Source organism: Mya arenaria, chromosome 3, assembly GCF_026914265.1.
Source record: "Mya arenaria isolate MELC-2E11 chromosome 3, ASM2691426v1".
NCBI lineage: Eukaryota > Metazoa > Mollusca > Bivalvia > Myida > Myidae > Mya > Mya arenaria.
In genome coordinates, this window is record NC_069124.1 from 72628096 (window position 1) to 72700184 (window position 72089).

The 72089-nt window shown below is 35.4% G+C and overlaps 2 protein-coding genes across 5 annotated transcripts; both read left to right on the forward strand.

Moving 5' to 3' along the window:
- The first annotated feature begins 579 nt into the window (after positions 1 to 579).
- On the forward strand, positions 580 to 53763 carry LOC128228154 (ras GTPase-activating-like protein IQGAP1). Of its 2 annotated transcripts, XM_052939307.1 has the most exons (40): positions 580 to 740; positions 3756 to 4116; positions 4474 to 4609; positions 16673 to 16829; positions 21406 to 21483; positions 23406 to 23482; positions 23696 to 23763; positions 26058 to 26350; positions 26969 to 27065; positions 27556 to 27716; positions 28117 to 28210; positions 28460 to 28660; positions 29991 to 30154; positions 30361 to 30442; positions 31647 to 31810; positions 32097 to 32187; positions 32646 to 32794; positions 33292 to 33453; positions 33763 to 33933; positions 34237 to 34320; positions 34424 to 34495; positions 34733 to 34802; positions 35280 to 35366; positions 37402 to 37523; positions 39820 to 40139; positions 42255 to 42329; positions 42626 to 42775; positions 43082 to 43222; positions 43546 to 43630; positions 44155 to 44319; positions 44473 to 44540; positions 44855 to 44987; positions 45360 to 45462; positions 45914 to 46052; positions 46612 to 46699; positions 47499 to 47720; positions 48235 to 48401; positions 49669 to 49788; positions 50035 to 50143; positions 50649 to 53763. In XM_052939307.1, exons 2-40 carry the CDS (start codon positions 3840 to 3842, stop codon positions 50766 to 50768), a joined length of 5262 nt encoding a protein of 1753 aa, XP_052795267.1. In that variant the 5' UTR covers positions 580 to 740; positions 3756 to 3839; the 3' UTR covers positions 50769 to 53763. The 2 variants fall into 2 exon arrangements, with proteins under 2 accessions (XP_052795267.1, XP_052795268.1); XM_052939308.1 differs by lacking the exon at positions 580 to 740 and having other exon boundaries at positions 3742 to 4116.
- Positions 53764 to 61715: 7952 nt separating this feature from the next.
- On the forward strand, positions 61716 to 68117 carry LOC128228155 (ras GTPase-activating-like protein IQGAP2). Of its 3 annotated transcripts, none has more exons than XM_052939309.1 (4): positions 61716 to 61825; positions 63894 to 64013; positions 64262 to 64370; positions 64916 to 68117. In XM_052939309.1, the coding sequence occupies exons 1-4, from the start codon at positions 61815 to 61817 to the stop codon at positions 65030 to 65032; spliced, it is 357 nt and encodes a 118-aa protein (XP_052795269.1). In that variant the 5' UTR covers positions 61716 to 61814; the 3' UTR covers positions 65033 to 68117. The 3 variants fall into 3 exon arrangements, 2 of the variants coding, with proteins under 2 accessions (XP_052795269.1, XP_052795270.1); XR_008259893.1 differs by having other exon boundaries at positions 61730 to 61821; positions 63894 to 64023; XM_052939310.1 differs by having other exon boundaries at positions 61736 to 61821.
- Positions 68118 to 72089: the final 3972 nt, after the last annotated feature.

Genomic DNA, 72089 nt, shown 5'->3' on the forward strand with positions numbered 1-72089 from the left:
GTAACCGATGTACCGTCAAGGACGAATATCCATGTTTCGAACAACACTTGCTTTTCATCCTCTAAGAATTTCTTCACCATAATAAAGTCAAAATGTTTGCGTTTTATTAAAACCATCTCATTTATTCTGTAAGATTACTTTCAATAATTCATGTTTTTAACTTCTTTACCTTTTTTCTTATATATGATATGCGCCAATTATTTATCAATGACTCGACATTGATAAATAATTGGCGCATATCATATATAAGAAAAAAGGTAAAGAACAATTGAAATTGGCTAATTGGGAAAATGATACAAATCATGTACAGAATTGTGTATAATCAATTTGCTTTGTATACTTTATATTATTGTGGTATAAATTGAAACTGATAAAAAAGAAAGGGAATAAATCATGTTTAAACCAAATTAAATAAAATGGCCAATGAAGCAAAATGCAAATAGGAAAAAGCATGCCGTTTAGACTCAGCAAAACAACGCTGCTGATAGTAAAAAGCTAAAATAGTTGTCTGTAGCCATAAGTGCAGCGACGAATCGAACTCGCCGCTTATATTTCATTGGATAGTCGTGAGTCTTCAAAACCAATCATCTAACCGGATGACCCGCGCAGTACAAAGTTGTGTTAGAAAGTGGATTTCCGTGTTACTTAATATTCGCGGCAGTTACTGAATGCGTTTTTCAAATTACTTACTGTGTGGATATTTATAAACCAAGACACTCATCTTATTGATCGTCATTCAGGTAATCAGCTGTCATAGCTTCAATTTGAATATAAACAACGATTTAAATAATTTAACGGTGCTCAAGTAAATTTAACCCACATAAAGTGACCCTAACCCAAAGTGATTTGGCTACGATTGTAATTATTAGACTCGAAAGTATTCAATAGTGAAAGTATGTATGTTATATGCGTTTATTTTAAAGTATGGTACACATATCCAAAATGTGTTGTTTTTACCTGTTAACAGACTGGGTCAAATTTGGATATATTATTACAGCTAATATCGTCCTAGTCCCTAAAATCGCGACCAACCTTGATTCTCGGCCATCTTTGTTTTTACCTGGTTATCAGATGAAATGCACGTATCTGCAAAGCTATGACGTCATTTTTACTACAAACTATTTACAAGAGTAGATGCTTTCAAACTCGCGAAAAAATGTCTTTAAAACAGATAAATTCACTTAAAACAATGGTTAACACTGTAAACAACGTAGTTTTACTAATCCCAAATTAATTGCCATAGAAACCAACCATATTTGCCACATAACATCCATAAAAATTCGCTGGTTATTTCGTCTGCTTTGTATACATTTTATCAATGACGGTCACGCATACATGTGATAATTTCTTGGGTCGATTCCGGGACACTCGTCGTAATGTCAACGCACACTAGGGGGGTTCGGGGGCATGCCCCCCCGGAATTTTTTTTAAATGGGGAACGTCTGTGGTGCATTCCATAGCATATCTGGGGCTATTTTAGTCGTTTTTAACGTCGGGAAAATGTACCTATTTTGACTGTCAAGACGTATTTTTTACCTGACATGGTTGTTTTTTTTTCTGCATTTTCTTGAAAAAATAAAACCACCAGATATTTTCCCAGGCTTTAAATGAAGTGCTAACCAGGAGGATATGCAGTCTACTTTCGGTTTCATCAAAACAGGAAATAAACAACTATACGGGCACCTGTTTTCCCGCGCTTTTGAGAACATGCGTTACGAAATATTTATTTTTTCATCACATTTAAAACGTTTGCAATTAATGACACACAATATTTTCCAGACGATAAAGAAGATTTTTCAGTCGATGAGCTTTTTTCCGTTTGGAGATGCATATAATTTTGATAGAGACGTGTCAACAATCAGCTGTATAAAGCGATCACGTGACTTACCATGGTCACGTGATTAAAGCACTCTATATAACCATCTGTAAACCCCATATCGTCAGTTTTATTTCGGCGTAAAAATACACACGATAGTTCGGAAACGGTCAAAACACTAAAATCCTTGTTTTCCGTGTTTTAATTTTGTTTATTTTAATTCATTTTGTCACTTTCTTTGAACTTACCTTCATGCTCGTTTGTTGGTAAAATGTGTGAAAAATATCAATTCATCAATTAAAAGCTATCATTCATAAGACCAAACAAATCCATATGAAAACAATGAATTAGTATACAAGAACCCTCCCCCACTCGTTAAGCACAACAATAGGCCGATAGATCAATTATCGGGTGATTGACGATGACCTCGACGACACACGTACCAATTAACGGATTAGTGTCAACATGTCCTGTGTTTTACGACCAGTGTCCCGGACAGGCAAAATAGCTGACTTACAATGGTAAAATTAAGATAATCGATTCCGATTCCGAGATTTTTTTTTTCGTTTTTTTTTTTATGACTTTCCGGGACAAACATGCACCCTCCGTGACTCCGTGACAGAGATACGATTTCCGGGACAATCCCGGACGTCCGGGACGTTATCACATGTATGCGGTCACGTGACCTAAATTATTGTAGGAAGGCAAAACAAAATTATATTTTGTGTTTTCATGACCCATGGTCTTAGTGTCAAAATAAAGAAATTAGTGAGTGTTAATTTCTGTTTTAGGTGCATCCCTAAGCAGTGATAAAGCAGTACATGATTTATTTCCAACTGCCCTTAAACATGCTTATGTACAAAATGATCAGAGAGGAAGGCACTTATGTCCTAAAGTCATCTAGAATGTTCAGTGTCCCTGAAAATACACTTAAAGAGACAGTTTTGTCTTTGGGGTAAATTATACTATCCCCCACTATGAGTAATTTGACATGATTTAATGTTTATGTTTACAAAATACTGTAAATCTTTTATTACAAATTAAAATTTTGAAATTAACATTTTTAAAGATATGTTAGACTGTTTTTCTCAAAAAAACAATTGATTAAAATTGTGTTGGCCTAATTAAAACGTGCTGACCTAGATTACGTCAGAGCTCGCGAATCAAGGTACTATAATCAAGATGGCGGCCTAGTTTCAGTGTCTGTACTCTGTTGACATTATTTACGTGAACTTTTGACCGTTTGTTCTTAAATACTTGTGGAAATATGGATAAATAAATGGCATGTCTGACAAAAGTAATTAAATTATTTCATTGTTTTGCTCAACTTTATTATTTTTTATTTATTCCTTACATCCGCGAATCATGGTTAGTCGAGGATACTGTAATATTAATAAGTATAAAATTTTGTTACCAGAAAAACCACAGTGCATGCTTAGGGACCCTGCTTGCATTGACAACAACACTGTGTTACCTGGGTTAAATTGTCTCCTGAATACAAAAACATGTTCACATATCTTTTTATATAAACAACGTGAATATTGTTTATTTGTGTGCATTGCTTTATTGGACAACCTTAAGTAACTTGCTAGAACCGCTTTTTTATATTCATTGTTCAACCTTGCACATTAACTAACAATCAACCTTAACATCAATTAAATAAAAGTCTATTTATGTGTCACAGTGTGTTGTAAAAAGCTATGTTGAAGACGCAAACATTATCAATGAAATTATTGTATGTTCTCTGTGGCAAATAACTTTAAATATAATACAAATAAAACAGGGCCTTTGTATATTGTACAATGTATATTATTATTTTTTGGTCAGTGATTGTAACCGAAAAAACAGTCTGTTTAATTAAAAGTTTTGTAGTTTAATACTGATTTTTTTTTATTCCTTTTATAGTGATAGACTAAGTATTTATTAAATCAAATTACAGTTTCCGGATAGTGAAAAGAAAGAAAATGGATTAATGTGCGAAGGAGATATCATTTTGCAACAAGTATAGAAACAAGAAGGCAATATGTCAGAAGAAGTGTTTACAGAGGTGAATGGGCACACACAGGATGCTGTGCAAGGAGCAGGTGACTCTGAATTATCACAGACTCCAATTGGCACAGAAGATAAGCCATCAGAGACAGGAGATGCGTCTGTTCCACCTTCTTCAGATAAGCCATCAGAGGCTGAAGATGGCCCTGTGTCACCATCCTCAAAGGAGGACCCTGATGTCCTCCGCAGGTTGTCCAGCACATCGGGCGGCTCTCCACCAATGGTTGCACCGAAACCTAAAAGACCTACCTGTAAGTTTTATTATGTTCTCTGACTTGATTTGAATAGTCTTTATGCATTGCTAGGTCATGCTACATTTTCTCTTTAAGGATGAAAGTTTAAAAATTATTGTACCCAGTAGCTTTGAGAAGTATTGTTTTGAAACAGAACTGAACACCACTGTATAATACAACCAATTCTATTTGACAGGTAAAACTGTTCTACTAGGATCATAAATATACATTTTCTATGTAAAACCAGTGAAATTTTATATATGAATGAAATCAGTAACAAGCCTCTGGCATTTATTTGTAACTTGAATTGCATATCTGCATTAAATGTTAAAAAATAAAAAATGTTACACAAATGTTATATGTTTTCTGTAACAGCTACAGTGAACGATGCCGCTCCAGTTTACCAGCCCACCCAGTCCCACGGCGGACACATGAGTGCAGAGGAGATGGATCAACAACGGAAACAAAACATCGCATACGAGTACCTCTGCCACTTGGAGGAAAGCAAAGTGTGGGTACTTCTGTTTGTGTAGTAACCTTTTTATTCTCAGACAATTTATATATATGTGCGATTAATTGTTACATTTGTGGATGCTCCTTAACTGGAATCTAAACCTACAAGTTTTCCTGAGGAAGAATTTTACGGGGACCGGTTTTTATAACTTAAGACCATAAACATGCTGTAGATTGTATTGGTGATATTGACCAGTCTGTCAGGCTTCATTTATATATCATTTACTTGGGGTTTTACACAGGACAGGCAGGGTTCTCAATAATAAAGTACAAGCTGCTGCCAAAATCCAACAGTTCAAATTACTGAAAGGTTGGTTCAAATTTGTCAAAAGTACCTTTTCAAAAAAGGTACAATGTGGCTCTTTCTCCCATAGGCACCCTGACCCTTGTGCTGCAGACAAGGGTCAGGGTGCCTATGGAAGAGAGGCACATTGTATCGGTCTGTGAAAAACTTGCATTACAAAGTTTACTGAAAATGTTAGGAATTGTGTTCAGTTTGTGTAAAGTAATATTTGGTTTAAATTGCAAAATATGTTAAGTTTGGATGTGTTATAAAAGAAAAAGAAGATATATTTGACAGTCTTGAGCATTTTATTTTGTGAAGTCAAAAGGGAGTACATGCTGGTCATTATGAGAGCAGAATGGTGCTACCAAAGGGACAGGGTGTAGCAACCTTCCAATAACTCTTAAGCTAAATTTCCCATTATACTGTAGAAGCAAGTGATAATGTATTCAGCTCTGTTGTTTTCATCTGATACACAAATATTGTTATTACTATTTGCCTTATGGCTGGAGCTTTCTCATCAGATAAAAGTGTTTGTTCAGAAAGAAAGTAGAAGTAGAGTTACTTTTAGCGTTGACTGCCGTTTGATCCATAAATCTAGATAAATTAACCTATAATACCATATGATGTAAATGAAGCCCAAGGTCTTTATATTATTTAATATTTCACTGCTTTTTTAGTTTCAATGAAAACTAGTTAACATTAAAGATATACTCTTACCTCGGAACAAGATTTTCCACAATTAATACAATTGTTATTATATACCAAAAGAGATAAATAAATGTCAAAAACAATGGTTCCTATTAAGGATACCAAGACTAATTTAAAAGAAAGGTGCAGAAAACATGGTATTTCTACCTTATGAGACTATAGTAGATCACATTAAATCTTTTAGCACTCACCAACCATTTAATATTTGCTTATTCAGCTATTAAATACATGGTTACAATCTTGTTATCAGAATTACTACTTTCCTTAAATGTATTATTTAGTAAGTAGTTAAAGGTGTATCACTCAAAGTGTATGTTTACTATACATGTGTATGTATTGCTTTTGAATAGGAGTGCCACTTTAAGGCAATTCACAAAGTTGATATAGCTAAATAACAATTTATAAAAGTAATTGAAGCATGGAAATTAAAATGGTGTTTATACAGTTACGTGATTTTTTACTGTTTTTGTGACTCATACATAAAAAGTTAACCAAGTGAAACCTTGATGAAACTTCATTTCTGTATGATAAACAAGAAATCTGCTGTCTAATGCATGAAGTAATGAATTCATCATAACATATTAATAAACCTCTGGTTGTTTACTGTGAGCTACATGTTAATGCACTGAAGTTGCCTGCTATATATGGGCATATGTCTTTTAAACGTAACAATCCTGAGAGAAAAAAAATAACGAAACTAAGGATTCATTTAAATGAGAAATGTTTGAATTTTTGCTTCACCATGATGATGTGAACTGAATTCGCTACCGATGAACAATAGACTGTAAGGTTACAGTTGATATAAGCTGATAGAGATATGACTAATTAAGGTGTTGGTGAGTATTGAGAGTTAAGTTGGCCAATAACTTCCACCTACTGTCATTTACACTAGCTGTCTAGGAAGTTATTGTGGGACGATCGATATGTAGTACACAATATATATATATATTACTTAGGTGTTAATATACATGCACAGTTTTGTATGCATTTTAAAAGTAGGTGTTGATAATGACAACTAAGAATCCACATTGTACATTTACATGTTTTTGATTGATGTATGGGAGTGGGTGCATATAATATGTATACAAATACTTTTAGGCTATACACATTGTTGCATTCATTTTGGTCTGATTGCAATACTGTCATACATCTGTCTCCACCAGTCCTTTAGAAGTAAACACTCATTTGGCAAACAGCTACTAGTCTGCACACTTGCAAATTGAATTCTTAAAAAAATGACAGCTGATGTTTCTCGAAATTCATTCCTCTTTATAGTTAAATTTTGTTCTTTTCTCTCACAAGTTTTTTAGTCTGCTCAAATATGTTTTGGTACTAGCCATTCATATTAAGAAATATCAAATTCAAGCCCCCCCCCCCCAAAAAAAAAATCTTAAGGGCCTGGAAAAGACATTACCAGCCTGGGTTTGTGGTATTTTGTGCACATTGGTTTCTAAGAAGGCTATATGCTACTTAAGTTCAAAGTAATGTCAAGATATGACATAATACAGGATATTAATAGTCTTTTTTTATTTCTGTAAGTGTTTTATAGGCCTTACAATTTTACAAGAACTGCTATTATGTATTCATGAGATCAGTCCGCCCTAAGTGGCCTTCAGGAAATCGCTCTTTAATATGGTTAAATACATCCTGATAGAGAAGTTTGAAATACTCAGATAAGAACATCTGTATATAAATCATCTTGAATTGGTCTGTTTATGCATGTTTAAGAGTGTGTCATGTAACAATATTGAATTATAAACTGAACATCATGCTGTCCTGAATTAAGTATTGTAAGTAAGTATTAAGTATTATGAAAGTGAAATGATACAATGAAAGTATATCATTTGCTCTGGGGGAAAAAGGAAGATTTTGGTTGAGCAACATATTGTTTCTTCTAATTAGCGTATGAAAATCTTTGTTACAAGTACTGTTCTTAATGGTATGACCTCTTCCTTGTTAGCAGAAGTGTTGAAAAAAATATCAAAGGACTGTTATTCCATGGACCTGCTTCATCTCATATATAAGGAAGGCACATGAGTAATTGCTTTTGTCCTGATTACTTGCCTCTTAAACATCAAAGTTCTGATTATAGTTATTACACATTATCTTGGCACAATTTATTATTTCTATCAGTAATGCAAAATTAACAATATATGTATATTTGGGAGTGTTGTAGGATATTGGCACCAGAAAGATAGCTGACTTTTGGAAACAGCCTCTGTATGACACGTACTTGGCACTGTTACATTAAGACTGCTGATGGACAGAAGTCAGTGTTGTAGAACTCTAGAAGTATAATAAAAACCTTTATTTGAATTTTTAAAACACTGTTCCAATTGCTGGCCAAAATATTTGAATACTTTGTGTTTATAATACCCCCAGAACAAGATGTTTGCGGGCATATATAAAAGTGAGCTTGTCGGTCAGTCCGTTGGTTTTGTCTGAACTGTAACTCGTGAAAGGGTCGTCAAATTTAATAAGTTTTGGCACTCATGTCTGACACCATAAAAACAGGTCACTTATTTTTTTACAGAGTTATTTGCCCCTTTTTTTCACTTGAAGTATGCTTAAGATATGGTGTCTTACCAATTATTTATAAAAGGATCTGAAGTAAATGTATACATTTAACACCATAAAATACAGCTTTGGTTTCAAACAACTTTTTCTTTACAGAGTTATTTCCCCTTTTCAACTTAAAAGTTGCCTAAAATACAGTGTCTTTAGAATAACTCATAAAAGTTGTTGACAGATTCAAATGAATTTTGGTAAACATGTTTAGCTGTACGAAATACAGATCAAATTCAACTCTGGGTACAAATCTTTAATTTTTGACGTAGTCGACTAAGAATTTGCCAAAAATACGGTCTGGCTAACACTCATGAAAGGCTTGACAGATTTAAATTAAAAATACATGTCAAGTTTGATTGTGTTTACAATCCAGCTATGTTTGATGGAGTATTATCCCATTTCAAATTAGATTTTGTAAAATGAATGGTGTCTGGACAATGACTTATGACAGGGTAGAATGACTTAAATAATTTCTAAAATCATGCTCAACACCATGAAATGCACTTGTCCATTTTGACTTTGTTTAAAAATTACCAATTTTGAGGAAGAAATGGCCCCCTTTTCAACTTTGATTTTGTTGAAATTTGGTGTCTGACAGGTACAATGATTTTAATATGTTTTGGTACACATGTTTAAAGGGACAGTATTTTATGGTTAGAGAAATGCACTTTTTACAAGAAAATAAGATACTACGATAGAAAGTGTTGCAAATCATTAAGAGTGTTTATCATTAAAACATACAGGTTAAGCTCAGCATTTTCAAATAAGGCTGCATTAGCCAAGAGTGTAGATAATTGTTATTTTTATAAACAAAGTCAACTTTGTCAAGTTTTGTTAACAATTTCCTCTTTAATCTTCACAAACACTTAATTTTTTTCAATCGTATCTTATTGATTGCCTTTCATTATAAAAAAAACTATAAAGGTAATGTGAGAATGGTATATATATTTATATATTTGTTGTTAAGCATGTATCAGTTTCAAAATCAGTGATTAAATGGATTACCTTGAAGGTGGTTATTAATGGACCAGGTTAGGTAAATATCATTATTGATGATCAAAGATCAGATTTGGAGGTATGTAAGTTATTCATACTATTAAGGTATGTTCATCAATAGTTGCAAATTATACCATGATATATATTCTGTGCACATCTACAGCAGTGCTCCAGCTATGCCTAAATAGCAGAGCGGGGCACAAACTGCCCTTCTTCATCACCCTGCTGCCTTTTTGCTACACCCTGTTATGCCCTTATGTTTGACAGTCAATTTTAAGAAATGAGTATAAAATTTATAAATATATAATTATGACAATAAAGACAGTAAAGTAAAGATAACAGCTAAGGTATTTGTAACAAACATTAAGTATTAAAAGTAGTTACAACACATACTCAAAAAGAATTGAACATTGGCCCTTGCAAGTGCCCCATTAATGCTCATTCAAGCACATCAAAGTGCCCTTTTTGACCTAGCACCCCGCCCTTTTCAAATCATGCCTGGAGCACTGTATGGACTATTTACCGTACTCATTTTAATCTTCAACAAGTTGGGAGCATCAATCTGTTTTTCAGCTTTTCTTTTTGAAATGCAAGTGAACTCTAGAGGCAATGTCAATGACCTCGCAGATCAATATAACACTATTGTAACTTGTGCAAAAAAACTATGTTGTAATCAGCCATGTTCATCAATCATTCACTCATCAAGGTGTAAATCAAGGATTTCTACTGAAATTGTGCCAAATATGGAACCACTACACCATCAGAGGAATAATACAGTCTCAATAGCAGGAGTGGTTGGCTTAATTGTGTTCAGTGAACATTGTTTTTATTGGACAGCAGGGACAGCTATGTCTCCATATATATTTTTTTGGTATTGTTGATTCCATTGGGAAATAGTTTCTCTGTCCCTTGATGTTTTTATCTTTAGGCCGGAGAACTGATGCATAAGCGAATTCGGAAATACAACAGTATTTCTGAAAATCTGATATTGAACACTTGACAAATTCTATGACAGTTTGATCAATATGAAAGTTTCTGCAGAAAACTGTTTAATTACAAATCGCTAAGCTTGGCTGCACTGTTTCATTTATCAAGTGCATGTGGTAACAGTATATGGTGTTTATGTCTGCGTTTATCGCTAATTTCCTGTCTGGAGGATGATTGCCTCTAGTGAGCCGAGGCCAGCATCAGAGAGCTTTTGGGGCAGATATCCGATAGTGGCACATCCAGTCCAAGTATGTTTACAAAGCCCTCAGTTTCCCATTTGGAACACATGTACATGTAGTGAAACTATAGAGAACAGTAACCCTTAATATAATTTTTCCTAATCTTGAAACATGTCTTGGTGAGGTGATGTAATATATTGGTTCTTTTTGTTTTAAGAATCTACAGGTATTTGAAAAAAAATCAATGTAAATAGACATTGATTAGTTAGTTAAGAATAATAGTCAAGAGAAGAGCTGAGTACATGATTATCGGGCATGGACAGGAACTCGCGGGCTGGGTACATTTTGTCGGGTACACAGCTACAATTTTAGTACCCTGTACCTGACCGCTTCAGCAACAACATCTATGGTACTTTGGTGTTTTTACTTAAGCTTGTCACCTACTACTTGTTGTGATAAACAAAAGGGTTGGGTCTTTTTCCATTGGTTTCCGTAGATGATACATTCCATTACCTTTGTGAATGAGCTCACATGTACACAGACAGAATTTTCACCTTTTCATTTGACAAGCAATCAGAATAGTCCATCACAGTTCTTGTTTCAGATGGTTACATTTAAAAAGGTGTATTTACTATTCCATGTCCTGTTTATTCTGCGGTACCGGTTCCCGCAAGTACATGTAATTGATGATCAGATTCATGGGTCCAGAATTTCATGGAACAATCATAGCCCTTGAGTAGTTGGTGTTTGCACCATTGAGTTGACATAACAACTTAAAATGTTGGGTATAATTGTCTTTAAATATATTTAAGATGGGACAAGTTGCATAATTTTATGTTTACAACGATTATTCAGTAGCAATTACCTAATGTTTGTTCAAATTTCCTTGTTTTTTTCCACTTGATCAATGTAGAACAGCTAGTTGCTGGCAGACACACTAATATCTCCTGTATATAATTTACAATTTAGGTTATGCAGTTGGCTTCACTTTCATTAAATAAATACAGGTATTTGTAAGGTTCAATATGCGTGCATGCATGCATCTTTAACGCATGCTGTAAGGGCTAATTCTCCAAATTTATAAAGTAAGATTTGTATGTACTATTCCATGAGTCAGTGATCAGTGTAACAACTTGTTGAATGCCTTTATAGGCTGTCGTAGGGCCAGAGTTTTTTATTTTTCGTTTTATGGGTATTTTTTCAAAAATAAGCACCAGGAGGAGGGAATAAAAATAAGAAAAAGATGTCGAAAAATGAGCGTCGGGGGAAAAAGAATAAAAATAAGATGGATTTTTTATTTATTTTTATAAAATGCATGTTTTGAAGTTATGCACACTTGCTTTGTACTCCATACTGCCTGTTGTATAATAATGTTGCGCCATTGCTGTTAGAAGGCATCATTTTAAAAAATACAACTTCTTCAAATATATTTGTAGTGACTAAGTGTCCATACTTTCAGAAAGTCCAAAATTTCTCAAGTTAAATACTATCATAAGTTATGTATTTCTTAACAAGAATAAATGCCAAAATGTTCCAAGTTCGTAGAAAATAAAATGACAGCCGCAGCATAAATGTTATTCATTTTAAACTTTGTAAAATTATCAAACATTTCGCCAAAAATCCAAAGTTATTAAAATCATTATAGAAAACTAAAATGCGGCTTGTCTCAATGAAAACCTAAACAAGAATGCCATCTCCCAGCAATTTCCATGGATTTGGCCATAAACTGGCCGGTGTCTAAACAGAGCGGCCCATATTTGGCCAAGAAACGGCCAAAAAACAGCCAACTCTCGACCTGACATTTGGCCGGTGGCCTAGAAATGGCCAACCCCGCTGTAGCAGAAACAGCGGCAGCCATATTGGATACATGTATATATGGAAAAAAAACGTTTAGTGAAAAATCCCGACTTCCTTACGCAGATTTAACATATAAATATAAACAATTCTCACTCAGGACCTAAATATTTGCAAATAACTGGTAATCGATTAAATGATGCAACAATAGTCTGTATTATAAAGGCAAAACAAGCTGTCATTTTCACATGATGATAATTAAATCAATTTTGTATATATATGTGCATGATTTTAATATGTGCTTCTACACTTTTGTAGTGTTTTTAAAAATTTAATAGTCACTGAAACTTGCACTGGCAAAACCAAAGACATCTGGCTTATTGTTTGTGTCTAAAATGTTGATTTATATCATTTTTGGTATATATAATGAGATTATGAAAACCACACATCTGAGGAAATTTAATGTCTGATATACAAGAAAGAAACAAGGTATGTAACTCAAACTTACCAGATTTCACGGTCGAGTCCAGTTTTTTTAAGTTTCTTAATCAACATACAAACAATCCATTTTAAAATAGGTGACATGAAAAGAGGAGTCAGTGCCATTTAAAATGGTATGCAATATGTTGATATAACTTTATTGTCTTTTAGACAAACAAGCCAAATCCAATGTCACATTCTCGTCTTTTTCTGTAGTCAGAAACTGTACAGCAAATTCCAATTTTCAGTGTGTCCCCGTGTTAACAGGTCTACACACAGAAATATTTAAGTGATTTTTTGCTTCGATATAAAGAAAATACAATTCCGTTCCGATATCACAAAAAAACGCCACGATTTTATGAACATATAATGAACAACAGTTTCAGTCTTCAAACTAAATCCACTTTAAAATTTCATAAAAGGCAGCCATATTCCTTACAAGCGCTTAGATGATGATATTAAGCAAATTTCAAGTTTAATTTTCATCATGGCTTATAATATGCATGTGATATCACAAAACAATGAAACATATTTCAGTTAACTTTATAAGCAATAATCGCCGGCTTCCGCCATATTGGAAACTGTGCACGATCATTTTTTGTTGTTGTGAAATTAGCGTTAGGTTAAATAACACTAAATTTTATTTTCTATCGGAGATCGAAGAAATGGGTGGCGGAAAAAATAAAAATAAAGTTAGAAATTTGAACCTTTTTTTTGGGGGGGGGTGTGCAATATTTAGGTACGGCGCTCCCGTAAAACGAAAAATAAAAAACTCTGGCCTAGGTAAGAAGCAAAGTCATCCTGCTTCAAAATAATTGCTAAAACCTCAAGTTATTGTTTGGTAATTTATGCATGAGATGTAGATATCATTTGGGAATGTGCAACAAAAACATGTTATTATTCAATAAACCAGGCAGTTTAAGGGCACATGACAAAGCAGTGGCCAAACATTTTTGTTTGAAGTTCAATTATGTGACATTCTTTGCATCTTTTGTGTTTGGACATGGTGCTTATGGTATAAACATGAAAGTAAAACTCAGATCATAGCATCCAGTGTTTTTATCTGATCATTTTGGGCCCAAAATTTGGCCCCATCTCCAGTGCCGAAGCATATACACTTTTCCCCAATGTGAAAGTAGAAGTCCCAAATATGGTCATTTGAACCCAATTAAATAAACTGTTATTGTATTCTTTATCACAATAGTTTATCTTTTCTGTCTATTTATTTACACCACTTTTGTTCATTTCTGGGCAAAACGGGAATTCCCAATTTAGCCCAAGTGTTAAATTTTCCCAATCCTAAACTTAAGCCCAAATGCCACATCAACCCAAACATTACCAATGCTATAAAACTACAAAATTTTCCCAATCTTTCCAAAAAATTTTCAAAATGCCACATTTATCAAATCATTCCCAATTTCCGTCAATTTTAGTGCATCATTTAGCCAATCGTTTCCAATTTTAGTTAGAATGCTAACCCTATTTACCCTATCATTCCCACTTTGCCACATTTACCTTATCATTCCCAATTGCAGTCAGAATGCCACATTTAACCTATCGGTCTCATTTTTAGTCAAAATGCCACATTAATTGACCCTTTCATTCCCATTTTTAATTAAAATGCCACATTTACCCTATCTTTACCATTTTAGACAGAATGCCACATTTACCCTATCTTTACCATTTTAGACAGAATGCCACATTTACCCTATCTTTCCCATTTTAGACAGAATGCCACATTTACCCTTTCTTTACCATTTTAGACAGAATGCCACATTGACCCTATCTTCACCATTTTAGACAGAATGCCACATTAACCCTATCTTCACCATTTTAGACAGAATGCCACATTTACCCTACCACATTAACCCTATCTTCACCATTTTAGACAGAATGCCACATTTACCCTATCTTTACCATTTAAGACAGAATGCCACATTTACCCTATCTTTACAGAATGCCACATTTACCCTATCAGTCCCATTTTAGTCAAAATGACACATGTTCCAAATCATTTCAAATTTTAGTAGATATGCAAGATTTACTAGAAAGGCCCCCAGACCCCACTGTGATTGTGTTCAGTATTAGGTCTCAAAGGGCAGCATATAAAGCCTTGTGTATCCCTTAACTGTTTTATACATACCAGGGTTTTTTTCATGATGCACCAGGTGTATCATTTCACTCATAATAACCAGCATTGCTGGTTATATTACAAACTACCAATCCAATGTGCTGCCTACCATAATGACAGAAATGAATACTGTTCATAGCTGTGTTGCCTCAATACCATTCAAGTGGGCAGACAGCAGATTGATGGAGATAAACTGAGCATCACACCGCAGTTATTTGCCATCGGGTATAATGAAACACATTGTCCCCTCAGTAAAAAAATCAAATGTTATGGACATACTTATTTCACTAAAAAGTTGTAATGTATTCATGGATTGACTGGGTTATTTACTTTAGTAATATTGTGTTTTGGTAAAGGAACTGAATGCTATAATTCATAACATTAGAATAAACAATCTGACAGGAAGACATTGATTCATAATACAACTGTAGTTCAGCTGTTGATAAAGAAAACCCCATAATTGATGCAGTAATCCAAATACATGGTTGATTCATCAGACTGTGTCTCATTATATATTAAATAGATATTGTCTTGAGTGTACTTTCCGGCCTTGTGTCATTTGGTTTTCGTGCTATTGATATCTGTTTATGGGCAGGGTTCTCGAAATGTTTCTGTTGAACCATCTCAATAAGTACAGACAATGCGAATGTCCGTCGGACAGTCGGACATGTCCGGTATATTTTCATTTTGACCGACGAAACTTTTGTTTTGGTCGGTCACAATGTCCGGTGAAAAATTACAGTCAGCACCGTATAATTTTCGGAAAATTTACTTTCAGTTTCTAAATAAATGTTCAGAGTTATTTTTAACTATTATACTGTATCATGATTATTCAGCGTGTTAATCCGTGTATCACTATTTGTAAACCCCGTTTCGACATGTTTCGGAATTTTCGGAAAATTTACTTTCAGTTTCTAAATAAATGTTCAGAGTTATTTTTAACTATTATACTGTATCATGATTATTCAGCGTGTTAATCCGTGTATCACTATTTGTAAACTCCGTTTCGACATGTTTCCGTAAAAGCCGATAAAACGCGTAAGGTTCCGATTTCAGCTCGTACTCTAATACTGTTATTTTACGGAAATGTTCGGAAATTACAAAATTCCGTATGTATTTATTTTCGGCAAAGTGGTTCCCGGCAATCGTGTTAATTTAAATATGATGATTAATATACCGAGCTGACTTTCTTTCCGCTCTGTTTAACATTGCCAATAACAAGAACTCTACTTTCGTTTTTGCATAAATGGTGTGCCTAAGTTTGACTTGTAGTACAATTCGTTACATTTTATTACCGTACTGTATCTTTAATTTAAAGATGAATTTAAAGAGTAAGATCTAGCTGTTCCATGGGTAGACGAACCAGATATGAGTTTTTTTTTGGGAGACAAGGAAAGAAAAAAAATATGACATAAGATCCGAATATTGATTTTTTTACATGATGTTTAGCTTTTTTTTGTAATTTATTATAGTACTGTTGGACAAATCTAACCAAAAGATCTAAACCTGTTATAATGGGGAATTACAAAACTTATTTAAAAAAGAGGCTTAAAATCAAGGTTTAGGCTGATGTAACTGAATACTGTTAGTAACATTGCAACAGGTAAAAATTTGGTGCGACAGGTAAACTTTCAGTGTTTACCAGTCGCAATGTCCTGTGAAGAAGAAAAAGTTTTCGCGTTGTCTGTAAGTAATAAGTAACCGACCTGAGCTACTACTTATTCTTATTCTACTTAAAATTCACTTATTTTTGCAAATTTGAAATGGCCCAACTGCCATTTCAGCAGTTTATGTTTGCCAGCAGCCTGTTCTTTTTGAGAACACTATATGTATGAGGTAAAAATTTCATATGTATGAGGTAAACATTTCAAATGCAAAAACATATATGATAAATGTTTTGAATAATGATCTATTTGTTTTCCCTATCTGCAGATGGATCCAGGCATGCATCAACGAGGAGTTGCCCCTGACAACAGAACTGGAGGAGGGGCTACGGAATGGGGTGTACCTTGCCAAACTCGCACACTTTATGGCCCCAACCAAGGTGCCCTTAAAACGTATCTACGACAGGGACCAGTCGCGCTTTAAGGTATGATGACACAGTGTTTATTTTTTGTTGAAATGGGGCCTGAATCCAGCACCTTCCACGATTCTAAAAAGTTCGTAAACCTAAATAAACAATAACTCTAAACAAGTTAGCTTGTACAGATATGTTTAAATGCAGTCTTTTTATCATAAAAATATTTAAAGCCAGGGTCTTAAAGGGGGCTTTGCTTTGTTTCTTTGTTTAAAATATACTACGGTAAATTCACCATTTCAGGCTTTTTGTCAAAATTTTCACATTTCTTAGGGCCATGACTCCATTCACAAAACTGTGGAATAAAACTTTGGGAAATGTACGGGGAGGGTTATTGGTTTCAAATTCTTAGTAGCCAAATCAATGTGTGCTATTCTAATATCACTGAAAGTAACTTCTATTTCTGAGCATTTAACTGAAATATTTGGTCTGACACAAAAAAATGTTTTCCCAACCAGAAGTACTATCATGGGAGAGAAACTGTTTGTACAGAAAGGCTTGAAAAACTTGTCCTTGTTCTTGTGTGTCTATGTTAAATCCTTGACTACTGGGATTGTATCCAGTGCATTATTACAATGGTCTTATTGGTGTAACATTAATTCATTTAAATGAAACAGTAATATATCCTGTTTTCACATGTACATTTGTATTTTCCTGATGATGAATTGTCAGGTCCTTGAGATTTTGCTGTTGTATGTTAAGGATATCATTTCCGCCAAAAAGCAAATTGTCACAGCAGAGCCTCCCAAGTACAATATTGATCTTAGTGATATGTTTATCCCATCATGTTGTACATATTTGTAACTCAGCTGCTACTCATAATTTGTCATTGTATAGATTATAATATTCTTTTGCTATATGTGACAGCTGACATAGAGAAGAAGTATTGCAACCTTAGTGTAATGTTGATATTTGCCAGTTAATTAGGCCCATGTATTCAGGCTACCTGGTTTGATTGATATTGATGATGTATGCATATCGAATTTCTTATACCACCTACTATATGCCATATCTGTCATTTGCGGACATCATTATATTAATAGTGTGGTAGGTATTACATACCAAACACGGTGATTTATAGTGGAATTTGATATCTCTATCATACTGTAATAATGTAATGCAATCAAATGCATGTATATTATCATGTACAGAATGCAATACTCGAATATAAAAATAAAAACTGTTTATGATTTGGATATGAAATTTTACAAAATGATCAATTTTAAAACACAACATTTTATCACATTATGAATGGTTCTGTGTTTGGGAAGTTTTGTTTTGTTTGTTTGCAATTCATGTAGTTCAGAATAATCATGAAATCAGCATTGAGTCCTTGTAACTTTTGACTATTGTACAGTTGTAAAGATTGTTTTTTGTTTGGATATTTGCATCGAAAACAGTAGGAAGAATCTTGAAATAATTTATATAAATGACTGAAAATATTTCCCCAAACCCCTTTATCTGATCTTTGCATGCATCCCTCACACTCAAACAGGGATATTTCCTGGCTATTTTTCAGGATTGACATTTATCACTGCTAGGCCTAAAAATATAATTGTGTGGTTTAGGGTTACATCTTTTCCTAAAATAGGTAGGGTAAGAAAGCTTTTCTTTTATCAATTTCTTTTTATTAAGCTTTATGTAAGGATGTTTTTTGATAATTGGGTAAATGGCATTAAAGTAATCGTTATATTTGTATTTATCATTATAAACCCATTTAAACTACATATTGAAACAGACCAAACATATTATTTTTATAACCTTCAGACTATAATAACTGTAGGGTCGGCAAAATAAATTTTTGGGGGGCCTAAGAACCCGTGATGAAATCTTTAAAACCTTATTGTTTGTTATCTTTTGACAAGTACCTCAAGGTATTGGCCACTATTATAATATCAGCAGAAGTGAAAGTAGAGAATTTTGCCTCAATAATATCTGCCTGTTCAGATCTTCCTCCCAACCATATGATTTTCTTTCATACTTTGTCATCTGCATTGTCATAATGTCCTTCTGTGATCAATGATTATTAATATTCCAATTTGATGCCTTGTAAGACATGGTGACATGAATGTCTGGCATTAGACTCCACAGAAAATCAGTTATAGCTACATCATAACATGCATAATTACATCATACATGACTTTTTTATTAAAAAACACATAGAACATTCAAAAAGCAGTTTCGTTGAGAATAAATTATGATTGAACATGATGGACCATATTAAAATCATATCTGTGAGATGAACTTTCAAAGCCTTCTTTATTGCCTTCAAGGTCTTCTTCATTGCTTTCAAGGCATTCTTTATTGCTTTCAATGCCTTCTATATTGCTTTCAAGGCCTTCTTCATTGCTTTCAAGGCCTTCTTCATTGCTTTCAATGCCTTCTTCATTGCTTTCAATGCCTTCTTCATTGCTTTCAAGGCCTTCTTTATTGCTTTCAAGGCCTTCTTCATTGCTTTCAAGGCCTTCTTCATTGCTTTCAAGGCCTTCTTCATTGCTTTCAAGGCCTTCTTTATTGCTTTCAAGGCCTTCTTTATTGAAGCATTCTCTAAAGGGGCACAATATAGGTTGATGCAAACATTTTTTTTTATTCAAATGCATTTCATGTTTTACTCATTTGACCATAATGATAAAGTCTTGAAAAGTTTAACATGATAATGCATTAAAAAAAATGTCTTACATCGACATACATTGTTAGCCTCTAAGTCTTCAAGAAATGACTGGTTAAGTTATGGGGCTGGAAACTTCATTCTTTTACTCACTTTTTTTAATTTTTGTATTCTAGTGTGTCGTAATTACATATTTATTTTAGTTTTTCATGCCTTTGATATTACAGATATTGCATGTTGTCCAGTAATAAACTCTGAGCAGGCACAGAGATTCTGTATCATTGATTTTATAGAGCAGTGTCTCATAATAAGGTTATTGCTTCCAGTTAATTGGTCGTGCAATATATTTTCTGCCAAATACGTAAGGTTAATGTATCCCTTGTGTCTTTGAAGGTTCTCAGGAATTCTCAGCTATCATTTGCCTTCAACGGTGTTCTCTACGGTGGCATAGATGTGACGTGTGTGAATTTTTATATATTTTGCCATGACCTAGTATGTCAGGGACACAACTTATTATCTTATGCCCATAACTTACTTATAATGAGGCTGGGAATGAGCTTGTCTTGTCCACAAGATATGAAAAAGTAATTACACATGTCACCTCTATGCCACTATATGCTACTGAAGTTTTCTACCTATTTTTAAAGGAGGTAAAAATAGAATATCAATGATTTGAGACATATCCATTTCGTTCAATTAGGCTCTAATAGCTGATGTAAATCAATTCTTAAACTTTCCAAAATATGAAAGCTTCAGTCTGTACAGGATTTTGATGACATCACTCATGCAGATACTCGAAATGTTTGCATTGGTCTTATATTCGAGGAACAAAACTACACTGTTCTTGTCCACCCTAGTCTATTTTTATTATGCCCCCCTTCGAAGAAGAGGGGTATATTGCTTTGCACAGGCATGTCGGTCCGTCGGTTCGTCAGTAGACCAAAGCTTGTCCGAGTGATAACTCAACAATTCCTTGACGTCTGGTCATCAAACTTGACATGAAGGTTGGGCCTGACCAGTAGATGACCCCTATTCATTTTAGGGCTCATCAGGTCAAAGGTCAATGTCACAGTGACCTTTAATGGTAAAATAATTTTAAAGCTTGTCCGAGTGATAACTCAACAATGCCTAGACCTATGGTCATCAATCTTGATATGGAAATTGGGCCTGACCAGTAGATGACCCCTATTGTTTTTGGGGGTCATCATGCCAAAGGTCAAGGTCACAGTGACCTTGAATGGTAAAAGGTTGTTCGTGTGATAACCACCCATGGCTCTCAAACTTGTCTTGGAGTTGCGTCTGACCTGTAGATGACCCCTTACAAAAAAAGCTTGTCTGTGTGTTAACTTGTCAATGCCTGCACCCATGGCTCTCAGACTTGACATTTAGATTTTTGATGACCAGCTGATGACTCCTGGATTTTGAGGTCATAGAGTCAAATGTCATGGTCATAACACACTCTGTCTTCACACTTTGAATGGTCATAATCTTAAAACTGCATCCAATGTCAGTGACAATTCAGCTGTCATTTTTGTTTATGCATATTTCATTCAATTGTCCATACAATCCTGACAGCATGGCGCTCAGGGGGGGGCATAATGTTTGCCAAATATCTCTTGTTTTACCAGGTTTTTCAAATGGGATTTATTGGCTGGGGGTGTCGTCAATATTTGGTGTTTGGGCTGTAAATGTTTTCCATGACAAAGTGTTGCGTTCAAGACCATGGTCTGATATCAAGGTCAAGGTCGCACTTGAAGGTCATTAGTCAAAATGCCTTAAATTGTACTTCGTGTTGAAGCTGTCACTTTGACATGAATTGAAGATAGTAAAATAGCATGGCACAAATGTTCACAATGACAGACAATGTGCCCGGTGAAAAACTCATGTCTCCTTGTCAAAGGACAAGGTTGCACAGCCGATCATGCGCAGACATTTGCTTATTTGAAGTATTATACCTACAATGTACTCACTATTTTGCAGGCTAGGGGCCTCCATTTCCGGCACACAGATAACCTGAACCAGTGGTTCAAGGCCATGGAGGAGGTTGGCCTGCCAAGGGTATGTACACATTGGCAGAAATATGCAGCTGGGTTTGGAAATTTCACTCAAAACCTTTTTAATGGGAAATGATTACATACAATTAATGACAGTAAAGGGGAAATGCAACTTTCTTTGCGGAAACAAGAATGGACTTACAGATTATATTATTTATTCAAGATATTATGTACTTTCTATTATGAGATCTTTAAAACTCAGTAAGATAAATTTAGACCGACATGTATTGTTAGATTTTCAACAGTGATAATTCTTGTGGTATTCTCAATATGTCCTGTTGTCTTGTGAGGATACTATAAGTCCTGTATAAGATTCGTGACATCAAATACTGTTCATGTGACAGTGATGCAAAATAGCTTTACTGCATAATGTTCTAAGAATAAATATTGTATCTGGGAAATGTCATTGAAAATGTATATTGATTTATATCTGGAACTAGTTTCTGGTTTGAGTGATTAAATACTGTAGATTGTCTTCATTTTCCGAGGGTATAATTTTCGCAATTAGATTTGAGATGAAATTAAAGCAGCATATATTTAATTATGTCTCCCCCATTCATGGGGAGACATATTATTTTTGCCCTGTCAATCAGTCTGTCCGTCCGTCCGTCAGTTTGTATGTCACACTTCGTTTCCGCTCAATAACTTAAAACCGCTTGCACCCAGGAACTTCATACTTGGTGAACTAGTTGTTCAAGACAAGTAAATGACCCCTATTGATTTTGAATTCAAAAGGTTAAAGGTCAAGATTACCTTCAGGTAAAAAACGATATGTTGGCGGTGACCATAAGCTTAAAAATGTTTTCTGCTCAATAACTAAAGAATGCTAGTACACAGGCACTTAATACTTGGTATGCTAGCTGGTCATGATTAGTAGATGGCTCTTACTGATTTTGAGATCAGTAGGTCAAAGGTCAAGGTCACCTTGACCTTCAGACGAAGAAACTGTTTCCGCTCAATAACTAAAGAACGTTTGCACACAGGAACTTCATATTTGGTACGCTAGTTGGTCATGACTAGTAGATGACACCTATTGATTTTGAGATCAGTAGGTCAAAGGTCAAGGTCACTGTGACCTTGAGGTAAAGAAACGGTTTCCGCTTAATAACTAAGGATCCTTTGGGTCCAGGAACTTCACACTTGGTATGCTAGTTTTTCATGACTAGTAGATGACCGCTATTGATTTTGAGATCAAAAGGTCAAAGCAAGGTTACCTTCAGGTAAAAAATGATATGTTGGCGGTGACCTTAAGCTTAAAAATGGTTTCTGCTTAATAAGTAAAGAACGCTTACACCCAGGAACTTCATACTTGGTATGCTAGTATGTCATGACTAGTAGATGACACCTATAGATTTTGAGGTCAAAGGTTAAGGGCACCCTGACCTTGAGGTGAAGAAATGATTTCCGCTCAATAACTAAAGAACGCTTGCACCCAGGAACTTCATACTTGGTATGCAAGTTGGTCAGGACTAGTAGATGACCCATATTGATCTTGTGATCAGTCTGTCAGTCAGTCCTATCAGTCTGTACGTCACACTTTTCCTCCCAATAAATAAAGAACGCCTGCACCCAGGAGCCATTGATTTTGAGATCAGTAGGTCAAAGGTCAAGGTCACATTAGTTATTTACTATTTAATACAGTGAATGAACCAAACTTCACTGTTGGTTCGTCTCCAGCCCAAAATTACAAATTTCATGTCCATTATTTATTTTTTTCTCATATATGACCACACAATAGGAGAGACAAGCGCTTTTTCAAAAAAGCAATCTCTAGTTTTGTGTTGCTTTTCAAGGTTAATAATGGTGTTGCAGAATTTCGCTCATACCGAAAAAATCATGAAATAAAAAAACTCTCAAACATAAAGCAATCTAATTTTATGTAATAATTATAAAACAAATATTGATTATGTATGTTGACAATTTCAGATATTCTACCCGGAGACAACAGATATTTATGATAGGAAAAACATGCCAAGGACAATATACTGCCTGCATGCCCTCAGGTCTGTAGTGAATCAGATTGTCAACAAATAAATATTGGAGATGCAATGCAAAGAGTATATTAAATTAGCATAACAGCATAAGTTTGTTGCCCACACATAATCATAAACTATTGGATCATAATTTGGCCTTGAAATATTACAAAAACATTTTCATAGCTTTTTTTCTGTTTGATACTGTGGTATTATTGATAAATATTCCTCTATTACTTTCAGTTTGTATTTATTCAAGCTGGGTATGGCCCCCCAGATTGAAGACCTGTATGGAAAGGTGAACTTTACAGGTAAATATAGGAAGAATTTAGTAATTTCATGTCATAACTCTTCCTTATATCGTATTTTAAGCCCTGAAAATAGATTGGTTAAGCAGATTCTAAGTAAACAAAAAATATATCATGAAAATAGTACGTAAATGATCTGAAACACTAGCCACCTATTGAAATCACTTTCACATGATGGGAGTCTGCATGCATATCATTAAGGTGTAATTCATACTCCCATTATTGAGCTATTGAACTGGCAAGTATTGATTCTGATGTTTTTAATATTCAACAGAAAAAACAGCTGTTTTGATTCTTAAACCAAACTTTATTTTAAATGCCTTTTATGGCCATAAATTATAAAACTCTTTACAAGCTTAAGGCTTAGATTTAGTCGATATTATGTTTTGGTCTCTAGGTAGTATTTCATGACATAACAGTAAAAGTAATGTGTATGTGCACCATGTTTTATTTAATCATTCATTTATGTGGTGGTGTCTGATGCATGCAGTTGCCTGATTGAAATGCAAACCACAGCCTACGCTTTTGATGTTAAAATTAACTTTTCATGAATACTTCTGGAACAAATTGAGCAAAAATTATAAGAAGATAATTTATACTCCTGGGTCATTCAACATTAAACAACTCACTTATTTCCTTTCAAGATAAAAGCAAACTAGAAATTGTTTTCTCAACACATACCCTTCGGGTTAAACAATTTTCAAGTTCATTACAGTAATTACCATAATATGAATATAGAAGGCTTTCATTTGTCCAGGTCAATTTATTGTCTTCTTACTTCATTCACTTCCCTATAAAAACCACCATGTATGAAGTAATTTGAGCTCCTTTTAAGATATCAGTAAAATGTTATTAGCCTTGAGTGCAGATAACTTCCCGTGATGCAGTCAAAAAGTAAACAAAGTTATTTTTTAACATTTTAATCACTTTTACTATGTTTAGAATACATAATTAGATGTATAGTAGTTATGCATTGACAATGATTACATGATTACAATTTGTTCTTGATCAATTAGTTGAAGACATTTGTAATGATCATTTGTTTATTCTCTGTTGGACTGCTTTTGTTCAGAAATTAAAATTAAAACGAAAAATCCAGCCCATTATGACAGAAGGGTAGTTGGCTGTTAATTAAATCCCAATTAAGCCATTGGCTTAAACCTTAAATCTAAAATGGTATGTTTTGTAAGAAGATATATTTGCAGACCCAAAATTACATGTTGATTTTGCAAAATAATTAGTAAAAAATGTATATAATGTATATTTTAGCCCAACAAAATGTTAATCAATCCTAATAAAAATGCGGGAGTATAATTAAATGGAAAATACTGATTTAATTAATTTATTTATCATGCACATTATCTAAACGTGGTCATTATTGATATAAGTAGAGTTTCAGTGATAAGGTTGATTAGACTTTAAGGACAAGTTTAATTGGAATTTAATTGCCATGATTAATAATGTTAACTGGTACATGATCACGTTCATATCTAAATTGATTTCTATTTTTAAAGAGCTATGAATGCCCAGTCATATTATAAACACTGATAATGTATGAACTTTTTCAATAAATACTTTAGTTGAAAGAAAAACTCGTATCTTTCATGTTTAATGAACCATTTAGATTTCTGGCAAGGCGATTGTGATACATGTATTTTGTTTGTTTGACTCCATAAATAAACTGGAAACATGTAGAACAGTATTTAAGTTATTTGCTTAATTCACACAACTGATCAATATTGAGAATTGTATGGCATCAAAGCATTTATTTGGCCTAAAATACTTTGAATTTACATACAGCCTAAAGTGAAGAATTAGTAAGTGTTTATTTTTGGGGGACTAATTGTTTAGAAGACCATGTTTCAGCCAGAAGTTCCACTGGGTATCCGCAATCTTCTAAATTACTCAATGATACCACCTAATGACTAAATGAAATCTGCTTAAGGGATTTTTGGTTTTTAGAGCTCTTCTGCAGAAATAAATGTGAATCTGTCGGGGATCTCATTGGCCGAGGCATGAGCCTGAACACTAAATGAATTTGAGAATTTTTTGCCAGAACTAACCAGCATAGAATTATGACTTCTAGTTCACTTTTCTGTGGCATGTAAACCCTCAGTGAAACATTTTTTACTTGATTTCTTTTGTTGTTCTATCCAGGCAGTATTTCCGACACTCAGGATTGAGGGTGTATTAATAATATACTGTGTTGCTCTAGTGGAATAAATGCTTCCAATTATAAGAAACATCTGACAATAAACGTTTTTTCTTTCCCACTCAAACCTTTGCCCCTGTTTCAGAGGAGGAGATCAGTGCAATGCGACATGAGCTGGACAAGTACGGCATCCAGATGCCCACTTTCAGCAAAATTGGGGGAATCCTTGCCAATGAGCTCAGCGAGGATGACGCCACCCTTCATGCAGCCATCATCGCCATCAATGAGGCCATAGAGACGAAGGTGGCAGCTGACATTATGACAGCCCTCGGGAATCCTGCAGCCAGGATTGTTGGAATCAACAGAAAACTGGGGGAAGAGTACACTAACAGCCTCTACGATGCCAAACACACCAAGACTGAGAATGCCAAGAACAAGGTACATTGTTTGCAAGTGCAATTCATGATGGAATGCTATGAAATCCTTTGTGTTTGGATATAAGCCGATACAAATGTGCCCTCAAATATTCTGCATTTGTGTGCATGACAAAACCGAATTCCAAGCAATTCTTTGTCCTACATCAATGCAAAGTTGTAAAAGAATGAATTATTAAAAGTATTTTATTTAGAAGAAAATCTTGGTTACAGATTGGCGAAAATAAAGGGGGAAGGAAGTCTGGTGTCGTTAACATTTTTGTGCGTCATAAATTCTACAGTTTTTATCCAATGTAGATGAAACCTGATCAGAATATTTGACAGTATTATATTTAAGACCAGTGTGAATATGGGTCATCTTGGGTCAATAACTAGGTCATTAGGTCATATATTAATATATCTAAAAAACTGTGCTTTAAGTTTTTTTTACTCCTTGCCTAAATTTAACAGTGTCTAGCCTATCTTAAAAAAAATCATAATATTTCTCATTATGATAATATTTCCCAGCCTGATATTTAGGATCAGTGTGAACATTGGTCATCAGGGGTTAAAACTAGGTCAGACCAGTGTGAATATTGGTCAGCAGCATTTCACTGGATGATTATATATCTTATGTTGTCAGCATGAGACACAGGAAGAGGATGGGGGTAAAGAGTTTGACGTGTATGATGAGATGTTGACGCAGGCCGAGTTACAGGGGAACCTTAACCTTGTCAACAGTGAGTAGTCTTTTCTCTTTACATAAAGAATTTGGCCTCAATGCATAAATCTTGTTATGTGGAAATAGTATGGACAAGTTCACAGTAAAAACAACCACACATTACCATATAACACCTGTATAATGCTGACATTGAGGGTATATAAAAAGGTGAGGTAAGATTTATTTATGTTGCTATGATTACCCTGAAGAGCTTATTATAGCTACCAAAAGATATATCTACAGTTTTAAAAAAATGCTATGTACATTTGATTAAGAACCAAAAACTGTCTGGAAATCTATTGAGACAAATAATATCCACCTAGCTTAAATTGTGAGCATAGTAAAGAAATGATATACCACACTTTCTTTCATAAGATGCATATTATTTCAGACCAAGCTTGCTTAAAATTATTAGTTATCAGTTCAACTATACCTGTTCATTGCTAGAATTCAGTGTTTTGATCTAATATCACAAGAATAAAAGCACATTCTGTGTGCTATATTTCCAGCTACATTCACACTGGTGGAGTTGAACTCGGCCCTGCTGAGTGCAGACAAGGCTACAGTTCTAGCGATGCTCAAGTCCTCCCACCTTGGCATCAAGAATGTGAAGGATGAGAACATCGAAGTGTACATGGAGAAACTCGAGGAGGCCCGGCAGGCCAAGAAGGTGAGCTCCTAATAGGGGCACTGTCACTGTTTTAGAAAGTTAGAATTTTATGTAGTAGCATGGCAGTCTGCAATAACTTTTAAAACACCAAAGAATAACTACTTTCATATGATAGAAATTTTCTACTAGCCTGAAAACAACTTGACAAGGTTTTCTCCTTTGCCAAAGCCAGCATTTTTGTTTTAATTTAACATCAGAAGCACGGAATAATTCTAATACTGTTTGCATTTCCAACTTAACCATAAATGACGAGAATGTAAGTGATCTACTATAGCCTAACTCTTAGGAGCAGCAGTGTCCAAAAGTTGCTTTAGCTCTAATAAAGACTTTGAGATGGCGACAAGGTGAACATTAAGACAGTACATTTACACTTGAATTACCATGTTTTCACCTGTTCCAGAACAACAATGGCGGTGCAGACCTTCCCCTTGACAAGGAAGACATACAGCAGTGTGTTACAATGGCAAATCTGGAGGCTGACCTTGAATATCAGAGTATGTAATGCTTTAAGTGTTCTGTATTTTTAAATTTAGGGATTTGGTGTGAGTTTCTCTTTAACCATTTACATCATAAATGAAATTAAAGAAACATGTTGTTGATTAAAATTGCTATTCTTGCTCCTGTTTGGCCTGCAAAGTAATTACAAAGTTAATGCATTTAAATCAAGTAATTGTCACTACCAGTTCACAAACTCTGACCTGTGCTAGTCAGTACCTTGACATAGATAAATGTCCTCATTGCAGAGATGTTAGCAGTAACATCCATCAATTCCTCCCTGGAGACGAAGGACATGGCCCTCCTTATGAAAACACTGCAGCACCCCAAGTCCCAGCTGCCACCGGTGCACGAGTTTGCTGGCTCTCTATATATGACTGAATTTACTAGCATGAGAGAGGAGAAGGGAGGGGATCTTGATTATGAGGAGGTCTTCGCTGCTGTTAGAGGTGCGTGTTTTCATAACTGTGTATTTTACATGTAATATATATTCAATATTATGCAGATTTCCTTTTTGTTGATACTTCAATCAAGTGGGTGCTGCCAGGCTTGAGTCAGAGCATGACAATTTCAGTTCAGCTTGGACATACAGTCAAACTGGTTTTATGTGGCCACCTTTGAGAAAAGGTCAAAGTGGCTGATAAGTCAGGTGGCAACTTAGTCCAGGGTCGAAATTTCTGCCACTCATGCTTTGTTTTAATAGGGACCTATTATAAAAAAAATTAAATGACAAATGACTGGCACTTGAATTTCATTGTACAATGTTTCCTTATAATCTATTGCTGCTGTGTTCAACTTTGACATTTAAAGAAGTTTTAGTTAAAATAACTATTCCAAAATTGTCCATAAATACATAGATCTATATCAAGAAGTTCAAGAAATCCTTCATTTTTATATGCTTTACACCAGTGCTTTATCTTAAGTGCATGAATAATTCCTGTTATCCTGTCTTAATATTTTGATACACTCAACACGTTCTTTCAGAGTCAAAACATTTTGTCTTTATGTCACCCATGATCAAAATAAATGTCTGTGCCTAAAGACAGAAATCTGTGCACTTTGAAAATTGAAATGAATACAAATCACAACTCGTTTCGTTGCTTTAAGGGACAATGCAAATGCAATGTACATCAATAATTCCCATTGTTTATGTTGCTATTTGACCATTAACTTTGTAATTAGTAATGTTTATTCAATATCTATTCATTAATTGTGTTAAATCTGATCGTAACATTGGCCGACGTGTGATAAACATAATTCTTGGATGAGTAAACAGGTGGGGCAATCATTTGATGTAATAAGCATTTTGATGGAATGAATGAAAATTATTAGGTCGTCATATTTTCCCATAGACTTCCATATAATTAGAGCCATGTATTGAATAACACACAATCTGATTGATAATCACAGCATGAGAACTTATTATTGGAAGTGTCAGTGACACTGTTAATTAGTGCCAAACTAGCTTCAGGGGATCAAATATTAGTGACCGCGGCCGTGTTAGACTGTTGACCGCTTCATGCAAGTATTTCATAAATTATAGTAAAAATGTACTGTAGGAATTTGGAGTGGCTGAATAATGCAAGTTACTACTTAACACCGGTGATCGTCTGACCAGTATTGACTGTATACTGTAAAGTTGTTAATTGCAGCGATACTTTTCATATGCTTAGAACATAGCTAAGAATCAGTTCACACAAACAACTGAAATATTTTTTCCCTGTTTTAAATATCCTCAGAATACAACAACTTTAGTATTTATTCAATTTTAATTTCCAGTTTTGTCAGCAGTAGCTAACATAAACCGGTGTATAGACACTGGTAGCGGGGATGGTACCCTGGAGGCCCTGAAAGCGGACACTGCTTGTATCACTAACTTGGATGAAGAAAACAGTGACCGTTACCAGCAGGCCCTCGCAGAGGCCAAGTCAGCAAAACAGGGGGTAGGGTCAACTTGCGGTTGCATCTTTGATAAAGATAAAATGTTTATTAAGTAATTTTACAGTTTGGCTTGGTATTTGACTAACAAGACTATCACAATAATCACTAAAGGTATTTTATTGTGAACAGTTGTCCCCAAAGGATGTATGGAAAATATTTCTATAATACTGCTATAATACATATTTATATGTAACTGCCCCCACTTCAGGATGAGTGTGACCTGCTGACCCACGGGGAGATATCAGACGTTGTGGAGCAGGTCAATGGACAGGTGGAGGAGGAACAAATGCGTAAGTAACACAGGCAGCATACAGTGAGTGCTGCACATTTCAGCCAAATTGTTACAAATACACACTTAACAAAGGCCATTATGTTTGGTGTAAGAAGACAAAAGTGAAACATCTTCACATGAAACTTGGCCAATGCATTAACAATCACAATGTACATGAACAAATATGACAATGTCTTAGTCCCATTACTAGGGACAATTTGTATGCTCCCTGGGCACAAGAATTGCTTGTGAGCGCATGAATGATCATAAAAATTTAAGTTTAATGTGGAGAGAATTTGTGTCAAGTGATTTTGAAAAAAAAAATCACAGAATAATAGCAGATCCAAACAATTTAGAAGAGAAGTGCTAATTTGACAAGCAGTCAAAGACTGCCTTATCTCCATCTGAAATTACTATCAGTATAGAAGAATTTTACCCGTAAGTGCTTGCCAGAAGAATAAAAATAAACGAAGGGCAATTATTGGTCAAATACTCAAAACAGAGTCATGATTTTTGTGCGCTGATATTCTACTCATTAAGATACATCTGTATGTATAGTTTGAGGTCAATACTTTATAATGACTTTTGGAGTAATAATTCTCTGGACAAATTTAAGCATAAAAATAAACTAAGGGTAATAACTCTCAAGATACCCAAGACAAAGTTATTGTTCTTGTGCACTGCACTATTCCTCAATAAGATATAAGATCTACCTGTATGAAAACCTCAGACTTATGGAGTTATACTCCAGACAAAAAATAAGTGTAAAACATAGTAAAGGGAGACAATTCAGAAAATATGAAACATAGAATTAAAACTCACAAGTTTTATTTTAATCGTCAATGACTGATGCTAGGTTCTTGTGCATTGCGCTAGTGCATATTGACCTCTGTATATATTTCGTTGAAATCACATCAATTTTTTTCTCCTGTCATGGGAGGGCCAGACTTTGAGTGCTTCTGATCATTCTTTCTTCCACAACTAGCTCCTTTGCGATATGTATAAATGGCAGTTTAAAAGCTAAGCAAGTTGCCTGTCTTTCCCAAGGTTGTACCCTGTCAGGGAGCATACATTGTTTTCTACAATACCCTTGTTTTTTAAGAGAAACTTGTCTTTATCAGCTGAAACAGGTAGACGAATGTTGGCATCTACATGTACATAGAGTGTTTATATAAATTATGTTAGATAAATAACTGGATAAAAAAATAAACTTTTTTCCTCAGGTATCATGGCGATCTCAAAGATCAATGAGTACATAGACCTTGGCCAGCCAGAGGAGACACTAAAGATGTTGAAACTCCCAGAGGCTAAGCTGGAGAATGTGGATGATAAACAGGCGTACCAGTACCAGGTCCTGCTGGTCAGGAAGAAGAAACAGAAGGCAGAGGTATGGGGGTGGGGATTAGAAACATTGGGGATAGGGGATGTAGGTGTGGGGTGAAACTCCCCAAGTATTAGCTGGAAAATGTGAATGGGGGTGGGGGGGGGGGGGGGGGGGGGTCAGCAGAAATGGGCTGTTTGCTTAATAGCAACAACAAAATATTGATAAAAAAAAGTGTCTCAGCAATTCAGTACAAGTAAATTAACAATGTTATTGATTAATTATGCCAGTACTTTAAGATATTTAATTCATTGTGAGAAACCATGTGAAAATATATCGATGTATATTACAGCACCAGAAGGTTGACAGTGCAGAGTTATGGGTGGATGAAATACAGTCCAGTATAGATGATGCCAACATGGAGGCCAAACTTGGGGTTGAATGTGAGTAGTCAACAACATTTCTCTCGGTCTGTCTCAATACTTCAGAAGCTTGATATGTATTGTTTTACATATAAAAATTGTTCAGAAATAACTTCACTATCAAAAAAACTGTTTCAATGTATTTTTTATTTTTGAAGAGAAATTTTGAAGTAGCGATCAATACACCCCCCAACATTTTAACAGGGATGTGATTTGTCCGAGGATCACGCCACAGATCTAATGGCTCCAGGGACCATCCTAACTCAGGAAAGCCCTCAAAAGAGTGCTCTACAAAGCCAGTTTTACCTCTGCTGAATGATGCTTTTGACCCCCAAAGTGCCCCCAGAACCCATCCCCAAAGTGTTTTCAGCCCTTCAGTTGCCAGGTCAATCACATCCCTGTTGAAGTATTTTATATTCATGTATATGGAGGTTTATTCATTCATTATTCATCTGTTTATTTGACATATTCCCTGGCAGTGTCGATGGGTGTAGCAGCCATAAATGATGCCATTGCTGCGGATGACTATGAGGCCCTAACTGTGGCTCTGTCTCTACCGGGTGTTGGGGTACAGAACATGAGGCCCGACTGTGCACATGCATACCTTGAACAGCTACAGCAACTCAAGGTAAGTAGATATGGCCTCTTGGATAATGACAGCAATAAGGAAATACCATCTTTACAGTGAACATTGTTGATCAAAATATTTACACCACTATAATATGTGACTCATTTCTAACACACTTACAAATGGGAGTGAAGCTCATTATACCATTGCATTACAAACTTGAGTATGTGAATAAAGTTCAGGAAACTCCGCTTATAATGCGTGTATATACGTGTTCAATGTATTACTGAGTTACACATACAACTTAAACTACAATGTAGTAGTAGGAACATCAAAAAACGATTTGTTTTCGTTATTTGAAAAAAAAAAACAGTTTGTTATAAACGTTGACTTGACAGTTTTAGGGCCCCCCAAAAATGTTTCTTCTCTCTTGAGTTTGTTAAAACTGTACATTTATAAGTCAAGTAAAGAAGGGTGTTAATCAGGCCCAAAATTATGTGCGTTATATTTAGAATTTAGTCATATCCAGGGTTATTATAAGCAGATTCATTTTATAGGAGAAGAAGGCTGAATCTGGCCCATCAGGCAGTGGCTGGATGATGAATCGAACATCAAGTGGGGCCAAGTTCTTCTTTAATACCCAGTCCATGGACTACCTGTGGAGCCGGAATGATGATGTCATCAAGGACCATGGGCTCCTTACCAAGGAGGAAGTACAGGTGAGTGATCAGAGCCTTAAACAGGGATATGATAGTTAGAGCTGCTCAGAGTATATGTATGCATGTCTTTACTCAAAAAGTCCCTTAAGAATTTATGTTCCCTATTCCAGTTTTCTGTCAAGTATTGTAATTCTCTGTATGTCCTCATGAGGAAATTTGGATCATATATCCATGTGTAAGCAATTATTTTGAATGCCATGGTCAGACAGACAAATCCATGACAATAGTTGTATGTAAGTACATATATGTTTGAACGTTTTATGATTCTTATCTGTGACTTTATTATGACTGTTTCCCTTGTTCCTCCAGGGTGTGTTGACGGAAGTTACAGATGCAAGACTGCGTGAGCTGTTATTTGAAGCCAATGAAGATTTCATTGTCAAGGTTCAGGCACTGACCAGGGGATATCTGGCCAGGAAAAACTACCGGGGGCGTCTTACATACCTCCGTGAACAGGAGCCTGCTGTTGTCAAAATACAGGTATGCCGATTGTTTAGAATGTGCATAGTGTTAGATACAGCACTGATTTATTGTAGGTTTATTGTAAAGACAGCCATAGAAATCACTCTCGAGACCATTATATGGGTAGAAACCAGTACTGGAATAGCCAGGAATAACGACCTCTTGGGTGAGAAGCGAACACTTTAGCCTATGCATATACAAAGCATTGTAAGGCAGGGACTGGTTATGGAACAAGAAATGGTGGTTGTTTGAGACGTGTTGTTACATATATGGATTGTCTGTTGCTTATGGTGATTTTATTCTTCATGATTTTTTTTTCAGGCCTATTGGAAAGGTCATCGGCAGAAGAAAGCATACAAAGAAAGGCTTAACTATCTAGCTGATCACTCGGATTCATCTACCAAGGTATTTGGTTTTGTGTAGCAAAATCAAGAAATTATTTTCTTTTTTTAGCTTAAGATATGACTTGTGTGTGGTGTTGAATTCTACTGTTTGTTTCCTGTTTTAGCTGCAATCTGCCTTGAGAATGTGGCTGGTAAGAAAGAGGTTTTTGCAACGACTGAAGTACTTCAAGGATCATGTAAGTATGGTATCCTTACAGAAGTTGTAAGTTTTATTTTGTTTTTGTTTTTTTTATCATATTTATATTTTTAACATTTCATGATTTCAAGGTTCTGAAGTTTCAGTTTCTTTTATTCCCATGTTTTTGTGTTAGATTTACTCGATTTAAAACACTTTATAAGAAGATACAGAGATTAGCTTTTTGAAGTAAGCAAGAGTAATAGCTTATGTACTAATTTTTAAAAAATGTTTGCAGGAACCAGACATAGTAAAGATCCAAGCGTTCGTGCGATCCAACAAGGCAAGGCACGACTACAGGGCTCTCAGTAGGTGTTTATTAAAATAAAAGAAACCATAGCTGTCAAATATGTCAATGGATGCTAACTACATTGATATATTATGTTCAAAGATGTTTACTACTCTTTCAATGCTAATTTTAAATTGGTTCTTTTCAAAAGGAATTTACATGAACCAGGTTTCAATATTATAAGGACACATGTTCTCATCTACTGTTCAACAGTGAGAACTTCATTCCAAGGGGATAGATTATTAAGTCATCTATCTTTCAAAGAAAAAAGCTGAGGTATTGTCAAAGTCTAGCCAAAGTTTAAACTTGGTACGAATGTTGCCAGAGACAATACGCACATGTATAGCAAGGCCATTAACTCTGGCTTGAATTTTTGTCAAATTATTCCCCTTGATCAAGTGAAGAAAATAGATCAATGAGCATAGGCATTGGCCCTGCGATGTTCTTCTTTTTAGGGTATACCTCAGTTTCATTGATACCGCATTTTGCATTGCAGTGTATGAGAAGAACCCCCCTCTGTACGTGGTCCAGCGGTTTGTCCATCTACTGGACACCAGTGATGCTGACTATGCAGAAGAGCTTGGTATGTCATGTTGAGTACTGTTGGCTTAGTATTGTGTCTGTTTAATTGGTAATCAATTTCTTTTATTGGAGAAAGGGATGCTTTTCCCACACTTTTAATATCTAAGACCTAAGTGTTTGAAATTTACATTGAAGCTTCTTTCTTGTGCCTCATTTACTAGTTGTTGTTTGTATTGCTTGCATATTGAATATAAATTAGTTTTGCATGTTCAATTTGTGTTTGGTGCTGACGAAATGATTATCTTTGGTCCTCAATTAAGAAGCTGATATTCTGTCAGGGTATGTGGCCTTGCAAGTGAAAAATATGATAGAAAAACATATCTGCTCTTATTCACCTGCATGTAAATTAACTTAACTTTATTGTATAGGAATGAAAAAAATCTGATATTGACCTCAATTTTCTTTTTGGTTTTAACCTCATCTGAACAATTTAAAAAACTACTACTGTGCTGTCTTATGTCCTAAACTTGCTTTTATCAAATCAGGCTTATATCTGCTTGTTTTGAGTAGAAGAAGTTAATACGTAATTGCATTGCAATTGCTCCTCTGCACTAACAAACAATAAATAAAAAGAGAACATTTGTTATGATAATGATGTTTAGAATGTTGCCCTTGAAAACTGGGTAAGTATATAGGTGAATTTATTTGTTGTTGCTTTTGGAACTTACATCTGTTAGATTTACTTGAAGCTACTGGTGGTTCAAGCCCCAGTCATACAGAGAGTGTGACTGTGTTACAAACTCCTTCCAATAAAACAATGGACAAACACAAAGCGGTTTTAAAGGTCGGTCAGTCAGCATGCAAAAAAAAATTAGTTACTACCCATTTAGTTACTCAGAGCTTTAATTGATCCTCTAGGGGTCTAGAATAAATGTTATTTTAATGGCTGATTGGTTTCAATTGCACAGTGATTGCTTTGTCTAGACAAGAGTGCGGAATCTTGAAATGACCTGTTTGTGATTGATCGATGATGAGGCAGTGAATGACCAGAGCTTCATTGGGGACATGTTGCTGATAGCTTGCAAAGTGGTTTCCAATCTTGTGTGATTTTTTTCCATTGGGTTTGCAATATCTCGATGTATGTAAGAAGACCCTAATATGCATTACAGCATCATTTTGTTACAAGTATTGACATCAATGATTTTTAATGGTATTATGTTAATCCACTCCACTATGATCCGTAAAGGCAAGAAAACAAGAGAATAAGCACCAGACAATTCAATAGAACGGTTCTGCTGTTAACATCTTGACAACTTGCTGAGAAATCATTGATTCTAAAAAGCATCTGACTGGTCGGTGACAACTTGTCAATTATCAAAAGATAATGCATTTAAGAGCTATTTATATGCATTATCTTTTGATAATCAACAAGTAGTCACCGACCAGTTCTGATTCGGTTGCAACTAATCTCAGATCTACTGATGCAGTGTTCTCAATAAGAACCGGCTGCCGGCAAAAATGGACGGTTCAAATGGCAATAGGGCCGGTTCAAATTTTGAAAACTAAATGAATTTTCAGTAGAATAAGTAGAAGCTGGTCGGTTACTTTACTATTTGAGATGGTTCAACCAGAACTTATTGAAAACCGTGTGATGAGTCACCAATTATTGGTCTCCAAGCCGGTTCCAAGCCTATTTCAGTATCTGCGGTGAACAGTAACCTATTTCAGTATCTGCGGTGAACAGTAACTGTTAGGTTGCCAATCAATGACTGACAAGTCACAAAACCTAGCGATGAATGATTGTAATCATACCCTAATTCCAAATATGGATAGAAGTTGTTTGACCTGTTTTGGCGATCAACTGTCTCAAATGAAAACATCCTATTCTCAATATCTATGTGACTAGTGCTCTTAATTGAGCTATGATCAATTTTATGTTGCTATTGTTATCTACGCTTTGTTGCTATGGTATTTTCCAAGTTTTTTATATTTGGCAACCAGATCTGTGTTATAATCTATTCATTATTGCTATGATAACTAGCTGTTTGTTGTTATGGCTACCAAACATGTATTGCCATGGTAACGTATTATTTCAGAGCTTCAGCGTGTGAAGCAACAGGTGATCAAGGAGATCAAGTCCAACAAGCAGCTGGAGCAGGACTTGGACACCATGGACATCAAGATTGGTCTCCTCATCAAGAACAGGATCACCCTCCAGGTAAATTACACCATATAATAGAGAAACAGCACATTTCGAAGAGTTTCTATGTAGATAGCTTGTTATTGTATACTTTAACTTTAAAAGCACTCTTTTGGGTAGTTTTTCATAATAACATACGTTTAAGTTATTGTACATTTCAACTTTAAAAGTGCTTATTTTGAATAATTGGCTGCCAGGTTCGTGTCCTAGTTCTCAGAACACATTTCCCCTTCGAAGAAGAGGGCTATATTGCTTTGCACAGGCATGTCGGCGGTCGGTCGGTCCGTCCGTCCGTCAGTAGACCAAAGCTTGTCCGAGTGATAACTCAACAATTCCTGGACGTATGGTAATCAAACTTCACATGAAGGTTGGGCCTGACCAGTAGATGACCCCTATTGATTTTGGGTCATCGGGTCAAAGGTCAAGGTCACAGTGACCTTTAATGGTAAAATAATTTTAAAGCTTGTCCGAGTGATAACTCAACAATGCCTGCACCCATGGCCCTCAAACTTGACATGGAGTTTTGGCCTGACCAGTAGATGACCCCTATTGTTTTTGGGGGTCATCAGGCCAAAGGTCAAGGTCACAGTGACCTTGAATGGTAAAAGGTTGTCCGAGTGATAACGTGACAATGCCTGCACCCATGGCCCTCAAACTTGACTTGGAGATTGGGCCTGACCAGTAGCTGACCCCTATTGTTTTTTGGGCTCAATGGGTCAAAGGTCAAGGTCACAGTGACCTTGAATGGTAAAAGGTTGTTCGAGTGATAACTCAACAATGCCTGCACCCATGGCCCTTAAACTTGACTTGGAGGTTGGGCCTGACCAGTAGATGACCCCTATTGTTTTTGGGGGTCATTGGGCAAAAGGTCAAGGTCACAGTGACCTTTAATGGTAAAAGGTTGTCCAATTGATAACTCAACAATGCCTGCACCCATGGCCCTCAAACTTGACTTGGAGAATTGGCCTGACCAGGAGATGACCCCTATGGTTTTTGGGGGTCATCTGGCCAAAGGTCAAGGTCACAGTGACCTGGAATGGTAAAAGGTTGTCCGAGTGATAATTCGACAATGCCTGCACCCATGGCCCTCAAACTTGACTTGGAGGTTGGGCCTGGCCAGAAGATGGTCCCGATTGATTTAAGGGGTCATTGGGCCAAAGGTCAAGGTCACAGTGACCTGGAATGGTAAAAGGTTATCCGAGTGATAACTTGACAATGGCTGCACCCATGGCCCTCAAACTTGATTTGGAGGTTGAGCCTGGCCAGAAGATTGTCCCTATTAATTTTAGGGGTCATTGGGACAAAGGTCAAGGTCACAGTGACCTTGAATGATAAAAGGTTGTCCAAGTGATAACTCAACAATGCCTGCACCCATGGCCCTCAAACTTGACATGGAGGTTGGGCCTGACCAGTAGATGACCCCTATTGATTTTAGGGGTCAAAGGTCAAGGTCACAGTGACCTTGAAAGCAAACTCGACAATTCTTGGACCTATGGTCATCGAACTTGACATGAAGGTTGGGCCTGCCCAGTAGATGACCCCTATTGACTTTGGGGGTCATCAGGCCAAGGTCAATGTCACAGTAACCTTTAACGCAAAAAAGTTAACAAATCTTCCCCCACTGATATCTCAACAATGCCTGAACCTATGATCATTAAAGTTGACATGGATGTTAAGCCTGACCAGTAGATCACCCTTATTGATTTTAGGATTCATAGAGCCAAAGGTCAAGGTCACAGTGATCTTGAATGGTAAAAGGTTGTCCGAATGATAACTCAACAATGCCTGAAACCATGGCCTTCAAACTTGACTTGGAGTTGCATCTGACTTGTAGATGACCCCTTATGATTTAAGGGGTCATCGGGTCAAAGGTCAAGGTCACAGTGACCTTGATCGAAAAAAACTTGTCTTGTGATAACTTGACAATGCCTGCACCCATGGCCCTCAAACTTGACATTTAGGTTTCTGGTGACCAGCTGATGACTCTGGATTTTGAGTTCATAGAGTCAAAGGTCATGACGGTCATAACACACTTTATCCTCACACTTTAATGGTCATAATCTTAAAACAGCAACATATCAGCTGTCATTTCGGTCCATGCATATTTCATTCAATTGTCCATATTATCCTGACAACATGGCGCTCAGGGGGGGCATAATGTTTGACAAACATCTCTTGTTTGTTATGTATTACACTTGCTCTATAATGATAGTAATAATAGTTGTTATTTTTTTATCCACTATTTTTTATATATTTTCTATTCGTTTGAGCATATTTCAAGTAAGATGTGAACCTTTACTGGTAATGTTTTCAGGATGTGGTGATGTTGAACAAGAAGCTAGCAAAGCAGCGTGAGGCTGCCCAGGGCGGTAACCGTCGCAGTGCTGGGCTTCCAAAAGGGCTTAAGGTCATGACGAAGGAGAGCCATGACCGCATGGAACATTACGCAAACCTTTTTTACCTGTTACAAACTAACCCCACCTATCTTGCCAAACTCATATTTGAAATGCCCCAAGATCGGACTACCAAGTTCATGGAATCAGTGATTTATTCGTTGTTTAACTATGGAAGCAATTTGAGGGAGGAGTATTTACTTGCCAAGCTCTTCAAAACAGCTCTGGAGGAGGAAATCATGTAAGTGGATGTACTCATTCTGTTGTCTATTACATCAAGGAATCGGCGTTTACCTAAATGTTAAATTCTGATGCAGGGTCACCCTATTTAATAAAAGTATAATTAGTAAAGAAAGTTGTTTGATGGCTGATTACTGATATATGTAAATTAAATTACCAAAATGATCATTTAAACTGTTATCAGACATGATGTTAAAATGACCAACTTAGCAATCCTTGAAGGCCAAAAAAAAAATTGTTATGTTCTGTAATATTATTACACTCTCTGTTCTGCACACGGTTCCCTTTCAAATGATACAGAAAAATGTTGGGTTGCCAAGCATATAAAATCCACATTTTTGTGTATTAATACATTTATTAAGTAATTATGATGCTCATGTCTAGAGTTGTTTTTTATCAACATTTGGATGATTGTTCTGCATACACATGAAATAATATTGAGTAATTGTTGTACTTCTTCAATAATACAGAAGTCACTTTTATATGAAGTTTTTTTTTTTGGTCATTTAAGCTATTGTATTATAGCAAATGCCACATTTTAGCCTTAATTAATATGCCATCTTGTATATTTACACTTCTCGCAGTAAGTATGAACATTTCTCTTTTACTTAATAAATAAATGCAAGCTTTGAATGCAATAATGAATGCTTTAGTTTGAATGCAGTTTATTCTTTGCAATATTTTATGGGGTATAACGTTTTTATATTTGCCTACTACAGGAGAATGTAAGTTAGCATTGACTTTAGTCATCAAATAGATATGGAACACAATGCATTTATATTCTTATTTTGCCACCTTGTTTTGATAGAAACTGGTTCCATGGTTTTGTGAATGATCCAAAGTTTTATGTACATGGATAAAAGATATATGAAGTAATATAAATTCCCATAAATGAAGGGAGTTTGCAAAAATGAAAAGCCTTTACTTGAAGGCAGGATTTCTCATCATATTACTAGAAGTATTTTTAGTTAAAAAAGCCCTGTCTGCTGCTACTGAAAAAAGATGTATCAGGAAAGAGTAAAAAAACTTGTTGCTTTAAAGCAAAAATACTCTGTCTCAATTTTTGTCTTGCATTACCTTATTCATGTTCTGTTTTGATGTTATGTTTCAATTAGGAGAATGTAAGTATGTACCCATCCTCCCAGTCATATAATCAGTATTTCACCATCCTGGTTTGAACAGACTTGTACAAGAATGCTTCTTTTTTTAACTGAATATCCTCCTTGTGTGAATCAGCCATGACTCACTCGTGACTGGTAATATGCTCGTGACTGGTCATATGTTTTTAAATTTCTTATGTTTTAAGCACATGAGAATTCTTGTATAAGACTGAACCCCAATTTACCCAATGAATGTTACCAGAATAGTGACTAGATAGGAAACAGGCATGGATTGATTCATATGAAACAGTAAACTAAGGGTGAATTCCAAAATAATGTTACCAAATGAATTCTGTTGTACCTCGTTAAGAATTTTTCAAACATGTATATTTACTTTTTTCTTCTTTTTTTAAATACTTTTTTTTATTTATAACATTTAAAGCTGTAAATATAAATAGGGAGTAAAACAATTATTTACAAATTATTTATCCCTTTAATTGAATAACGCCAGCTGCATGCTAGACTGTGTTTTATTGGTAGAAATACTAGACCATCAAATCTCATGGGCACCACTTTTAGTTGGAATTTTCCATGATTTTATATTTCAAAATTCAAGGTAATTAAATTTATTTGTAATTAGTTATTATTACGGTATATGGTGGACAGATATCATATATTATATTATTATAATGTTTTATACAGAGTGCGCAATAAAAATATTGTGATAGCCACGATGTTGTCATTGTGCAAACACTTGGCCTTACTGAAAACGTTCAAGACATTGAACACAAACTTGGTACCGGTACACATGTTACTTGGGACAATATGCAATGGTAGAGCAAGGTCCATAACTCTGGCTTGAATAATCATCAAATTATGCCCCTTTCTTAGTGAAAAACAACAACTGGGCGAGCATTGGTGTTCATTTTGTGATTGCTCTCGTTAATAAATGGCCTTGCAGGATATTTTTGTCCAGTATTTCATATTGTAGTAAAATTTGTCTTTGTGTGTTTCAGTTCTAAGGTGGAGAAGATTACAGACATTGTCACAGGCAACCCTCTAGTCATTAAAATGATCGTAGGATTTAACAGGTAGAAAATGAAAGTATTGAAGTTGCTACATTAGATTAGAATAGAATTGAAAATAAGGCATGTCTGTTATGCGACATTTTTAAAACTAAGAACTTCATATGAACATGAATAGCTAACTCTGCAATGAGTATCCATCATAGCCTATCTGGTTTGTGATCAAGAAATACAATTCAGGTAGATCAGTGAAAAATGCAGAGTAAGAAATTTACCTTGAAGTTCTTTTTGTAACCAAAAAAAAATCCTCAGAAACCTCCCGTATCAATTCTACAGCAAAATAATGTGGAGTTCACTTGCAGGAACCAGCGTGGTCAAAATGCCCTGAAGGAGATGTTACAGCCGCTGGTGCTGGAGGTGATCGGGGATAAGAATGTGAAGATCAACACCAACCCCATCGAGGTCTACAAAGTTTGGATCAACCAGATGGAGTCAGAGACTGGCAAGACCAGGTAAGACTGGCTGATGGATGAGTGCCATTTCTAATGTTGAACTCTTGCCTAGTGCACTTCAACCAAGAGTAAAAGTTGTGTTCCGACTCGGGAAAGTATAGAGTAAACAAAATTGTTTGTCAGACAAGCAATAATTACCTGAGGTATTTAGATTATGATAAGTGGTATTTTGGTCCTGTCATTGATCTTGAAAAGGAGATTTTTTATCTGTAATTCAACCACATTTTCTTCAGCACTGTTAACTTAATACAGATGGTGCCAAAGTTTTGAACTGAAGATTAGTTTGATCAATGCCTGTCCTTCCAGTGAGTTGCCGTACGATGTAAGCCTAGAGGAGGCCCTGAAGCACAGCGAGGTCCAGCAGAAGCTCCGGGAATCTACGGACCAGCTGCAGGCACTAACTGATAAATTCCTCAACGCCATTCTACAGTCACTTGATAAAATACCGTATGAGTTCTACATTTTATATACAGTGTGTTAATGCCTTGGGCAGTCTACCATCAGTGTGATTGAATTCTTATAACTGGTTTAGGATTTAATGAATGTGTATTGAAGCTGAACTCAGTTTTCATTTAAGATATTCATCCTTTCAAAAGAAAATAAATGGAGGAAGAGTATTTTTGGCTGAAATGTTGGCCTTCATTATGGGTGATTTCTCAGTCTGCTGATGCTAAACATAAGCATTTTTCTTCTGGTCTTCAATCCATAACAGAACATGGGTTCCTGACTCAAGGACTTGAATATAACACAACTGTCTTACATATTTGCAGGTATGGTATGCGATACATGGCGAAGGTTCTGAAGGCTGCCCTGGAGAGAAAGTTCCCGGACACCGAACAGAAAGATGTGCTCAAGGTGGGAACCATTACATTGGGGTTTAGTTCATATTCATAGTACTTTGTTTGTCTTTATGTTATTAAAGCTGCACTGTCACAGATTCTCAATAACTTTTTTATTTTTTGTCTCTTGGAAATGAGCAAATTTTTGCGTTAATATCTGCAAACCAGTTATAAAAAGACTGCTGACAAAAGATCAGATCGCAGATTGTCATATTTCCGTTCAAAAATTAATGTTTTATGGCTAAAAAAATGCATTAAACATCAATTTTTCGAATTTAAATATATAAATCAGCGATCTAATTTTTTTGTCATTACTCTAATATGACTGTTTTACATGCATTTTCGCATAAATTGGCACGTTCCAAGACAAAAAATAAAATAAAAAAAGTTGTCAAAACTTTCAATCTGTGAGAGTGTAGCTTTAAGGGACAAGAAATCACCTCAATAATATGTGTTCATCTTTATGCCACACCCTCCTACTAAGAACAAAAAAATAATTAACTATAAGAATGTAGTCAATGAAGTTCAATGTTCCTGTAGATTGTGGGTAACCTGCTGTACTACCGGTACATCAACCCGGCCATTGTCTCCCCTGATGCGTTTGACATCATCAACCTGACTGCTGACAAGGCCCTCACCATGGACCAGCGCAGAAACCTCGGCTCCGTTGCCAAAGTGCTGCAGTTTGCCGCTGCTAACAAAGGAGTATGTTTGCTATTGTTTGCTGTTTTATTTCTGACATTAGATATATTTTTGAACGATATCTCTTAGTATTAACCATATCTTTGCCTTTGATGATTCCAATAGGATACAATTTTCCTAACAAAAATGTGTTTACTTTTAAATTCTTCATTCCAGTTTGGTGGTGACTCATCCTACCTTTCTCACATGAATGCCTATATAAAGGAAACACATGAAAAGTTCAAGTGAGTACTTGACTCGAAGAACAAATTGCACGCCTCTTCATCAATTGAGGAAACTGTACAATCATTGGCTTTGATGTAAAATGAATCCTGAAGTGGGAAAGGTTTTTCTTGAAAACACTTGTTAATGAGCCAGGCACCATTTTACACATTGTTGATCCAATTATTGTGTAGGATTTTCCAGTTTTATAGAAATACTCTATAGTCTGTGAAAATCAGATAAATGGGGTCACAATTATTTTTATTTAGATTAAATAGAATTAAATGGATGACGCGATTTTTCCTTTTAATACTGTATCTTTTATTTATGCCGACAGGAAGTACTGTCTGGCAGCCTGTGACGTTGAGGAACCGGAGGTAAAGTTCAACATTGACCAGTACACGGACGTGACTATGATCACCAAGCCTACCATCTTCATCTCGATACAGGAGATAGTTGACACACACCAGGTAATGGCCTGTTTCCACGACATTTTGATTTGCAGCAGATATTGATTAATGTACATGACACCAAGCTGCCCTGACAACAAAATACAGAAGCATCTAACCAGTGAAAAGCATTAAAAACTTTGATGTTCCTCCACCAAAAAATAAGATGTTTCAATCATTTGCGATTCGGTAACATTTTGATTGTCTAAAGCATTGTCTAGCTTCTCCATTATAGTAAGATGGTTAGTCAGAGACAAAATTGGGTATAAAGATAAAAACAGCATAGTGACTGGTCTCAAACATAATTTGTGTAATTGTAGAACAGAACCATTTGATTCAACCTTCTGTGATATATGTAGACTCCTGCTAATAGCTCTATGGTTCTTGTTTTAGTTGCTGCTTGACCACCAGGATATTATTGCCCCAGACAGCAATGACCCGATACATGAGCTGCTAGAAGACCTTGGGGATGTACCCACAGGACATGAACTCCTTGGTAAGGATTAGGTATACCGGAAACATGGTCAAGGAGTATAAAAGCACCTCATGCAAAAAATATTTTGACATGCAAATAACAGCAATTATGCATGTATGTGCCTCCTACTTTAAAAGTAAGAGCATAAAATATTATTAGACTTCCATCTTCTGCATTCTGCAAGATTGTAATCATTATTTTGTTGAATTAGACTTGAAACTTGTGATAGAAAGTTGATATCTAAGAATGTCTAGATTGACTTTTGTGGCAGGCTATGAATCTCTGAATTAATAATCAGTTCTTACTTGTCCTTGTTGTTCATTCTTTTCAAGAATAACTAGAGCATTTGCAGTAAATATTAAAACGTCCTGAGTAAAAATAATTAAAACTGTATGTTGCCTGGATACCAAACCTTTTTGGCATAGTGGTCTTTGGTAATATTTATTATGATTTACTGCCTATTTTGTCACAGGAGTGGAGGCGACGGAGAACGAGAGCCTTGAGGAGCAGATCCACGCCCAGCTGGCCAAGACCGAGATCACCCTTACCCTCACAAACAAGTTTGAGGTGCCCGACGATGACCAGACCGATATAAAGACTCTCCTTATCAGGTACGCCCATGGGACGAGTTTCAATGAATTTACTTCACCTATAAGCTATTTGCATGTAGATTTATTAACAATGTATGAGAATGACCATTTTGGTTCTTTTAAACATATCTGAACCCGGTACAGCTGTAACCCAAGTAACTTTTCCATTTCTATCATTCATCCACATATGCTATTGCTTTTTTTGGCATATCAAGTATTGTTCAAATGTTGAAAATAAGCGAGTAATGAATACATCTTTTGTAAATTGTAATATTGATTGGACATAGAATGTATCATTTATTAGTTGTAATATTCATTGGGTATAGATAACTTAAATTATTAGTTGTAATATTCATTGGTTATATTTCACATTCACCTAGAATGTGCATGCATTTTTCTTGGCACCCAAAAAAACATTTTAGGGGCATTCTAAAACATTTTCTGTTGTAAAATGCTGTTTCACATAATAATTTCAATTTGTTTACTTGTTAAAGTAAATACTTGATACGACACAGTGTTGATCCCTGTAGTTATGGTGTGCATTTAAAGTCCTTTTAATTGTTTGTTTATCTGTTTGCAGGACAAAGCGTATGGTGGTTGATGTGATAGCGTGTCAGAGTGGGGACACCCTGGCCCAGATTCTTGAAATACCCACTTCTGAGGATCAGGTGTGGGCAGCTATTTAACATACTTATACTTGTGGGATTTATAACTTATCAACAATCATATGATGAAATAGCATTTCATCAAGAATTTCAGTTCAATCTATTTTGAGCATCACAAAATCTAATTATTGGTTTAACTTGCAAAGTCAAATAAACATTGCCTAATACAATTCATGCATTGATAAGATGGCTGCATTATATGGAATATTGTGTGTCACTGATGTTCAGAGATGGATGTAAATAGTTATCTGTAATATCACTGTTTCTATGTTTAATTATAATCTGAAATTAATCTGAGAGGACATCATCTGCAACTATCAATAGTAATATTGCCTTAATCGAATATTGAAACTAGATCATCAACAGTCATCTATGAAACTTTTCAGTACCAATGTGTATAGTCCCTGTTATATACTTTGATTTTAAATAACATTTATTTATAATGAAGGTGACATGAATGAAAATAATTTTAAAGACAAGTCAGAAAATACTTAAGATATATTTATAATAATATAATGGATTCAAAAGGCAGTGGTTATACAGGCTTGAACATATTCATTAGCAATCGATCATCGATCGTTTATGGATTTCTGATGATGGTTGGTAAAATTTTGTTAACGGGTAGATTCCCAACACTTATACCTGCAGAGGAACAGATTGAACATACATCACAACTTCCTATTTTGAGGACTGTGTGTTCACATGTGATATCTTAAATCATAATGTGTTTCTAATGTTAATTAATTGTTAATTACTGTTGATTAAATAACACCTTGAATTAACTCCAATTGTTGTAATTCAGGAAGAGCTACACAGCGCTCTCGTAAAAAAGAGAGATTTAAGAGACCAGCGTGCAGCAAAGTCAGACGGGAACATTGTGCGCCAGCAATCCATGTCGGGCGACTGCAGGCTTCCATTGAAGTTGATGAAACAGAAGATCAAGAAAAGCTTGCAGAATCTGGAGCTTGCCAACATGGTGAGCCGGAAGGATGGCTACCAGGAGATTATTAACCTCATTGCTCAGGTATGGCCTCTTAATCTTGGTTTATGATACAACATATTCATTTAACTCAACAGCAGTGATTTTTTTGGAATTATTTAAACTGCCTGTGCCTTGCAAATTGAAAAAAGAATACAAAATTGGGCCAAAATAGTGAATATAATGGCAAATACACATGTTTTCACTCTTTATGTATACATTATGCTGTGAAAGAGTTAGTCTTGTCAAGATTTGTTTTTGAAGAAGAAATTCATTGCTTTTGTATTCTGACATAATATGCATTTATCAAATTGGGAAAATAATATACATTTTGGGGGAAATGGACATTTCTTCACAAGGGGAAACAGCCTTTGGAAGGCAGTAAATTGCATAAAAAAAATCAATGCACTGCGAGTGTAACTTGGAATTTTTTAACCCAAAGTTATTGAATTATTCAATGTGTTAAAAATAGAAGCTATTCAATGATCAAAAGAAATTTAAAAGGATTATCAATTTTCACTACATAGGACATTATAGCGTACTGTTATATAACTTTCAGGATATTAGAAATCAGCGACGGTACAGGAACAACCGGAAACAGGAGTTGAACAGACTGCGGTTGACCCTGAAGTCACTGACAGAGAAGCGCATGTTCTATGAATCTCAGGTGGATTACTATAACCAATATGTGAAGACCTGCACGGAGAACTTGCAACAGAAAGGAAGGTGGGTATTCCTGGCAAATTTCACAACAAAAGATTTTATGTTCTCAGTTTGTTAACAACTAAGTTTTACTTTATAAGAATCAAAATGTCTGGCGTATGACGGCCTCTAAAAAAACTTGTGTGCCCTATAAGAAAACATCCTGCCTGTCTGTCCTTCTGTTTGTCGGTTGATAACTTGAACATATTTATTGTCAGTTTATATTTATCACTTTGGAACTTAATGTGCAAAATCAACCAATGATTTAATATATCATGACAAATTGAGACTTGAAGCTTCCATATATATCCGATTGCAAACTTGTGTGTAATTCAAGAGCCTTTACTCTGTGACTGAGTGTTACCAAACTGCCTCCCTTTATATGAAAACTTATGTTTCAGCACTATAATTAGAATAGAAGTTAATGATATTTGAATCTTTCATTAAATGCATTTATAAATTTGCCTCCAGCACATTCAAGAACCATAACTCTGTTGTCCATTTTTCCCAAATTGACTCCCTTGTAGAATGTGTTATAAAAAAACTAATTATCTTTTCATTAGAATTTGAAAAAAGTATTGGTTGCAAAGGAGTTAGCGGTATACTTCATTGCTGTTGTTGGTGGGATTTCTTTCCCATTTGTATCCTTTGACAAACATTTTCTTTTTATTTGAATTTGGTGGTACTATTAATATCAAGAACCATATTTATGTTATTCATAGCACCCATTGTTACCTGACTTCCATATGTGTTATGTTTTCAGCTTTCTAAACTTTGTAAGGGCTAAATTAGGGCACTTTGTCACACATTTTTAGAAATGATCAATTCGCCTTGATGAAATGGTTAGTTCATTGTACATAAACAAGTTCTATATTTACAAATTTAAAGAAACAAAACAAATATAGAGAAAAAATGATGATGCAACATTTTGTTTTATTGCATTGCCCATATTTGCATAGTCACCACACATGACTATAAATTGTATATCAATAACCAAACTACAATATCTTCGTAAAATTGTCCCATATTTGCATGGTTGCCCCCTTGTCCCATATTTGCATGGTTGCCCCCATTTTGCTTTGAATATACCTTCGAATTATTCAATTATTCCGCCTGACAAACATGCTACCATTTTGTGCCCCTTGTCACATCATGTCTAGTTCTGGGTTTATAAAATGTAATGCATGATGATTCAAGCTTTGGCTGATTTGAAATGGTTGCTTAAATGTAGAACATATATAACACTGAGAGTTGACCCTTCCATGTTCAATCTCCTTTCTCCTGTTGGTAGGTCGCACAAGTCAAAGGCTGACAAGCATGCACGGAAAGCCCACGGTACAATCAAATACAGCGGGGGAAAGCTCAACGAGAAGGGAGTCATACTGGAGATTGAGGGGCTGAAACCTAATCAGTATGGAATTATTGACTTGTGTTCTGAATAAAATAAAGAGTTCTTAAAAGCGTTTGGAGTATATACCACTCCCAATTACATTAGCATTCATTGATATACAGTGAAATTAAGTAAATTTAAAATAAACTGTGTAGTATTTTTTACTTTCTCAGACTTCTTTAGCATTGATCTTTATATACATAAAAAATGTTTCATAATGTCGTTAAATGTAGAAAACCTCTTAACTTTCCCTCTTTTCTATTTAAGGTTCAAGAATGCTCAGTTTGAGATAAAAGCCACAGCTGACCCAGGGTTATTCGAGGTTGGGGCCAAGTTTATGGGTGTTGAAGTGCAAAAAGTAGAAGTCAACTTCCAGGTAAAACTCAAGTTTGTGCATGTAAAGTAAAGCATTGTACTACAATAAGTCATTATGAAATACTGCTTTTTAACCAGAATTGTTTCTCGTCAACTGTATTGGATTTTAGTTTAAATAAAAAAGTGGTGGGCATGTGCAATATATCCATTTAAAATAAGTTTCAAAAAATTTAGTCATTGGCAGTTGACATATGGATCTACAACCCCAAATCCTTACATTACTACTTGAGAAATTGAACCAAGCCCTGTTATGTAAATTTGAGGTTTTGAACAATTTTAGCATACATAACAGTGAGGGCTTCGCAGGCTTGTGCTATTTTCTACCACTGATATTTTGTTAGTAAAATTAAGCATATGGTTGAAAAATCCAATCATTGGCAAACTGCAACTAACTCGTGAGAGGATGGAACATTCCACATGAATGAATATATGTGACGGGAAAACTGGAACAATTGGCAAACTATTATTCTTCTGTTATCTGATTTTTTTCTTCTTACTACCCCTAGGACCTCCTGCAGCTGCAGTATGAAGGTGTTGCTGTGATGGAGATGTTTGGCAAGACCAAGATCAATGTCAACCTCCTGATCTTCCTTCTCAACAAGAAGTTCTATAGCAGCGGAAAGTAGTTCCTCTCCAACCACAGCATTGTAGTGCCATATGACATATAGTTTCTGCTTCGTCTAGTATGGACACTATTTTTAGCTCATCTTTTTGTCAGAGAAACATCCACATGTAGGTATTGTGATAGCCCTGGCATTGTATGTCATAGGCAGTGGCAGCCTGGTTTTTGAAAACCTTAACCTTGGCTTTAATTAGCTGGTGAAAAAGTGCATTTACAAGTATTTTGTTCAGAATAAGTACACTGCATTGAATAATAGCAGTTGATATTATTTATTACACAAAAAAGTGTTCAAGTCTAAAAAAAAATGTTTGTTTAGGGTAACATCCCCAACATAACTAGGTAGGGATTTAATTTTTTTTATTTTTCAAATATACTTTATCAAAATAAATTTCTTGCAAATAGCACTATTTCCTGCAAATGTCCCTCCTGATAAATTGTTATTGATATGGAGCTCTTTTCTGCCAAAATTAATGACAGTTTATGGTTAAACAAAATTGAGTTGATGGTGGGAAGCCATTTTTGGTTGTCTTTTTTGGAAAAAGATTACTAGGGTCTGAGGCTCTTAAAGGGTAGGGTGAGGTTACCCAAAGCAATATTTTTTTAGGCCTCAGCCTTTCAGGCAAGGTATAATATACATCCATATGGCAGTTACATGACTGATAATTTTATTCAAGATAGATGGCAACTATTTTAACAGTGGGCTTTATATTTAGAATGAGTTATTGTGTCAATCTGCTATATATTTTTAGCTTTTAAAAATGACATTTTTTTACAAATGGGACCATTATTTTCATTTATTAATACATGTACATATCTACTGTTGAACTTGTTTTTTATATATAAAACATGAAAGTGCATCAAATGGGCTTTAATGGTAATACTACTAAGTGTATTGTATGCATAAACTTGAGTTTAATGATAATACTTCTATTAAGCGGTATTTATTCCTGAAAATCTATTTGTAGGAGTCTTTAATATATTCACTGTACATTCAAAGGGTAAAAAGATTATTGGCACTGTTTGTCCATGTGATATTAGTTTACTATGGTATACATGCAGCTCTCTTGTTACATTTTTATTGAAATGATTGTTAACACATTTTAAAATACTAGTTTAACAATATTTTGTTACTTAGTGCTTTGAACATTTGACCTTTTAATCCTGAATCATGTTCCTGTAAATCACAAGAGATAGTAGACCAACTTTTTGACTATATATAACTATATATTCAAGTAAGCTTGACAAGCCTTATTTTTATGAGTTCCAGGTACATATTTAACATGCACTTTACAGCCTTTGTGTTTTTCTTGAAGCTCTCTTGTACTTAGTTGAGCACCTGTATTTTTGTTATTCAATATCAACGTCATGTTTTGGTGTTTAAAAATCATGAGTTTAGACTATATTTTAAAGAGAGTCAATGATTTACCCTGCCTTACATTGTGTATAATCACAGTACATATTTAGTAATGCGTTAGTTTGATGCAAATGACTATGTAAAAAAAGTGTGGATATAAGTAATGTTTTAATTGATTGTCTTCCGCTTTTAATTAATGCGTTGGAATTTTTATATGTTGTTTGGTCAATGCAAGGGCAAGAATCTGGACAGTTGAATGGCCTAGTTGTTATTGTTAACTTTTTTACAATGTTTAACCTTTTTAAGTGCTTTAAACTAATAGTTGTTGATACTGTTATTTGTTTTTTCATGCTGTTGATTTTTGAAACATTACATTACATTGCACTAATTATAAGGTGCTTGCTGCCAGTTGAAAAAGAGTTTCAACACAAAGTTCTCGAAAATTTGTGTTTCTTACTTAAAATGGGTATGCAATTAAAATGGAAAATATTCACAAGCATTATGTCAACCTTTGAATTAACTGTAATAAGTTGCGCTATATGAAGCGAAAACAGGTTGAACACATACCTTTTTCTTTCAATATCATTTTTATTTAAAATAAAAAATTAAAAAATAAAACATTGATTCTTTAGTATGCTTAGAATAATAAATGAACTTTTTAATAATTGTGCCCTGTTGATAATTCATGGGATTGCTCTATTGACCATTTTAATTATGTGCCATATGATGTATTTTTGAAGTTCAGCGCAAAAATGTATTAACATACCTACTTGTGTAAATTGCTTTTGCAAACATAGAACGTTTGTTAAATAAATATACTAGTATATTTCGGTTATGGCAAGGGGATTGCTCACATGCAAATTCAAAAAACAAATCTGTGTCTTTTGTAGCCATCGTCAACTACACCACACACTTTGTGTGAAGTAGCTTTTGGAGAATTCCTTGTTGATATTGTGATTTTCAAAATCAAAATTGTCCCAACAAGCAAAGCATGTTGATGATTTAATCAGAACTAGATGTACATCTGTCATCAACATTTTACCATTTTAGAGTGTTTTGCCATGATTATTGTCAACATATACACCATTTATTTCACACATTAATTAAAATATTTTTTCAGTAATTTATGTATTTCTTGTAGTATTTTCATGATTATTTAATAACATATTTAATAAACTGAGTTATTTTATAATTTATCATCAATCTCCTATTATAATTAAAATCTGAATGTTGTTGCTTATTTTGCCTTGATAGCTAGTCATTTTTCACCTTTTAACTCGCTAAGTTCATACATGTAGCTGATTTGTAATTGTGCGTCTCTGCTGTTGAAGATGTTAATGTACTTTCCCTTTCTTCTGTTCACAAGTTTCTTTTCTGTTTTTCCTCTGTCAATTAATTGTAAATTGAATATTTAACTGCACAATTATTACACAGTTAGATGATGCAAGTCTCATATTTATAAAATGTCCACTTGTTTATTGCGAACAAGTGTGCTTCCTGGTTTATCTTAGAAGATCTGACATACCTTGTATGCGTCATGGTTATCCGAAGCTGTGTTCAAGTTTTGATGCAATATTTATTACACGTATAGATGATTTGTACAATTTTGCAAGAAGAGATCTGTAAATAAATGCTTTATATTTCATATTTGCAGTTGTTTATTTACTGTATTAGGGTATATGATGGTGAATGGAGCTTGTCATTTCTGATTTCATGAAGCCATTCGTTTTGGTAGTGTTTGCAAGGGTATTGCTTTGTGATTACTGGAACCAATAACAAATCCTTCTCCCAGTTACTAATATGTGAAATATATGACCAAAAATACACTATGTATATAAGGTTATTGCAGTTAATGATGCAACTAACCTGAAGTACGCATAGCATCATCACTCTGGTGTACGAGAATGCTTGCAAAATAAGGATAGGTATTGTATAGCATTGGTCTCGGCTTTGGCGTCGTAGTGCAACAAATCTCACTACAGTCTTAACCTGAGAACATCATACTCCCTGCCTTAACTAAAACACATATTGAAACAAAAAGTATCTTTAAAAAAGATAGTCGGCCATGGTAAACCAGCGGGTTGACTAGTGTCTCCGAATGGTTTGAATGCTCGACATGTATTTTTATGCCCCCTTTTGAAAAAAGTGGGGTATATTGTTTTGCACATGTCGGTCGGTCGGTCGGTCGGTCGGTCTGTCTGTCGGTCGGTCGGAATACCAAATGGTTTCCGATCAATAACTTGAGAACGCTTTGACCGAGGGACCTCATACTTGGTATGTGTATTGGTCATCACCAGCAGATGAACCCTATTGATTTTGAGGTCAGTGGGTCAAAGGTCAAGGTCAGTGTGACCTTTACATGAAAAACGGTTTCCGATCAATAACTTGAGAACGCTTTGACCCAGGAACCTCATACTTGGTAGGTGTATTGGTCATGACCAGCAGATGAACCCTATTGATTTTGAGGTCAGTGGGTCAAAGGTCAAGGTCAGTGTGACCTTAACATGAAAAACGGTTTCCGATCAATAACTTGAGAACGCTTTGACCCAGGGACCTCATACTAGATAGGCTTATTGGTCATGACCAGCAGATGAACCCTATTGATTTTGAGGTCAGTGGGTCAAAGGTCAAGGTCAGTGTGACTGTAAGCTGAAAAAAGGTTTTCTGATTGTCCATATTTTATTTAAGTGTCCAAATCCTACTAACAATTTGGCTCCCAAGGGGGCATAAATGTTTCACTAACATCTCTTGTTTAGTTTAGCGTTGTTGGGTTATTCCCGAGTAACTGCAGCCTTTTGAAAGAAATATCATAACCATGCACAATATTACATAGTATTGCAATGTTTGACTTAGCACGTGTTAAGTTTCAAAACATTAATGTTCTCACCCCTTAAAGGGGAACAACAGGACATATGCTTTATTTTTAGATTAATACAAGGCGTCAATATATATGACACACAGGAACAGACTTCTTGAGGCTGAGCACAGATTTGAAATCTTGACCTCTTTTAGACAACTTATACATGTACATTCTCTTATTTACTCGTTTCTTTTGGTGCATCAATGGTACAGAGAATATGTATTTTTTTACCCACAAGACATGTGGTTTCCCTTGCCACTGAAATAGGGCTTTCTATCAATGAAAGAAATTCCGACATCACGATCATGATCATAAGTGTCCAATACTTGGCCTATGTACTTTTCTGAATCATACATAGCTGCCACATAATCATTTTTGCGGGCCACAATCGATATGTTCTGATGTTTATCGACGTTTTCATTTTGAACTTGAATTGCAGTAACCGCAGCTTCAGTAACTGGAGATTTTCTCGCTTTGTCTTCTCGCCATGAAATGCAGTATTGCCAAGTCAAACAATGTTCACAATAACAACTTTTTCCCCTTACTTCAACCATGGAATCTAGAGGTTTCTGCAACTGCATGCAGCTTCATTGTACCTTTTATTGGCCGCAAATCCTCACATTAGTTTGCGAGCTTGCTTGCCTTCTCTGTGATAGCTGTGTCGATATCTGATTTCTCAGTCGCCCATGTGAAGAAGTCAGATGTATCTTGAATCATGGCCGCTCCTGTCTTGATTGCACTATCTGCCATCCAATCGACTGTGCCACCCAGATTTCACGTGCTCCGCTTAAAATTAATTTCACACTGCTGAGTAACCGTATGATTGTGATTTGCCACATTATCAACTATTAAGTCATGTACTGGAATGAAGGGCTATCAGTCCAGCAATGACACATGCTTACATCTGGAACAATTTTTTTGACTTCCGCAACAAATTTGTCAAGGAATGTAACAACCGTATTTGCAATGTATAACAATGTGTCAGATACGTTTACTGATACTCTAGTGATTTAATTCGCAATTTTGTTGAAGCAAAACCACCGCTGGATGCAATGTTACACCTGTTTGGTTAAAATATGCAGACTGTATTTCTGAGCTGCGACATGAATGAATTTCGGCAAGGTCCATTTACAACATGATTTTCTGCAAGGTTCGTCTTCAAGTGCCTGATTTAAGAGTACTGGTTCTTCATCCGATCAACGTGACCCGAAAACTCACCTCTCTGCACATTAATCTGTTTCAGCAACTCGTGCTTTGTCATCGTTATGTCTTGCACTCGCATAACAGACTTTTTTCTGCCTCCATCTTCAATTTTGATTTTCCACTGTGAAAAAGTGATGTATTTATACACTTGCTCCAGGATATTCTCTGTATCAACATCTGATTTACGAACACTTCAGGGTTGACAGAAACACAACAACCTTGGTTCCTGAGAGTTCTGACAGTTAGCGCCATGCTCTGGTGTTTTGTACACAAGCAACTGCTCTTTGATATATATGCAGACTTTGGTCAAACGCAACAAAATGTTCCATTCAGGGTTTCCCTAACGGAGCGTAATGTGTTAAATTTGAATATAGTCCATTTGAACTCTTGACTTGCTTCTCTATCCCGTTACTTTTCACGATGTCGGCTTTGCCCGGCTTGGCTCGACTATCATCATCTCTTTCTTAGAACTCTTGTTTATTCCTCTCAAACTTTCGGGTAGTCTAACTACTACTTGTTTGCGTTTCAGACGCCCCTCTTAGGTATTTTGAGGCTGTGGTTTTGTTTTAACCAGTATAATTGTAGAGGACATGACAACATCGATATTTCCGCATTATCTGGCAGACTAGTAGCATGTGCAGGCCACCTATTGTTCACTTCCTCGCTTTTTTCTCATTTCACTAAGCTGATCAGCGACAATCTTTCCAAATACTAATTCTGTTCTCACTTCTTTCTGTACACATGCGAGTTGAGCATCTTTTATCAGACCTTCCGTTTTGCTTCTTGGTTTTTTGGGAGAGCTTTGGGGTCTCTAATTCATTCTTTGTCACCTTTTATACATTAATGTGCAATGTTCGAGACCATGATATTAAGCATTGTGTCATATATATGTTCAAAAATTGAATTGTAAACGATTAGTGATTCTTCGGTGGGTGATCTACACTAAATACTACGTGATAAATCAAGACTTAATGCAAACCTTTTAAGAGAAACAACTTAATTATTTGTATTATTGGTCCCAGACGTAGCGAACATTACATATGTCTGTTCATGTAAAAAACATGTTATAATTTTTTATGGTTTTTTGACAGACCATTATATTTTTGTACATAAACACCGACTTGATCGTAAATGAGTGTTATTGTACAGTTGATCTTAACTATGATTGCATATTAGGCGACGTTACAACGTCTTGAACATGTGTAACAGTGCCAGAATCGCGGAGATTACAGCAATACACCAAACTCGGGCGACAACGGTTTTTGACAGAGTTTTAGGCCTAAATTGCAATTTCCGTGAGTAAATGTCACAAAATTAAATAAACGTTTTTATAAGAACAAATATAGCATCAGATTCAACAGGCTTTCAACGTACATTTATACAAAGTTGGAGAAGTTATAAAGCGACAGTCTCGAGCATTACAAATCGTGTGTAATGTCATCATGTACCAACGTTGACAATGCCGCTGTACCAAATGAAATGGTGTTATTTTTCCATTTACAATCTTAAAATCTACGCTTGCCAACAAACTTCATGGTGTCAACATATGAAGTTACGAACATCATTGCCAGCCTTGACACAATTAAGGCAACCGGTTTTGGCAAAAATCCCAAAATACTTTTACTCGGTGGATAACATATCAGTGATAAATAACAGTTTGAGGCCTATTTCGACTCCTACTGTATCAAACATTTTTGAACAATATGTAGCCAATTGGGTAGGAATATTTCTTCATTCTTCATGTACACCAATTTGGACTTCGACAACATCATTTAGACAAACTTCTCTTCTTAAATGCTTATAACTTGTTGGTAAAAATCATTGTTCTTGGGGAAAATGCCTATGCATTTTAGATCTTATAAAAGGCATTTGATAGTGTTGGTTTCTAAATTGCGCCTTTTCTTTTCCAGACTCTAGCCTTATGTTTATATAATTTCAAAATTTTCTTGGAATCTACATTCATTACGATCAAAATTGGATTTACCAAATAAATTACGTTAGCAATAACCTAAAATCAAAAATTTAACTTTTCACTAAAATAATAATGATTATAGAGCTAAATAGATTGTCTCACCATCGATATCACGAAACAACTCTATTTCAACTCCTATACATGTATACCAACAATGTATTACTGTCGTGCTATATTGAGTCAATGCGATATAATGTAAGTCAAGCATTTTCAAATAAGAAATTTTGTGCTTAAATAATTCGTCGAAACCCTGTTAACTCCTTCCGAGTCGGACTTTTTCAGGAGTTTGAATAGCTGTCTTTTGAAAATCGGTGTAAATATGTTTTCACATGTGCTTGAAGGCACAATTACTTGATATTTGGACAACATTTTTGGCCAGTCGACGGCCACCTGATTCGAGCGATTTGGTCCCTAGGGTGATCTCTTGGACTGAGATTCATAAAAAAAAATGTGTTCTAGTACTCTGTGATACACATAATACACAAATAATCCACTTTTGGTCGTTTATTTTTACATATTAAATATTCTAAAATTTCATACAATCTATATCATTCAAGCTAGTGGGGGCACACGCGCGCCTTCTTAGTATGTGCCGCTTCTTAGTATGTGCGAGGATATATTGCTTTGTAAATGTGTGTTTGTCAATGTCCCATATGCTGATTATGAGGTCAGTAGTTCAAAGGGTAACGGTCTTGGCGACTTGACAAAAACATTGACAAAGATTAGTAGGTCAAAGGCCATATATTATCGCCAGGACCTTGAAGACAAAATCCTTGTCAATGTCCCATGTTGATTTTGAGGTCAGTAGTTCAAGGTGTAACCGGTCTTGGCGACCTTGAAAAAGGTAGTCAGATTGATAAGTACACGTAGATTATGCTAGATATAACGTTATTTAAACTTGAATGGGGGGGGGGGGGGGGGTTCACGGCATGTCTTGCAGGTGACCGCTATCGATTTTGAGGTTAGTACATCAAAGGTCCCCGTTGCGATGACATTATACACACACACTATGTCAAAGGTGCCTGGTTGATAAACAGTATGACTCGGCATAAAGTCTTCAAACCTGGTATGACAGTTAGACAAGACCTGTAGATTACCCCTATGGATTTTTAGATTAGTAGATCAAAGGCCACATTATCGCCAGGACCTTGAAGACAAAATCCTTGTCAATGTACTTGAGTAAGCTTGGCCCTAAGGACATCAAACTTAATGGAAACGCAAATGGATCAAGCTTTTGTTATTCGGTATGAATTATTTTAGAATATAAATTACTATTATCTATTCCGAGCTTGCCGGAGATGGCCGAGTACATGTACTGACGAATTTCAACAAACCATATTTTTCTTGTGGGTCAATCATATCCGTTTGCTTAAATAAGACAATTGGGGCGATACATTCGGAACTCCTCGGCCATTTTATCGAAAACAACGATAAAATGGCCGAGGAGCTCCGAATGGGGGCGATACTATTTCCCGGTCTCCTCCGGTCTCTGTTTTCCAAATTTTATAGTAGCTATCGGGCGTGATAAAAAGGTGTTAATGACCGCAGGGGGTAATAGGATTACAAAAGATTACAGTTGATTAAAACATTAGATATTTGATGAAAATTATGTCACCATTTATTTCATATTTCATATCAATAAAACATATAATAAATTAAGGCAAAGATTAAAACATAAAATATGCACATGTACTAAAATTAATGTCATGAATCCCAAACACATTGTGTGTTGTTTTTTTCATATCAAATTCAGTTATAAGTATACTATTGATAATAGTAATACAAAAAGAAACAATGCTTGACAACATGTAAATCAAATTTGTAAGTTAACTCAGTACTTCAGGAATTCTATTATTTTTCTTTTGTTTAACTATTGATTTTGTTGCAGCAGATGCACTTCCACGACCAGTTGCCTTATGTATTTCTGCCAACTGATCGTCTAATTTTAATTTTTATGCCGACGCATTTCATGTGGAATCTTTTCCTGCATGTGCTAGTTTCGCAAATAACTAAACTATCGACGAATTCTGGCATTTCACATAAACAGAATGTTTTTAATTTGAAAGTCATAGGGATCGCGACTTTTCATTTTCTTTATGAAACGGATTTTTTTTTGTTTTCTAGACAGATGTTCCCTCATTTCACTTACAACGAAATTGACATTTGTATTTACATAGCCATTCTTAAAACAAAAATCCACAGCTTAGCAGTTGCAAAAGACACCACAGGCATGTACATTTGGTTGTTATAGAAGTCGTGGAACTTTTATAAGCTGAGATTTGTTACATTTTATAAATTAGGAGCATCGTAGTTCCACCGATCATGACGACTTTAAATAAAGATTCTTGTATCTTGTAAGTTATATTTTTATTTGTAAAATAGCCTGCCGAATATTTCAGAAGTTTAATTATTATCATTTTATTTTGTCAAGGAACTCTTCATAACAGGTTTATGACAATACACAATAATGTCATACCATGAAATGTGTAAATGCGTTATACAACGCGTGTCAGAGATTAGCGAATGTCCCTCGTTAAGGGCATGATAAACGGATTAGCCAGTTTTATTACACACGCACGGCTACTGTTCGGTTCATACCCTAAAAATATTGTTGTTTATTATAAAGGCAATTTTATAGAATAAATGATTGTTATGCAACGGCTCTAATAATCTTGATTAAAAATAATACGATGATAACATGTAACCAAATTCAAAAATAAATAAAATAATCAGCATCAGATTTCTTAAACAGCTAGAGATTTATTGCAAACTTCAAGTTGACAAATAAAATATATTCGGCTAAAGTTGTGTAATAATGACGAAGGTATTCAAATGTATTCAATGTTAGCGAATAGCACAAAATTATAAATGAAAAATGGAGACATAATGTGTTGATTACTTAAGAATGGCGCAACTTCAAATAAACACTCTTCATCTAGTAGCTTTAATGTCTAAGCACACGCATACTTACTATAATAGGATGTTATAACATTGCAACTATTAGCTCCAGAAAATGTGTTTGTGTACTTTTCCTCCATTCATTGATTTACTTGTTTACATGAACATTGTATAATGGTTTACCCAATAAACATACAGTATCGTATCGATATGAGTCGGATATGCAAACATGGAATTTTTCAATTGTAATCATTAATGCTTAAAAATATAATGTCTGGAGGGGGGGGGGGGGGGGGGGGGGTAAACAAAAAAGGAAGAACAATAAACAAATTTGACATAACATAATTTAAAAGGTGCAATTCTAAGTTACTTCATACTCTAGCCGTCCTCAATCTTTTATGCAAAAAAACATGAGCATTTGTACTGCCATCGCATCTTTCTCTACACCTTAAACACGAATTGCATAAATAGTGTAGACCTATAACAAATTGCATAAATTAAGACATAATGTTTATATATTTTTATACCATTTTGTTACATATAAAAACAAATAAGATTGTCAAAATCTTGTTATAAACATCAGCAACACAATCCGTTGCCTGGGGCAATAAGTTATGAACCGGGAATTATGAGACCGGATGAGACCGGATTTTACGAGGAGAGACCGGGAAATAGTATCGCCCAGACAATTGTTTACTTCCGGCCTTCATTGGTTTTAATAAAAAAAACTTTAATAAAAGAAATCCGTCAGATTCTCTAGTATATGCAATGTAGGTAAATTGTTTTCTTTCCTGTTTCTTAAGTAAGATGAGTTTTACCTTGTTGAATTATTAATTCCAGTTGCCACTGCTTGACAAAGGTGCGAGAGCTAGCTACAATAATGAACGATCAGGGATACTTTTTTATTATTTTGACATTTCTAATGTATCCCTGTCTCGAGTCTGCCATGTTAAAAAAAATCGTCAAATGACTCGTTGACGGCCATTTAGGTGGACTAGTGGTGGATCCACAGTGTCAGTGGCTTGTGAGTACTGTTAACCTGTGTTGCAAAGGGGTGGACTGTGGGTGTAGAAGGGGGAGGGTGTTAGTAACAGTAGTAAGTAACCGTCTCTGTGGCCTAGTGGTTAAAGATTCCGTCAACTGAGCTGGAGGTCGTGGGTTCGACCCCTGGCCACGTCATACGGAAAGACGTTAAAGTTGGTACAAGTAGCTCCCTTGCCTGGCGCTCTGCTTTTAAAGGGTAGTGCTTGGGAAAGTGGTGTACTCAGTACTGGTTTAACTCAGGAAAGTGGTGTATTCAGTACTGGTTTAACCCAGGAAAGTTGTACCTTGCATATCAGTACTTTACACCAAGCATTTTACACCGAGCATGTAAAAGAACCAAGGGGTCTCTTCGAAAAAGAGCTACATGTAGGGTATCGCACCAGGATTTCCTTGTATCCCACCACTGTCTCTTCCGTATGCTGTCCCTTCAGCAAAGGACCCCGTTGGAATTAAGTACTTGCACTTTCATGGGGTATCCTTGACCGCAAGGTTGAGAGAAATACATACATACATAATATTACTAATGTCTTTTTCATATTTTTGGTAACCACAATAATCAAAGGAAAAAACAACAAAAAAACATCCCAACTTCAATATCTCATTAATCAAAAAGGATATTGACAGTCTGAAATATGATTTACGTAAAAATAATACTTTCAAGCTGTAAAGTATTGCCGACAAGGGAGATCACTGCATCAGAAAACATTACTTGATTTGATAATTTTCTGGAAATCGGTAAACTTTGTCATGGTAAATTTTGAGTTTGACCCGAGGATTTTTTATCGGTAAGTAATGTGTTTTCTTTCCTTCAGTCAAATAAAGGTCTTGTAGGTTGCTACTGCTCTGAACCGCTGTTCCAAAGAATATAGTGTGGAACACTTGAACCATGTCTAATGCTGATGTCTGGGAATAAAAGATGGGGCTATTCTTTCTCACTTTGGGTTGTCGGATTCCTGGACTGGTCCCACTATTTTTTGTTGCTTGTTACATTTCATAATTGAAATTCCTTTATAATATGCACACAACTTTAATACCAGTATTTACTAATCCACAAATGATTTATCTTTAAGAAAACATTTGTCCACTTCCTTTTATAAATCTAATCCAATGCAAATAAATGTTTTCATCAAAATAACATTTTATTTTCAAAAATCTAGCCACTGTGCACTTGTCCTCTTAAATAGACGTCATAGAGTCGTTTAATGATTTTTGTACTTTGCCGATACGAAAACATAACAAATGTCAAAATGATTAAAAAGTATCCCTGAACGCTCATTATTGTGGCTTAGGTGAAGTAAACAGGTCAGGCTCAGATCCAAGAAAGTTCTTAATTTACCCATACTCTGTAAATGTACAGATGAAATGATGTGTAAATTTATATGTATATTTTTTCATATTTTCTTGTATATGCATAGGTACCCAAAACTTACAACTTGAATTATTTTAAATATACTATTTAAACTAAGGCCTTTGAACAGCAACTTCTACTCTTTTAATTCCCTTACTGAGAGTTAGTCTGACACACAAATTTATCCAAACAGAATGATTTTATTTAACAATAATACCGGTAACAGCTGTATTTTAATTTTCCTGTTAAAAAAACTCCACTTTTGAAGTCCATCTTAAGTAATATGCAAGAACCATTTTCATTGGTCACAGACAGTAATCAAAATTTGATGTGCATGAGATTGTTTTTCTTGTATGGAAAATAAAATTGTTCTGTGTGCTGAATGTGTGCCTCGGTCTACTGAGGGAGTGTTAATCTTTTGACGTTAAAACCCCTTCCTTATTTTGTTAGGTCGCACACATCAAAGATTGACAAGCATGAATGGAAAACCCACGGGACGATTAAGTACAGTGGGAAAAAGCTCAATAAGAAGGGAGTCCTACTGGAGATTGAGGGGCTGAAACCTAATCAGTACAGAAATGTCGGAATTAACAACCTCTTCTTTACATGTGTTCTGAAAAATATTTTTTTTAAATGATTAGAGTATTACAGTCCTCAATTAAGTTTTCCTAAATATATAGTGTAGTTGCTGCTAAAACTGTGCAAACTTAAATCAATAAAAAATACTGCCTTTAACCCCATTTTTTATACAGCGGAATATTGCAATTTTCTCTTTACTTCATACTTTTGTTAAAGGGTCGGAAACATTTCTATTTTAGATTCAAGAATACTCAGTTTGAGATAGCAGCCACAGCTGACCCTTGGGTATTTGAAGTTGAGACCAAGTTTATGGGTGTTGAAGTGGAAAAAGTAGAAGTCAACTTCCAGGTATAACTCACTGTTGGGTGAATTTGCATGTTACTGTAAATGAAAGCAAGAACTATAATAAGTCTTTTTTTCAGAGCTGGGACCAATATATTATTGTTAAGGATTTTTGTATAAATTAGAAAACAATTGGGGATTGGCAGTATGTCCCTATTCACCTGCTGCAAAATTCAAAAGCATACACTTACCAGTAGCAAACTCTCAATCACTAATGTAAGGAAAATATTTTTCAGTCATTAACAGTAGACTTTTGGATATACCAGCCCAAATTCTTACATTAATTCTTGGCTTGCGAAATTGAACAAGAAATTGAACAAGCCTGACAAACACATTGCGGGTTTGTGCTTACTTTGACCACAGATATATTGTTAGTGAAATTAAGCACATTGTTAAAAATTCAATTCATTGGCAGCAGCAGCCAGCGACTGATGAGGAGATGGAACAATCCACATGAAAATAATATTAGTGATGGAAACTAAAATGATAGTGAATATTAGGTATACTACCCTTCTTCTGCTATCTAATGGGCTTCCACTTTCTACCCCTAGGACCTTCTACAGCTGCAATCCAAAGGCGTTGTGTCGATGGAGATGTTCGGCAAAATGAAGATCAACGTCAACCTCTTCATCTTTCTCCTTAAGAAGAAGTTTTGCAGTGGAAAGTAATCCCTCACCATCATCAGCAGTAAAGTGCCACTTGACAAATAGTTCCTGCTCTGTCCAGCGTGGAACACTTTTAGGTGTCAATGTTTTCAAAAGTAACTGAAAAAAGGAGGTATTGTGATAGCATTGGCTTGGTATGTCATTGTGTTATTTAGCAAAAACTTAAACCCTTGGGCATTACTAAAAACTTGTACAACATATTCAATTAAACTTGGTACACATGGTGCCTGATACAATACACCCTTGTTGCAAAGCCCAATACTGTGGTTTAAAAGTTTTTGAGTTATCTTTTTTGACATGTAAAACAACAATAGACAAAGATAAGCATAAGCTATGTTGCACTCCTGTTATAGTGCTGATGCAACACCATTTCAAAAGCTCCGCTCAAAACCCCAGCTAGTTAAAAGGTAGTAATGTTACTAAGTCAGAATGAGTCCACTGCATTGAATCTTATGAACTTACGTTATTTTATTATTTTTTAAGAAGAACAGAAATTTGGTCAACCAGGAATTCTACATGGTAGTTACATAATTGATAAGTCTATTCAAGATAGAAGGCAACTTTTTAAACAGTGCACTTTATATTAAAGGTGAGTTAATATGAATAATTTCAATTTGCTTCATATTTTTCTTGGCTTTGAAGAAGTAATTTTTAGCTCGACTATTCGAAGAATAAGGAGAGCTATACTACTCACCCAAGCATCTGCATCACCCCTTGGTAAAGGTTTTGCGTGCAAGCACACATAGGTTAATATCTCAGCAACTACTTGAGGTATTGCATTGACACTTTATACAATGGTACTCAACCATCCAACATACTTAATTAACCAAGTTAGATAACTCTAGTTTGCATTTAATGCCAATAATAGGCCTTTATTATTTGACTTAGAAATTCTGGTTAAGGTTTCGCGTGCAAGCACACATAAGTTAATATCTCAGCAACTACTTGAGGTATTGCATTGAGACTTGATACAATGGTACCGGTACCCAACCATCCAACCTACTTTATTTACCAAGTAAGATAACTCTAGTTTGCGTTTAATGCCAATAATAGGCCATTATTATTTGACTTAGAAATTCTGGTTAAGGTTTTGCGTGCAAGCACACATAGGTTAATATCTCAGCAACTGCTTGAGGTATTGCATTGAGACTCGATACAATGGTAGTCAACCATCCATCCTACTTAATTAACCAAGTTAGATAACTCTAGTTTGCATTTAATGCCAATAATTGCCCTTTATTAATCGACTAAATAATCAAATTTGCATGTAACCACATTTAAGTCAATATCTCAGCAAATATATCATGTATTGCATTGAAACTTTACATATGTATTCCCAACTATATAACCTACTAAATTACTGAAGTAAGGTAGCACTTTTTGAATATAATACAAATTATGGGCCTTTATTATTTGACTTAGAAATTCTGGTTAAGGTTTTGCATGTAAGCACACATAGTTTAATATCTCAGCAACTACTGGATGTATTGCATTGAGACTTTATAAAAGTGTACTCAACCATCCAATCTACTTAAATAACCAAGTAAGATAACTCTAGTTTGCATTAAATTCAAATAATTGCCCCTTTTTTATTCGACATAGAAATTCTGGTTAAGGTTTTGCATGTAACCACTTTTAAGTCAATTCTTACACTGAAAAGCGGCGGAATAGTCGAGCGCGCTGTCTCTGTGACAGCTCTTGTTGTATATTATACTCTTTCTGTAAAAAATACAAAACTGATGCCCTCTCCTGAGTTCTTGTTACAAATGGGGCCATTATTGCCTTTTATTATATCCTTTCTGGTAGTTTATAGAGATATATCAGTGAAATAACATTTCGTTATTTCTCACTGTTTGGAAAATTTAGCCCGCTCCAAATCAAACTTCAAGGGGGATTGGGCTTGGACAATTCAATAATGTCGCATACAATTTAGTGCGATTTTCTAAAGAATAACAATTTACTTTCATTTTATATTCTTTGGCTATGCCACTCTTGAAATACAGCTTTTGGTGCAGACACTGTGAAATATATCACGATCTTACTCTGAAACAAAAATTATCTTCTATTTATTGATATATGTACATATCTACTGTTGAAATTGTTCGTTTTTATAAAAAACTTAAAATTGCATCAAATGAACTTGATGCCGTAGTTTGAAGTTGTATTGTATGCAAAAAGTTGAATGAAAATGATTTAAATACCCGGTACTTGTTTCTTAAGAGATATTTATACATGTAGTCTTGAATAATTTCACTGTTTGAAGATTAAAGCCATGGCACTGATTATCATTGTTATATTAGTTTCTTGTTGTCTACAGCTGGTTTGCTTGAAGCTTTCTTGATGCACTTTTATTGAAATGAGTGTTGATACAGTTTAACACACTAAAAAATCACTTGATTTGTTACTTAGTGCTTTGAACCTTTGTCTTTTTAAGTCATGTTCCTTCTGTGGTTAAGATCACATGAGATAAAATCATATTTAATATATAGGTTTATATTAGAAAAAAACACTTGTCAAAATGAGTTTTTGTAAGACCAATTCCAATTAATTCCATTATATTTGACATCAAATTTACAACAATGTTTTGAAATGGGCTTCTGCATTAAAGCTTTCCGAATGAGCATGGCTTTTAATTGAGCACTTGTTAGCCAGTATCAACGTCTTGTTTTGGGTTAAATGAAACAATGTTAGTATTTAATTAATAACAAAATAAAGGTGTTTAATAATCATTAGTTTAACTATTTATTTTAAGAAATGCAATTATTTACCTTGCATTATGTATATATTTAAGAGTGTGAATATAAGAAATCTTTAAATTGATAGAATTCCTCTTTTACTTTATGCATTGGCATTGTTTAAATGTTGTTTGGTCAACGCAAGGGCCAGCGTATGATGAGCTGAACGGCCTATTTGTTATTGTTACCTTTTTACAAATTTTAACCTTTTTAAAGGTGCTTTAAACTAATATATTTTTATTGTGTTATTTGTATCTAGTTATGTTCAAGTTTTGATGCAATATTTATTACACGTATGTATGATTTGTACAATTTTGTAATGAGAGATTTGTAAATAAATGCTTTATATTTCATAGTGACACTTGTTTACTTAACGAACGGATTGAAGTCAGCTGGCATCCAAGTCAACTGGTTCCGGTGTCGAATAGTGTATAGTGCAAACACTTAACCTGGTCCAACTAAAAATATACGTGAACACTTGAAACACTTCAAAGGAAGTTTGGTACACCTGTTTCCACAGACAAGCAAGATAAGAAATATTACTTAATCATGAAATTGTCGTGTTTTGTCACCCGTTCCAACTGTTCTAAGACGAGTGTTCGCTGTTTCATCCAACGTCGCTATATCGAGGCATTATATAAACAGGGTTTTACTATGTCCGGCGACATTGACGTCGGTGTCACTCTTTCGTTTCCGATCAACGTTTGAACGACTTGGTATAAAGACAAACTTGGTAGGCACATTGGGCATGGTTAGTACATTGTACATGACCCCCGATTGATTTTGGATTCATTAGGCCGAATGTCATGACCATTGTATCTTCAACAAATTTCTGAACAATCGGTCCGATGATGATGGAAACTGAAAATATATGCAAAACCAGGTGTCAAATTACTAATATCGAAGATGATAAATGAAGTGTAATAAAAATGTGTATCGTGTAGGGCACAACAATTTAAACAATGTCTCCAAAAGGAATCGAATTACATCAATTGGTCAGTTTTGCCAATTTGTATGTCTGTTGTTATGCAGTTGCGTGAAACAATCAAGTATGTGTACAGTTATCTTTGCACGGTTATCAACCAGACCTGCAATGAGCTTCCCGCGCCAGGTGTAGGGTACTAGCTTCCATATGCAGTGAGCTAGAGACATCAGCGCAAACACTGCCTCGTCACGTACTGCTCTAGTTAAGGGTATCTGTCATGTTTATATATTATGTTTTAAGAGAAAGACAATACAGATAAATGATACATGTATGGCCTTGTTTGCTGATTATTGCAACGCAACTAAAATGCGACGTTTCTTTTAGATATTGTCAATATTTGTTGTGTGTTCTGGACTAGGTAAAATAAAAGGCATGCTCTGCAGCCTTCCATGATTCAACGTTTTCTCGAGTAACAGATTGGAGGAGCCCCGTTGAACGGAGAGGTCCTTAAACGAACATTTTTTATATGTTATGTATGTCTGTTGTTCATGTCGGAAAATAGTTCATTTTGCTAAGGTTTCTCGTTTACACATTCCCGACTTTAAATAAGGATTCTTGAATCTTGTATCCTTCACACACTGATCCTGATATTATAAAGATAACATTTCTCATAAAGTCATGGGTATTGCATGCAAAACACGGTCTTCTCTTTGTTAGCGTTTTGTGCCGGAGAAGCAAAAAACAAACAAACAAGGATTTGATCAATAACACTTTAGTATGATCTTGACCGTTGATCAGCTGGCATGGGTATTGGACACGACCCACAGTCTTCTCAAAGAAAACATTTGTGCCAAGCTATTTAAAATAAAATCTTTAATGCATGTCCATGTTACAGCTCTGTTGAGCAGACACCGCACGTGTTTTAGGGGCTCAAAAATAAAGAAAATTACAATATCAGTGGATTATTTAAATATTGCTATTTATGAGTTAAAGTTTTATAAGTGATAAATCAAATAAATTAAACCATTAAAATCTGCTTATAAATCTCAGTGAAAACTCCGGCACTATAAATCCAATTATAAAAGATGCTATGTGTCTAATTAATCAAATTGTGACTTTTTACATTTATCATTATTAATATTCAAGGTATAAAAGCAGTAATTCAAAGCGAAAGGCAGCTTCATAATATCATGCAACGGAACAGGGAACTTTAAAAAATGGAATATAACATACTAGTATAATTTTAATGCTCGGCAGAATCATGTTGAAGTACACATCAATGAGTTCTTTGGTTTTGCGAGTCTGCACTCTCTTGATAACGAATATTGTCGAAAGTGGGAAGGGTGAAATGGTGCCCAACACTTCCTTGTTCACGTGGGACTACATGAAGGACCTTTACGGTGACATCGATTTCGAAAAGCTTGAACATGAACATGAGCTTATTTACCCAGGTGGCAGTTCATGCGACTTCGACAGGGTTATGACGGATGAACTTACCCAGCGCATACACGGCTATGATGTTCACAAATGCATTTGTGTAGATAAATGTCATTATTATCACAGATGTTGTGCTGCCAATCCTATAAGCTATTTACCATTGAACCGCAAAGTGATAACTCTCGTATTGAACGAGGAGGAGAGTGTTAGTTTAGGGCTAGCGGTCCTCAGCGATTGCCCAAGTGGAAGAGAGACTAAACAAAATTGTGAAAATGACAACATTTTGCCTCCTGTCACATCTGAAATAACACATTTAGTATATAAAAATATATTCTGTGCATTTTGTTACGAATCAAGAAATAACAGTTTTGCTGAATTTGAACCAGTTCTTGTCTGTAGAGATACAATCAACAGCGGTAAGTCACTGTTTCAGCGTACGAGTGATGGGGAATGCAGTGTCGCTTACAGGGTAACGGAATTGGAGCATGTAACATATTTGATAATGGATGCTTTACACACAAATAACATCACAACTGTGGACAGATGCAACGTCACTGGTCTATGGACACTTTATGATGAAGACATTGAGTGGGGGTGCAAACATCTAAACAACGAATATAAGGGGTTCAAAAATGTGTTTTGCTACATTTGCAATCCGAGTATTCAGTCAGTCACAAGTTCGTTGCAATACGGTCCAGACGCGTGTAATGACATATACACAGGGCCCGTTGCCATTGGAGTTCGAAGTAAATGCGCGGATATGGGTACCTCAAGAAGGTTATTTCCTTACAAGAATATTTTCTGCATGGCCTGTGCAAGCATGAATAATAAGTGGATTTACAAAAATTATACAGTTTTTCTGACAACGGCAGCAAATTACATCCATCCCGTCATGCCATCTTTCATAAGGTTTACTGTGGAGTTCGGTGGAATCATTTTCACGCAAGAATCTATGCAGGATACGTTGCTATCCTTTGTGAGAGTATTTCAATCTCAGTTCAACAACAACCGCTACGAACGTGAAGATCAACCGACTAGTATAAACATATCTGTTCTTGAAAAATTTATACCTGATATACTTGCAGGTGTAGTAGATGTGTGTGGAGAGAAGCAACTCTGCTACACTCATGATATCCACAAAGAAAATGTATCACTGATGAGTCATGGTCAATTATGCAAGACCTGTAAATGTAATCAAGAATGTGCTTTTGGGGAGTCTAAATTATGCTGCACGAATCTGTTAGCTCATGAAGATATATATTCATGTCAAACGAGTGGAGCTTTTTTAGTGTTCAATCCTAACCCTTTTATTGCAGAGGATCACAAAACATACCGTACTGTGAACAAATGTATGCGTGTAAAAATGAATGCTGAAAAGGGTCAAGATTGCTCCATAAATACAGGTGACATTCTTTCAAGAATACCGATACGTTTCCTGAACGAAACGTATCAAAATATGTACTGTTTGCTGTGCAATACAATATTGAGTGAAGTATCTCTTTTGTTGATACCAAGAACCATCAGTGTAAGTGTTGAAGTGGTTTGCCCTACATACATGGAAGGATTTCTAGCAGGAAGTTTGCCATCGGTTCTAAGAACAGTAAAAGCATACAACTGTTCAGTTCGCTTTATTATACCTAGTGGATCACATGCATGTTTTAGCGTACCTGGAGACCACCTCTCTTCTGTAGATTGCTTCAAGAACAAACAATGGACACTCCTTAGACAAGGCAAAAATAACAATCTTTTCTGCCGAAAAAGGGAACATGTAATGCCGATTCTCCCGTACTTGTCACTGAACAGTGATCTATACGAAGATTGTGGTATATATGGAATCTTGGGATGTTTCACGTCTAATTCAAAACTCACGAAAGCGTTACTGTGCAAAGGTATCCCTTTGATGCCAATGTGTCAACTATCAGCTCGTAACCCTAAGACGTCGGTTGGAAAAGTTAACAATTAT

Coding starts and splice junctions, on each gene's coding strand:
- LOC128228154 (XM_052939307.1), top strand. CDS start 3,840: ATGTCAGAAGAAGTGTTTACAGAGGTGAATGGGCACACACAGGATGCT. Junction 34,321..34,423: donor ACTCGGATTCATCTACCAAG/GTATTTGGTTTT, acceptor TTCCTGTTTTAG/CTGCAATCTGCCTTGAGAAT. Junction 37,524..39,819: donor AGAACAGGATCACCCTCCAG/GTAAATTACACC, acceptor TAATGTTTTCAG/GATGTGGTGATGTTGAACAA.
- LOC128228155 (XM_052939309.1), top strand. Junction 64,014..64,261: donor GAGGGGCTGAAACCTAATCA/GTACAGAAATGT, acceptor TTTCTATTTTAG/ATTCAAGAATACTCAGTTTG. Junction 64,371..64,915: donor AAGTAGAAGTCAACTTCCAG/GTATAACTCACT, acceptor TTCTACCCCTAG/GACCTTCTACAGCTGCAATC.